Source organism: Benincasa hispida, chromosome 5 (genome assembly GCF_009727055.1).
Source record: "Benincasa hispida cultivar B227 chromosome 5, ASM972705v1, whole genome shotgun sequence".
Taxonomy (NCBI): Eukaryota; Viridiplantae; Streptophyta; class Magnoliopsida; order Cucurbitales; family Cucurbitaceae; genus Benincasa; species Benincasa hispida.
In genome coordinates this window covers 52,827,195-52,899,283 of record NC_052353.1, presented here as the reverse complement: position 1 = coordinate 52,899,283, position 72,089 = coordinate 52,827,195, and the positions used below count along the sequence as shown (strand labels likewise).

The 72,089-nt window shown below is 33.5% G+C and overlaps 5 protein-coding genes across 12 annotated transcripts; 2 read left to right on the top strand and 3 right to left on the bottom strand.

Annotated features, from left to right (window-relative positions):
- Positions 1-18,672: 18,672 nt before the first annotated feature.
- LOC120077922 (lysM domain-containing GPI-anchored protein 2) lies at positions 18,673-24,608 on the top strand. Its single transcript, XM_039032026.1, has 4 exons — positions 18,673-19,585; positions 22,893-23,013; positions 23,134-23,345; positions 24,166-24,608. Exons 1-4 carry the CDS (start codon positions 18,928-18,930, stop codon positions 24,267-24,269), a joined length of 1,095 nt encoding a protein of 364 aa, XP_038887954.1. The 5' UTR covers positions 18,673-18,927; the 3' UTR covers positions 24,270-24,608.
- Positions 24,609-39,775: 15,167 nt separating this feature from the next.
- LOC120077081 (protein DETOXIFICATION 45, chloroplastic) lies at positions 39,776-45,667 on the top strand. Its single transcript, XM_039030939.1, has 14 exons — positions 39,776-39,970; positions 40,216-40,598; positions 40,752-40,894; positions 41,585-41,728; positions 41,825-41,994; positions 42,160-42,295; positions 42,414-42,510; positions 42,588-42,688; positions 43,255-43,418; positions 43,647-43,718; positions 43,877-43,993; positions 44,079-44,174; positions 44,679-44,800; positions 45,309-45,667. The coding sequence occupies exons 2-14, from the start codon at positions 40,237-40,239 to the stop codon at positions 45,382-45,384; spliced, it is 1,800 nt and encodes a 599-aa protein (XP_038886867.1). The 5' UTR covers positions 39,776-39,970; positions 40,216-40,236; the 3' UTR covers positions 45,385-45,667.
- Positions 45,668-47,369: 1,702 nt separating this feature from the next.
- On the bottom strand, positions 47,370-49,674 carry LOC120078530 (SEC1 family transport protein SLY1-like). The gene is made up of 2 exons (XM_039032805.1): positions 49,494-49,674; positions 47,370-49,358 (listed from the first exon to the last, which is right to left on the bottom strand). Exons 1-2 carry the CDS (start codon positions 49,522-49,524, stop codon positions 47,533-47,535), a joined length of 1,857 nt encoding a protein of 618 aa, XP_038888733.1. The 5' UTR covers positions 49,525-49,674; the 3' UTR covers positions 47,370-47,532.
- Positions 49,675-53,648: 3,974 nt separating this feature from the next.
- Positions 53,649-60,071, bottom strand: LOC120077870 (protein LAZ1). 8 transcript variants are annotated; one of them, XM_039031963.1, is made up of 10 exons: positions 59,498-60,071; positions 58,195-58,408; positions 58,047-58,103; positions 57,384-57,492; positions 56,974-57,158; positions 56,801-56,889; positions 55,999-56,260; positions 54,885-55,145; positions 54,671-54,795; positions 54,308-54,449 (listed from the first exon to the last, which is right to left on the bottom strand). In XM_039031963.1, the coding sequence occupies exons 2-9, from the start codon at positions 58,309-58,311 to the stop codon at positions 54,694-54,696; spliced, it is 1,182 nt and encodes a 393-aa protein (XP_038887891.1). In that variant the 5' UTR covers positions 58,312-58,408; positions 59,498-60,071; the 3' UTR covers positions 54,308-54,449; positions 54,671-54,693. The 8 variants fall into 8 exon arrangements, with proteins under 8 accessions (XP_038887885.1, XP_038887884.1, XP_038887886.1 ...); XM_039031957.1 differs by lacking the exon at positions 54,671-54,795 and having other exon boundaries at positions 53,649-54,449; positions 59,385-60,065; XM_039031956.1 differs by lacking the exon at positions 54,671-54,795 and having other exon boundaries at positions 53,649-54,449; positions 59,498-60,065.
- A 2,796-nt stretch (positions 60,072-62,867) lies between these two features.
- LOC120078001 (ubiquitin domain-containing protein DSK2a-like) lies at positions 62,868-67,469 on the bottom strand. Its single transcript, XM_039032167.1, has 8 exons — positions 66,906-67,469; positions 65,201-65,950; positions 64,476-64,669; positions 64,269-64,382; positions 63,980-64,038; positions 63,610-63,638; positions 63,438-63,527; positions 62,868-63,320 (listed from the first exon to the last, which is right to left on the bottom strand). The coding sequence occupies exons 1-8, from the start codon at positions 67,147-67,149 to the stop codon at positions 63,172-63,174; spliced, it is 1,629 nt and encodes a 542-aa protein (XP_038888095.1). The 5' UTR covers positions 67,150-67,469; the 3' UTR covers positions 62,868-63,171.
- Between the last annotated feature and the right edge of the window lie 4,620 nt (positions 67,470-72,089).

Sequence of the window (72,089 nt, the reverse complement as noted above, 5' to 3'; positions counted from 1 at the left end):
TAGTATATGAACTGTCTCTTATACACATCTAGATGTGTATAAGAGACAGGCTATAAACTAAAATCCCTGGTTATCTGGATGTAACTTAAGCATGTATGTGGTGACATACAAGTGGATCATGTCTTAAGTGATAACCAAAATGGTCTGTAGTATATGAATATAGGAAGGAAACCTTATCCTGGTAACGCTACGGATGTGGCCCGCTTTGTGGAATGGTCACAAGTATTGTGACTTGTCACAAATGGTCTGATCCTAACCATTCGTTAGGGGACATGCGAGCGGGGGCATCCTATACAAAGAGTTTGTATAAGACCTGATCACAAAGTGATTAATTTGTTTAAAGAGTTTGTTTAAGACCTGATGACAGAGACTTCGCTTCACTAGAATGACCACGGGTAACATGACCTTAATCCTGAGTGAGTTGGAAATTCCTGCCATTAAGGGCGGTCCTTTGATTTGTATGGGTGCGAGTGGCCAGTTCGCTGACTCAAACCTACCACTTTGGGGATTCGTCTGATTTGGGAGCTAGGAACTCAGTTACACAAGATGGAATTCACTCATTCCCCAATGCAGGGGCAAGTAGATAGATAGCTCCCTTAAGGGCTGATTCCAGGGCTTGGACGATGCAGCGCCACATACCTTCTCTTGGTCGAGAGGTGTTCACATATAGTTGGACTATGCTGTATTGTTCATTAGAGGGATCAGTGGTACTTAAAGAGTGAGATGTAACTACTGGGGAAAAACGGTAAATTGGCCTAGCTGTACTTACGAGTATCTGTGAAGGATTATCGTACTCATGATTGGTTATATATGATGGACACAAAAATATATTTGTGGTAAGAAAAGTTCAACTGTGGGTCTTTAGTGGAATGCCTGGCAGTTAACGGATGGTGGATCTTGTCGTTAAAGAGTTTAGTCAGGTATTCACGTACCGTTGGAACTTCGAGCCATAGGTTCATAAGATCCCCTTAGTAGCATGGATAAAGTTGAGAATTAGTTTTTGAGTCAGTTTGAAATGTTCAAATTGACAAGAGGGAGTTTGATTATATATGATATAATTGAACTAGTTAATTATATATGATATGATTAACTAAATGTATGAGATACATTATTTTGGAGAAAATTGGATATAAATATGATTTATATCAAATAGAGGAGAAAAAACTATAGTAGATATATGATATTAAATTATAGGTTAAGAATATAATATGATTATATTCATTAATTAATTAATTAGGCGGTTATGAGATAATTGATCGAATATTTATCCGGAATCGTGTGAAAATGGGAAGTTCGAATTCAGTTCTTATAACTGAAGAATAAAATAAAAATTGTTTTCATTTTTTCAACACATGAAGAAAAATTGCTCACGGTGTGAAAGTATACGATCGCATAGCGTTGAGAGCCTATACGATAGTGCCCATCTTTCTTAAATGATCGCACACCCGCGCACTAAACGATCGCCCGCGATTTCTAAACGATCACTTACGTTTACTATACAATCGCTTAGCGTGTCGAGCAGACCTAAACAATCGCTTACCATTTGATAGACGGCCGCTTAGCTAAACCTGCACAATTGTGTACCTTTTTATAAACGACAAGCACCCGACTATACGATAGTCTTCTACTATCTCCCACTTGCTTGTTCATACTACACGATCGTCTTTTCCTCCTTCCCTCTACCAATTCCATCAAAGTCCACCCTTTGGATTCTCACTCCGAGAATACCGAGGGCTTCGAGTGTTGGTGTCATTCCCAGTTGTTGTTGGTTCGTGCACTGTTGATCGTGTAGACGACCGTGGTGCTATTAGGAAACTGTTTGCTGGATGATAAGGAGTGTAAAGGAGGTCGCTTCCACTGTGCACCACGAGAACACCTTAAGCAACAATTGGAGTAATCAATGACTGATTAATGGACTGTTAGACAACTGGGGAACCAGGGTTCATTAATTATTGGAACAATTGATTATAGCGATCTCATCCATTTTTAGAGTTTGATGCGTCCCTTTCCCATGCAAACACCTTCCTAAGGGGGATGCTCCTAGGGCGCCACGAGGTCGAGCATGGAAATGACGTTTCAAACCAATGAAGAAGACCGTAGGATGTATTGACACACGTCCTTCTCCCACTTACTATAAACACTTTCTCCATTCACCTTGATATTGACCTAAGCAAATATCATCCTAAGGGAGGGTGCGCCCAGGGCACCACAAGGCCAAGCATGAATCTCGCCTTGTGAACTTTTAGGGAGAGCGTGTGTGGAGAAACGACATATCATATACATCTTTTTCCTCCCACTAAGTATTTTGTAAAATATGGGTTTATTAACTTGGAAAATCTAGCTAATCAATTTTTAGCTAAGTCCTTGTTAATTTGCTCAATATAACACTTATATTAAATATTTTAACAATATGTGATTTCATTCATCAAGCTCTTTGACAAAAGTGATCACTTATTAATGCTTATAAAATATTTGCCCAATTCACCTTCCAGGTCGGTTCCCAGGTAGAGGTGTTCCGTTTTCGTCAGCTTAAAAACCTCAGCCTAGACAAAACGTTCCTTAAGACAAAGGTCTCTTATAGGTAACCATTTTATAAATTTAATCTTTTAATCAGAATTCATTTTAATCCTATTAAAATGAATCAAAAGATTAATCTATTTCTAATCTCATTAAAAACATGTTTAACATAAGTCTAGGTGAATTATTTTTAAACCATTTAAAATTAATTTTGAGATATATTGCATGTGACTCTTGATTATAGATTTTAATTCTAATTTCATTACTTTTATAACCGTTATAAAACAATGAAAAATAAAATCTATAAGTTTGCAATTGGTGACATTGATTAAAAATATAAGGCTTATATTAATCTAAGTAATGTCATGCTCAATGCAAATTCCTTTTTCATTCTAAAATATAACCTTTATATTAAACAATCATTAAGCGTCATCAATCATCATGCCATCATAAATTATAATACTTATAATATTACATGATGCATGAACATGCTTAATTTACCAAACATCTAAAAAAAATATAGCATTTATATTAAAATACTAACATTTATATTTAGATATGATATATGAACATCTCTATCCTAAGGTGAGATTTTAATCTAAATGGCATACATTATGCACCATTCAATACTAATTTAAATCATACATCTCATGCATAATTAAATTAAACAGCATTAATTGGACCAAATTTTGGACCCCCAGAAAGCAATTAATTAATTAAATTAAGATAACATTTATACTAATTTAATTAACTAAATAAAATTAAGTTACATGAGCAAATTAGGGCAAAAAACACCTTCATCAACTCCTCGCATGCCACACAATGCCGTCTAGTCCTCGGAGCGTTGCAACGCTACGAATCTTGCACGCCGTTTCGCCTTCGCAGCGTCGTGACGCTGCAAGGCAGAATGCCCTAGGTTTTTCGATTTTCAGCTCCGAACATCTCTGAAAGCCTCTGTTTCTCCCCAATCTCTTTAGCAACTATTGCCCTTTTGATCGACACGGACTTACAAACTTGAAGCATAAAATTAAACATCCAGAAACACCGAGCCCTTACATTTTAATCAAAATAAAATGCAAAATCTATGTGTCAAAAATCATAAAAATCCAATATTACAAACTGACATTCAAACATTCCAAATGCAAAGCATCAAACCCACTTCTAAGTTAGATTTTGTTTTAAAACAAAATCAAAGAACATAAACGAAAGAAAATTGGCTTTCATACAATTTGAAGGGATTGAATCCCGAGCAGAAGAGTGTGAACGCCTTGCATTTTCGTTTTTGATTTAAAAGAAACAAAATATAGCAGCAAGCATAATAAAACAAAGGATAAACATATTTAATTTAGCTTTCTTTTAAAGAGAATAGAAGAGAAGATAGAACAATTTTTTACCTTTGGAGATTTCTTTAATCTTCACGAAAATTCCAAGTTTTTTTCTCCACAACAAATCTCCAACGAACTATGAACACCATCGTAAGAGACACCTCGATATTCTCTCGGAATCTAAGGGTAGAAGTATGGTCTCTAACTTGGAGGAGAAAGAAGAATAGAGAATGGTGGAGAGGAGAATTTGTTGAGAGAATATAGGAGGATTTGGAGGTTGGGTATTCTCAAAATGAATGCTTACCCTAATTTGGGTAAAAGAAATAATTGATATGGAGAAGGGTTTACCCCTTCTCCAAGTATTTCCAAATTTTTCTTTAGGGCACAATTAATTAAATAACATTTATTTGATTAATTAGCAAACCTAATAAATAACTATATATATTAAATCTAATTTAATATATATAGTTAATTGATTAAAAAAACATCCTATGTTTATTTGCCTCTACCTCTTAAAATTAACAAATTCCTTATAAATTTGATTCATAAAAAAGATTCAATATTTGAATCCTATTCAAATATTTCTCTTTTCATTATAGATCAAATCTATAATTAACCATATCATGCTAATCTCATTAATATGCTATTCTATCAATTGATTTGAATAATTCAAATCATTCCTCTTGTATTTCATTTAGTGAGCTATCGAGGGAACCTTATAGACCTACAGATTAGAAGCTCCAATGATATGAGATTAATTGATTAAACTCTTTTAATCTAACTAATCAATATTCATTAACTACTGGGCACTCTACTAAAGACCGATAGCTACACTCTCGTACTGTAGATTTATTTCTGTATCCATGGATATAACTAATCAACAGAGTGATGACCCTTCACAAATGCTTATAACTACAGTTGGGTTAAAATACCATACTTAACCCTACATTTATATCTAACTCCTTAAGTACCACGGATTCCTCTAACGAACAAACATTTTATAGTCCAACTATAAATTAACACCTCTCAGGCCAGTGAGGGGTTAAGGCCTCATTTTCCAAAACCTGAAGCCAGTTATTAAAGGAACAATTTATCTACTTTCTCAAGGAATGGGAAAGAACTAATTCCATCTAGTGCAGCGTGTTCCCAACTCCTTAATCAGATAAATCCCCAAAATGGTAGGCGTATTGAGTCGGCTATCATGGTCACTCTCACCTATACAGATCAAAGGACTATCATCATAAATAGGAGTTCACAACTCACTCAGGATTAAGGTCAAGTCTCTTATGATCATCCTAGTGAAATGTAAGTCTTTTCTAGTAATGGTGTTATATAGAGAGTCTATTCATTTTGTGGTCCGGTCTTATACAAACTCTTTGTATAGAATACCTCCCCTCGCATGTCTTCACATAAAGGATCAGGATCAGATTATTTATAGCACTTTAAACAATTGTAACATTTACAAAGCGAGTTGTATTTGTAGTGTCACTAGGATGACCATAGGAGACTTGACCTTAATCTTGGGTGATTTGTGAACTCTTGTTTATGATAGTAGTCCTTTAATCTGTATGAGTGAGAGTGGTCATGATAATCAACTCAATAAGCCTACGATTTTGGGGATTTATCTTATTAAGGAGCTGAGAACATGACTGCACAAGATGGAATTCACTCTTTCTCATTCCTTGGGAAAGTAGATCAATTTCTCCCTTAATAATTTGTTTCAAGTCTTGAAAAATGAAGCCTCGACCTCTCACTAGACAGAGATGTGTTAGTTCATAATTGAACTATAAACTGTTTATTCATTAAAGGAATCAGTGGTACTTAAGGAGCTAGATGTAACTGCAGGGGTAAAACAATATTTTGACCCAGCTGTAGTTATGAGCATTTGTGAAGGGTCATCGCTCTGTTGATTGGTTATATCCATGGACACATAAATAAATCTACGGTGCGAAGAGTGCAGCTATCGATCTTTAGTGAAGTGCCCAGTAGTTAATGAATATTAATTAATGGGATTAAAGGAGTTTAATAAATTAATCTCATATCATTGGAGCTTCTAATTTGTAGGTTCATAAGGTCCCATCGATAGCTCACTAAAGGAAATACAAGGGGAATGATTTGAATTGTTCAAATCAATTGATGGAATAGCATATTAATGAGATTAACATGATATGGTTAATTATAGATTTGATCTATACTTAAGAGAGAAATATTTGAATAAAATTCAAATAATGAATTTTTTCTATGAATCAAATTCATAAGGAATTAATTAATTTTGAGAGGTGGAGGCAAATAAACATAGGATGTTTATTTAATCAATTAACTATATACATTAAATTAGATTTAATATATATATTTATTTATTAAGTTTGCTAACTAATCAAATAAATGTTATTTGATTAATTAAGCCCTAAGGGCAAATTTGAAAATAATTGGAGAAGGGGTAAACCCTTCTCCATATAAATTGTTTCTTTTACCCAAATTAGGGTAAGCATTCATTTTGAGAATACCTAGCCTCCAAATCCTCCCAAATTCTCTCAACAATTTCTCCTCTCCACCATTCTCTATTCCTCTTCCTTCTTCAAGGGTTAGAGACCACACTTCTACCCTTGGATTTCAAGAGAATATTGGGTCTCTCTTACGGTAGTGTTCATAGTTTGTTGGAGATTCGTTGTGGAGAAAAATATTGGGATTTTTGTGAAGATCAAGGGAATCTCCAAAGGTAATAAATGTTGGTGTTGGCATTCAACATGCAGAAGTAATTAGGATCTTAAACACTCTAATTCCATCAATTTTAACAAAGAAACATGCAAGTTCAAAAAACAAAGTAGGGTTTCTGAGATTACCTTTGTTGAACTCTTCAATCCTACAATTCCAGCTCGAATTTCCTCAGCAACACTTGTAGACAACCACTTGATCTTCCCTACTATTCTCTAAGACCTTAGATTGGATTGTGGAATCCAAAATGAGTAGGAATTCAAGGGAATTTATTAGAAGTTTACTAGTTTTAGTGTCCAATAGTTGAAGAACCTTTCTTAACAAATTGTGAGGAAAAATAGCCATGCAAGTGTAATTTCTTAGTTGAATTGAATTTGATTTTTATCAAATTCAGCATGTCACATTAATGCACTGAAATTTGACACCACAACTTGAGAATTTGGGTGAAACATAGGTGTTCAAAGTGGGAAAAACCCACTAAACATGTTTTTTCCAATTTTAAAATGAAATTCGATTTTACCAAATTTTAATTTAAATTTCCAAAAATTAAATTAAAACAAAAATTGAATTTATTGTTTGAATTTTCATAAAATTCAAATTTTTAATTTTAAATAAATTTTATTTAAATAATTTAATATCCAATATTAAATCATTACACCACCAATTCCACAGTCATGAATCCTTATTCATATAATTAATATTTAAATCATATTTAAATATGATCCAATTCTCCAATTTCGTTTAATTCGATAATTAAATGTTTAATTATATAATTATCGATTTTCTTAATTCGAATTTGAACGTTTCAAATTCTCTCATTAAACTATTCTAAGGTTTAGTCCGTTTGTGAGCTAGTATGGGGAGCTAATGTACTTACAAATCATGGGCTCCAACGATCTGCGATTAATTGGCTAAACTCTTTAAACCGAATTGCTCAACATTCGTTGACTACCGGGTCACTCCACTAAAGCCCAATAGTTGCACTCCTTTCACTGTAGATATATTTTTGTCCATTTAATTTAACCATAATTAGTAAGCCAACCCGTCATAGGTTGTTCGTAATAATGGCTGGTCAAAATCTATTTTACCCCCGAGATTGCATCTTGTTCCTTAAGTCCTATTGATCCTCTAATGAACAATTAGTTTGTGATCCAATCACCAAACCGAGTCCCTCTCGGGCCAATGAGAGAGTGGGGCCTCTTTGTTCAAGACTCGGAGCCAGCACATAAGGGAACAACCTCTCTACTATCCCTAAAAAGGAGTAGGAGTAAATTTCGTCTTGCACCGTATGTCCCCAGCTATCTACCCGATCTTACCCTAAAATTGGGGCTTATTGAGCCTGCATTGTTGAGTCAACCCTCACCCATGCAAATCTAAGGATAATCCTGAATAAACAGGAGTTCATAGTTAGCTCAAGATTAAGGTCAAGTTACCTAGGTCATCGCTTTGAAATAGTTAGTCTTAAATAGTAAACAACATTATATAGTAAGAGTGACTTATTTATTGATCCGTTCCTTATACAAACTCTTTGCACAGGAAGCCTCCACTCACATATCTCCACATGAACAATTTAGGATCACGTCGTTTGTACTAAATACAAAGTAGGCCACATCTAATAGCGTCCCCAGAATAAGGTATCCAACCTTATGCATATACTATAGACCGTTTGGGTTATCTACTCGAACTCGATCCACTCTTATGTCTCCATATAAAGTCCAAGTACTCATGTAATAGCCCCGGATTTGTTAGTTTATTGGATTTAGGTTCTTTCTTAAATAAAATGTGCAATTCATACCTTCAATAATAATTTTATTGAAAAAACCTCAATAACATCTTTATTAATAATAGAATAAGTTTAATTGTCTACAAACCACAAGTTTTAGGACATAAAACCCAACAAGAAATTATTATTCCTTCTTTTCTATTCTCTTTAAAAGCATGTTGGATTAAATATGTTTATCCTCTATTTTATTATGCTTGTTGCTGTATTTTATTTCGTTTAAACAAAAAACGAAAATGTAAGGTGTTCACACGCTTCTGCTCGGGATCCGATCCCTTCAATTGGTATCATAGCCAATTTTCTTGTGTTTACATTCTTTGGTTTTGTTTTGAAACAAAATCTAGCTTAGAGGTGGGTTTGATGTTCTACATTTGGAACGTTTGAATGTCGGTTTGCAATATTGGATGTTTACGATTTTTGACACGTAGATTTTACATTTTATTTTGATTAAAATGTAAGGATCCGGTGTTTTTGGACATTTAATTTCATGCTTCGAGTTTGTAAGTCTGTGTCGATCAAAAGGGCAACAATTGGAATTCACTCTTTCCCATTCCTTGCAAAAGTAGATAAATTGCTCCATTAATAGACGGTTTCGAATCTTGAAAAATGAGACCCAACCTCTCACTGGCTCGAGAGGTGTTAATTTATAGTTGGATTATAAACTATTTGTTCATTAGAGGAATCAGTGGTATTTAAGAAATTATATGTAACTGTAGGGGTAAACGGTATTTTGACCCAGCTGTAGTTATGAGCATTTGTGAAGGGTCATTGCTCTGTTGATCGGTTATATCCATGGATATAGAAATATATCTACAATGCGAAGAGTGCAGCTGTCGGTTTTTAGTGGAGTAATTTGTAGTTAATGAATATTGATTAATTGGATTAAAAGTGTTTAATCAGTTAATTTCATATCATTGGAGCTTCTAATCTGTAGGTATATAAGGTCCCCTTGTTAGCTTACTAAAGGATAGTAATGAAGAATTGTTTAAATTGTTCTATCAAATGAGGGAATTTTATATTAATGAGATTAATATATAATGGTTAATTATAGATATGATCTATAATCCAAATTATGTAAGAGAGATATATTTGAATAAGATTCATATGAATTGGATTCATGAAGAGATGTACACATATAAATATGTGATATTTATATGTTAATTAACTCCATATTAAATATAATTTAATATAGTTATTTAATTGATTAATTAATGGTTAATTAATTGATTAAGAAATATGGAGATTGGAGGTTAGTATAAATATATGATATTTATGATAATTAAATAAATGTATATTAAATAGGATTTAATATATGGTTATTTAATTAATTTAATTAATGTGTCAATTAATTAAATAAGGGTTATTTAATTAATTAGCACTAAGGGTATAAAGGAAAATTCTTGGTGAAGGGTTAACCTTTCTCCATATAAATATATCCTTATAACCCATTTAGGATAGAGAATTTTTTTTCACAAGCCTCCACCTTCTCTCTAAAAATTCTCTACCATTTTCCTTTTCAAAAGTTCCTGGAGACCACTCTTCCAAATTCTTTGGAATCCTAGAAAATAGCAAGGTAACTTTGTTGGTGGTGTCATTCTTCATTGGAGAAGTTCAAGATCGTTGATAACGGTGGAAGAGGAAAGCTAGAAGAATCAACAAAATTGAGTTTTGATTTCTTCTCTTCGTCCTCTTTTCTAGCATGCTTATAGTTTTGTTTGAATGTTTATCATACAAATGAATGTGTTTATTTTATTGTTTTTTATTTCTATAAAAACGAATGTCTAAATTCAAGGTATTCACACGCTTCCACAGGAATTCAATTCCTTTAGTTATTTGTTGAGAATAATTGAAACATTGAAAAACGTTTAAGGCATGTTTGATGGGAAACCTGAAAATTGAAAATTGAAAATAAGGTATTCAATTAAAACAAGGTTGTATTTCATATTTTCATATACAGATTTAATAGCATAACTAGAAATTGGATTCATATTTAAAATTTTTGTTTTAGATATGTTTGATACTATATTTATAAACCATAAAATTGGTTGTAGTTACCCACTAAATACTAGGTTGACTATAGCTAATACTAATTTATTTATGAACATGTTTTATGTTAATTTTTTGTTGTGTGCTTATTATTTTAGAATATTATATAATACATAATTTAATTTTTAAAAAAATTGAAATGAGCTTATAATATGACATACTATATTTTTAATTGTTTTGTTCTTATTTAATATAATTATGCATGTTAAAATTTAAAATTCAAAATTTAGATATATCGAAAACATAAAAATATTGTTTTTAGAATTTACAAGGTTTGGATCGCATAACTCGAAAATTGTTTTCAAGAAAAAAAATCCAGATTGTCTACCAAATACATATGTCCCGAACTTAGTGAGTTTGAAAACATAAAATAGAATTTTGCCAACCAAATGGACCCTTAGTTTTATTATATTCAATGTTAGTGGATTATTTATTCCCTCCATACAAATTTAAGCATATAATTAATTTCTATATTAATTTTATTTCAAAAATCTTGGCTTACCAACATGAATTGAGTTGAGTTGGTATAATATACCAACTCAATGTTTGGCCTAACAACTTTAAATGTTGGTGGAGTTGAGTTGATATTTTATCAACTCACTCCAACTCTCCTTTCTTTCAATGTTTTCAATAGCTCCACTCATTCGCCATTGTCGGCGACCATCGTTGTCAAACTCCGAGAACCAACTTTGGGTTTCAAAAAACCACCTCCGATGATAATTCTGACAATCAATTTTGAGCTCCGACAACCACCTTCGATGACAACTCCGTGACCCAACTTAGACGATCACTTTCACACAACCAACTTTGACGACCAATTTTGGCTCTAGCAACCACTTCTAACAACACACCCCGATGACCAACTCTAACAACCACCTTTGTAGGCTCCAATAACCATTACCAACAAAAAAAAACTCCAATGAAAATCACCTTCGATGACCACCTTCGAGCGAGCAGTTCCAATGACCAACTTTGGGCTTCAGCAACCACCTCTGACAACAAAACTTTGGCAATCAATTCCAATACTACTTTCATGCGATCAACTTCGCACGACCAACTTTGGGCTCCGAAAACCACCTCTGATGACAAATTTCGGCTACCAACTTCAATACCACCTTCATGTGACCAACTTCATGCTCAGACAACCACCTCCAACTACAAACTCCAGTGAAAATCATCTTCGATGATCAATTTAGACGACCACCTTAGTGCGTCCAACTTTTGACAACTAACTTCGGGCTTCGAAAACTACCTCCGACGACAAACTCTGGCTACCAACTCCAATACCACCTTCATGCTCTTACAACCACCTCCAACTATAAACTTCAGCAAAAAAATCATCTTTGATAATCAACTTCGACAACCACTTTCAACTATTATAAGACCGATGAATGTTAAAGTATGTTGTGGGATTGTTGATTATCTAAATTACAGTATTTTATCTATATTGAGTACAATATTTATACGTAGAAATTTGTAAAATATATTTTTATTTAATTGAATTCACATATCAAATGAGTGTTAATAATATTTGAAAAGGTATGTATGTATGTAGTTAAATAATATGTAACACATAAAAAAAAATCATAAAATGGAGATTTTTTTTCCTATAACATTTTCGAGCAAGAAATAGTGAAAAATATAGATTTGTTATTTGATAATCCTCCAAATTTAGAGGAATTGAAAGTAAAATTATTGTTGAAGAAATGTGGTGGCATTCCATTGGCTGCTAAAATGATGGGGGAGGGGGGTGTAAGAGTATATCAGCATGCAGCGGAAGCAACAAGGATCAATAAGTGATAACTTGTAGAAATACAAGTTATTGTGGATCAAAAGTTGGAACAATTAGGGTCTTTAATGATAAAATCTCATCATTTTTAGAGGAAACGCATGGAATTACTCGAACACTATCAAACTCATGCAAAAGAATGTTTATTGTTAAAATACTGCGGCAATAACGCATGATATTGCAGGATCTCAACAAAGTCTAACACATGATTAAGAAAAGTGTCGCAGGCAAAGTCTAACGCATGGGGCATGCGTTGGAGGGATTCAACGCAAGGAAGATACATTGATTCAGGCTATTTGTGTCAAATCACCACTTGAAAGCATGGATATTTGTAGCGGGCAGCGTCTGAAAAGCATCTGAGTGTCAGGCGGCCAACCAGGGTATGGAATTTAATGTTGCCCATCATCAAGTTGGAGAAGACCGACGTCTATAAATAGAAGAAATCCCACAAAATGGAAAAGTTAATCTAGAATCTTATATCATTAGCTCATTGCATAATTCTTAAACTTTGAGATTGTAGAGTTGTGCTGTGGTGCCGAAAAGAACAAGAGGGAAGAGAACCACCACCATCACCAATCAAGGAGCGGAGGAAACTGAGCTCGAGAGAGAGACATTTCTTCCAATTCTTCCATAAATGGTTGTGCACGAACCAGAATTGAGCCAAAGAGGACAAGAGATTGTACTCTGCGGCTTGACTCTTTTCATTTCATCTTACTTATTGCTTTCATCTTCTCATTTGATTAAGTATTGGTTTTGTAAAGACAATCAGTTTCTTTATAAATTCACATATTTGATCTATCATACTTTGCCAATGTTTATTTCTTGTTTATGTCGGACGCATCTATAACTTCATGTAAAATTCCATTTCGAACGCTTAAACCAACTAAATCAATTGGTAAAAGCAGCTTTAGCTTAAATTATTCGAGAGTTGTAAATATCTTAAGTGTACTTAAATAACCACTTAGGATATTTCTACAATAGTTACAACGCAAGGCCTGCATTAGCTTTAATTTGAATCCCTGAGTTCAACCCTAGACTTACCAGGAACTTGAGTTGGATTTATACTTAGATCTGAGTCAGGAAAACTTGAACATCTATAGAAGAGTGTCATGCGTCCTGTTGCACATCATTAACGCATCAACGTGTCACTAACACATCATAAACGCATCAACGCATCATTCATATTTACACTTATTCTTCTAATTACTTTATACAATACACTCCTAAGCTTGAATCACGAAATCAACGAACAGTAAGCACTCTAATTCGTTAATTTTGGCAGAGACTAAAGCATGCTCATCAATTATAAGAGGGTTTGAAGTCATACCTTTGTAGAACTTCTTAAGATCTTGATTTTCAGCTGTTATCTTCTCCGAAACTTGCTGTGAACCACCTCAAGATCTTTCCCACTATACTTTTGGAGCTTTAGAATGAGTTGTAGAACTCAAAACTAGCCTGAACGAAAGGAAACTTGGAGAGAAGCTCACTGCTACAACCCACTTGAAGAACAATTTCTTCAGCTCGAATTTTTTTGTAAAATCTCTTTGGATGCATGCCTCAATTTCACTCCAATCTTCTTTATTTATTGTAGGCTATCATGCAAAGAAGATGGTTGCATGAGATGCAACTCATGCTTGGAGTTATTGAAGCCTAACTTAGTGGGTTTGGTGTGAGCAAGTTGAAGATGATAATGGAAAAAACCAAATTTCCATTTTGTGTCATTTTTCAAAACCAAATGATTTCTAAAAATCAATTTGATTTCAAATCTTGAAAATATTATTAATTTTGTAAAATTAATTTTCTAATAAAATTAATAAATAATTCTTCTAATTAATTTAATATCAAATATTAAATTAATTTTATACAAATTCACCTTCATATATTTAAATCATATTTAAATATAAATTCTCCTATTCTGTTTAATTCTAATTTGAACATTTCAAATTAACTTATCACGCTACTCTAAAGCTAATCCATTTACGAGCTAGTAGGAGGACCTTGCGGACCTACAGATCATGAGCTCCAACAATCCAAGATTAATTACTCATTATACGGAATTAACCCTCATTCGTTAACTAATGAGTCACTCCACTAAAGCCCATAGTTGAACTCCTCTCATTGTAGATATATTATGTCCGCTTGATATAACCATGATCAGTAAGTCGATCCTTCACAGGTCGTTCGTAAACACAGTTGAGTCAAGATCATCATTTTACCCTGTGAATATATCTCGTTCCTTAAGTTCCCACTAACCTTCTAATGAACAATTTGATTCATAATACTTATGAATCAAGTCCTTTCTCTATCATGAGAAGGCAGGGCCCCAATTATTCAAAACCTGGAATCAGTACTTAAGAGAACAACTTATCTGCTAACCCTAAATCGGGTAGGAGTGAATTCCATCTTGTAGGACTATGTCCTCAGCTATTCATCTAGTCTTATCCCCAAAATGGAAGGCTTATTGAGCAGTGCTGTCGGACTACTCTCACCCATGCAGATCAAAGGATAATCCTAAACAAACAAGAGTTCATAGCTAGCTCAGGATTTAAGATCGGGTTAAGTTACCTAAAATGAAATAGTTAGTTTTAATAGTAAACGGTTGTTATAAAGAAAAGTGACTATTTTTTGGTCCAGTCTATATGCAAACTCAGTGCATAGGATGCCCCCACTCACATGTCTCTACATGAATGATCTATGAATCACATCATTTGTATTATCTACAAAATGGGTCGCATCCAATAGTGTTATCAAGATGAGATACTCAATTTCATCCATATACTTATTAGACCATTTAGGCTATATACTATTAACTTATCCTGTTTATGTCACCACATAAAGTTAAAGTATTCACACTATAGTCATTGATATGTTTATTGGATTTTCATATTAGAATGAAAAAACAACAACTTTATTGAATAAGTTACTCAAAAATATTTTATTGATAAATAGAATGTTTAACACGAACTGCGCGAACTGCAAGTTCTAGGACATTCCCAATAGGGGGATTCGATTAAAAAATTCATGACAGAGTATGAAAATATAAATCAACAACAGAAAAAGAAGAAAAAGAAGATGATCACGAAATTCATAAAGAAAAATTAGGAATCAAAAGTTTTAATTTCTCTTTGGTTTTTCATTTTATTTAATTATATTCTTGCAAGAACGGTAGTGAATTAATTGTTGTTCATTACTTACAAAAAAAAAGACAAAAAGGGGAAAAACTTTTAAAATTAAAAGAAAATATTGCAATCTATATTTTATTCACAATACAAATATGGATAGAATTATTGAATAAAAAAATTTCAAAACAAAAATAACCATCATAAAAGCATAGTATTTAGAGTTAAAAAAACTGCACCAGATACCCTAAACATATGAACTCAACTCTGCACCCCAATCACAGACATATGAACTCAGACCAAATAACTCTACACTCCAAACGCAGACATATAAACTTCACAAATGTATGAACTTCACAGACATATGAACTCCAGACGTCATATCGCAACTCAACGCCGCAAATAACCCCTAAATTTTTTGGATATGACCGAGAATGAATGAAAGTAGTATACAATGTTTTCATATTACTGTTGTATTAGATTTTTCTTAAACTAGTAATAAATATTTTTATCAATACTAACAATTAACAATATATTTAACTTCAAGCATTATCATACGTGTCACAAGGTGAATGTGATGCAGAGCAGCCGATCTTCTCTTTTAATGGTCTTTTACAATAAAAGAGTTTTGGAATCACCACCAATCATATTAAATGTGTGATTGATCACCTAATTTTAAAAATATATCTGTACTAGATTATGCAAATTCAGATGAGTAATATGTAAGTGCAATTACTAAGTCCAATGCGCTCTTCCTCTAAACACATAAAAAAAATAATTTTTAATAATTTTTTTTAAAAATAAATGAAAGCACCCAAGCTTTTTCCAATTCAGATTTGAGTTTGAGAGTTATTTGTGTAAAGGGAAGATGTTAACACCCTAAACACCCACGAAGACAACTACCAAATTTATCTTTTATTATTCAATTAAAAAAAATCATAAAAATCTTGTCATTTTGCTTTGTTTTTAAAATGTCTAATGTTTATTAATTTATATTTAAGAAATAAAACATAAATAAACAAGTGTGAGTGGGATTAGAACCATTAAAAAGATTGAAAATTTATTTTAAATTCCCAAAATAATTTCCTATACCTCAAAAAATATTTGAAAATCAAGCATTTGAATTTTCTAATTCCATCATCAGTTTTTTATGAGAAATTTTAGGTATTTAAGGAATTAATAAAATTAAAAAAGAGAACGATCTCATTTTTAATTAAGAATTGTTATTGATTATTGAAATTCAATTTAATAAATTACAAAAATCCAGAAAATGAACACTACTCCATCGTCAGTGTTTGGTGAGATTCATGTATTTAAAGAATTAATAAATTTTAAAAAGATAACGATACACAGTCTCATTTTCAATTAATAAATGTTATTCACACTACACCTTGAAGCTTGATGCTTGATTCAAGATTTATACAAATATATACAAACTTTTTCTTAGTGCAACAACTTCAGGGATGGAGGATTGAATCTTTAACCAGACTTGAAAGGAATGCATGTCAATGCCCTTGAACCAAGCTTTGGCATACATAACTAACTAATGCAATTAATATGACATGTGTAATTGATATCCAAATTAAATCTAAGGTAGAAATTAAATAATACTAATAGTATTTTCTTTTAGAAAAACCAACAATATATCAAAAAAATACATAGTGTGAGATCAATATTAAATCAAATAAATCAAATATAATAAATAAAAGAATATCTCATGAAATAACATAAACTAACAACAAAATCTCATTGGACTTGGTAAATGTAAATTCCTTTACTCTTCTATGACACTACATAAAATTAATAGTAGTGTTTCCCATGCATGATTCTCTTGTAATGGAAAAAAAAAAAGTGTGACAATTCACTTGGGATAATTGAAAAATATGGAGAATTTTCCTCCTCCTCTCCACCCTCACACATAAGTAAAATTAGGACACCAGAGATCCTTAATATTAGAAAATTATAGTTATTTTGAAATTTATTAAAAAAAAATAGTTATTTTGAAATTTATTATTCAAATATTGTTATTTTTATGATCCTGTCTCAAGACGAGGTCTATGATCTTTTTATCAAGAGATGAGATCATTAAATTTATTTTAAAAAGATAAAATTACATAGAATCTATAAAAAGATAGACCTCATTTATTCATTCAAACAACAATATTTTTCTAATAAGTTTCAAAACAACTCTATTTTCTTAATAAGTTGAAAAGAATGACCGTTTTTAAATATAGAAAAATAGGTCAAAATATTTATAAAATATGACAATTTTAGAACTATTAATGATAGACGTTCAGTGATATTGCTAGACACGGATAGAAGTAAGACATCAGTATCTATAAGTGTCTATCGTATAATTCAAAAATTTTGTTATATCTTGAAAATATTTTCAACATTTTTACTATTTGAAATAATTTCACTTAAAAAAATATAATATTAATTAAAAAAATCATCCTCCAGTGGTGGGAGAGAGAATGAGGGGAGAATGTGAAGAAGAAGTGGGGAGAATATGCAAAAGTGATGATGAAGAGAGTGTGTGGAGAGGAAAATAAGGTGGCGACAAAAGTTGAGAAAAATTAAGAAATCATTGCTAAAATTAATTAAACTTTCATTATTAAAAAAGTTTTTTTTTAACCAAATTTTGGCAATAATAGATGGTGAAAATTCTCATTTAAGAAAAAACAAAAAGAGATGATCAAATGAAAAATAAAAATATAAGTCAGGTAAAATACGATATACATCTATAATATGAAAAATTGAGAAGTTAATAATCTATTCAATCAAAAGTTAAAGTAGCGTTGAATGACACAATTTTATAAAGTAAAAGGAAAAAAAATTAAGATTAAATTACAAATTTAATCTATGGACTTTTATGTTTGTGTCTATATAACAAGTGTTTAATATGCATCTGTTTTTTAAAAACGGTTTAAATCGATGATCCAAATTCTTTCAAAATGACTACTATGTTTTTTTTTCTTTACAACTTACGACTCCATGAAAAAGAGCATAGGTAATTTAGAAAATTTTCTTTTAAAGTTTTCATAAAAAAAAAAATAATATAGTCAAAGTCAGAAATTATATGACCCAAATTTCATGATCGTAATATTATTTGATACTACTTTTAAAGATAAAGATGTATAACCTTTTGCTTCTGTTACTCTTTTTATATTCATATAATACAACGATACTTTCACACGTGAAAACTTTTTCTCCTATATTCTCGATAGAAAAACATCCACAAGTGATGTGTGGATGAACAAAAATTTATTTTTAATTACTTTCAAAATGAAAATTTAGACGAGAAATTTGGTTATTAGTACCAAAAAAATAAAAAACTCAATTATTACGTGGGAAAGAACTTTCGTCCTAATTCGATTTTCTCAGAAATTTCTCACAGCTCACAGGTACTATAGAAAGGCTTCCTTGGACGCTTCAATGGCGGCTTCTACTTCTTTCCTCACTAACATTTAAATTTCTCCCTCTAAAGTCCTTATCCTTACCCCGCGTACACGCTACACCAGAGTGGCCCACTTCGACTTTTCCGTTTTCCCCACTCCAAAACCGCGTTTCCCCTAACGTCAATCCGCCATTAATACCCTAACAAAACCTTGCAACGTCGAAGAGAAGAAGACAACTATGGCTTCTGGAGCTGGAACCATCCTTTTCAAAGTACTCGTTTTCTCCGCCATCGCCGCCGTATCCGTAGCTCAGACACCACCGCGGTTCAACTGCAGCTCCACCTCAAAATGCCACTCTCTGATCGACTACATTCCCCCAAACGCCACCACCATCGCCGCCGTACAAAGCCTTTTCCAGGTCAAACACCTCCTCTCATTTCTCGGCGCCAACAACCTTCCGACCAACACCCCGTCGAGTTTTCCCTTACCGGCGTCTAGGAAGATCAAGATTCCGTTCAACTGCAATTGCGTCAACGGGACTGGTCTCTCCGATAAGCGTCCGATTTACAAAGTCAAGAGCGGCGATTCGCTCGACAAAATAGCGGAAGTCACTTTCGCGAGACTTGTCACGTTCCAGCAAATCGCGTCAGCAAATGGACTTCCGGATCCGAGTAAAATTGAGCTAGGGCAAGAGCTGTGGATTCCTCTGCCGTGTAGCTGCGATGAAGTGGATGGAAACAGAGTAGTCCATTACGGACATTTGGTGGAAACTGGAAGCACCGTATCGGCGATTGCCGGAAGGTTTAATGTCTCGGAGGAGACGATCTTGAAGCTGAATGGAATTGCAGATGCAAGAACTCTTCAAGCTTCTCAAGTTCTTGACATTCCTCTTAGAGGTTTTTTTTTCCCCTTTCTTCCTCTTCTTCGTTTCTTCGTTTCTCGTTACCTAGGTTGAGTCTGAAATTGATGACATGATTTTTGATGAATTTGCACAAATTTAGGTGAAATTTAGGGTTAAATTGGCTTAGTTCTAAATCCATTTCGCTTTGTGATGTTTCGTTTGTTCATCCAATTTAATTCTCAAGTATAATTAGGGTTAAGAGTGAAAGAAGAAAAGTCGATTGGCCTTTTTTTAAAAATTAATTATTTATTTATTTATTTTAAATTTCTTGTTATATTTCCAAAAATAAAAAAACCCAAACTTGTTTTCTTTTATTCAAAATACCCCTATTCCTTCAATAATTACTATATTAATCTCGACTTTTTGTAAAGGTGTCGAGACTACCTAAGAAATTCAATACTCCCACACTATTTTATATCACCGCCACATCTATTTCAAGTTCTAATTTTCATCCATCAAATTTCTTATAATTTAAAAACTTTTATGAAAGGTTGAGTTCTTTTGAAAGAACACTAAACAAAAGCAAAAAATTTAAGGGTATTTTTTCTTTTTGTGATTTAGCATTTATAGTAATTAAGGCCTGTTGGGTAGGGAATAAATTTGAAAACAAGTTGTATTTCATGTTTTCATATATGTGTTTGGTAGAATAATAAAAAAATAGATTTAAATTTAAATAATTGTTTAAAATATGATCGATAGCATATTTATAAATCATAAAATAATTGAAGTAGTTAACCAATAAGTATTGGTTGAGGATAAACTACTATTAGTTTATGTATGGAGATGTTTTATGTTAAAAAATCTATAATTATTACTTTATAATATTTTATATCATTTATAATACATTGCATGATACATATTTTACTTTATAAAAAGTGACTTGAGTTTATAACATGTATTGATAAATATTTTCATCTTTATTTAATATAATTCATATTAGTTTTTAGAAGTTTGATTACAAACTTCGAAAAAACATAATTTAGGTTGCTGCAAACCTCATATTTGCTTAACTCAAATATGAAAAAATAAAACAAAATCTGAATGGCCAAATAAACCGCCCTTAGACATCCTAATTAATTTTAAAAAATGAAAAAAAAATCCTTATCTTTTATTGTTGTCGATTTTGTTTTAAAGAAAAAAAGGTTTCTAAAGCCCTGTTTACTGTTTTCTAAGATTTTAAGATGCTTCTAAAAATAAAAATAGAATAATTAAAGTTGTTGTCATAAATTAAAATATATATATACACAACTAATCAATATTTAATTATTTTCTAATATGCTGTTTTTAAATTTTGAGATTTCTTTTTCACGTATTTAAAATTTTGAGAATTAAAAGATTATATATAAAAAATAAAATTTAGAAGGTAAAAATTTGCCTGAATTCTTTGCCTATTTCTTCCCTGGCAAAATATCTATAATTTTTAAGATAGGTTGAGGGTTCAAATCTCCATTTTAGTATTTGTAATTTTATGTTCCAAAATAATATAAAACAAGACAGGAGAGAAACATCAAACACTAGATCAATTCTCCATCTAGAATAGAATAAAAAAAATAAAATAAAATAAAACAATTTCATCGTAAACCAGAGCTGTTATTTTGTCGTGTCTATTGGTCAATCTCAGGACACTTTTTTTTATTCATAAGTCTATAGAGTTCTTAATGATCCAAGGTTGTATCTTACAATCCTGATATTTAGGATTTCTTTGTCCTCCTGTTGAATTTGGGATAATGACTGCACTTGACTTTTGAGTACTTAATTAATTGATGATGCCTGAGACAATACGTAGTTTAGTTGTTTTATATGAGTAGACAGTTCGTTGTCACCCTGAGTTGCCCATGCCACATGGCTGATGTCGTCTCACTCTATTTAACTAGATAATCTATTCAAAAAAGCCACCACAATATGACTAGCATTTTGCACTATTGGATATAGGAGAGAAAAATTGTAAAAGTACTTTGAATTTTAAATTTGTATGTAGTGATTATTAGAGAGCATGCAAAATTTGAAATTCAAATTCAACGATTATTAAGGGGCAACCATTCATTGAATAGTTTTTCTTTTTAAATTTTAGAGGTAGGTTTGGTTCTTGCAGGGAATCAAATGCTCAATGGAAGGTCGGTTAATTTTGGTGTTTAGTCAATGAAGAGAGAGAAAATAGACAAAGTTTTTGGATAAGAGACAATTTTATTGATAAAATGAAAAATTCGAAGATATCCAAGAGTACAAAAAGAATCAATCAAATGGTATACAAAAGATGTTTCCAATTAGCCGTAAGAAAAGAAAAACTATGGCTTTTCAAAGCCCGTATAACTTTACAAAAAAAAGTTGAAGAGAGAGAAAACGGACAAAGTAAAATAAATAAATATATATATGTGTGTGTGTATATATATATATATATATATATAAACCAAGGTGGTAGAGAAAAGTCGATGTCAACTGATTACAACCATAGAGCGGAGTGGTGGATAGACTGGGAGTTCCTTTTTTCTTTTTATTATTATTATTATTATTTATTTTTTTTGTGATGGAGGGATTTGGAAGTTGCTTTATATTTTTATTTATTTGACTCATCACTAAAAGCTCTTGATTGCTTGTGAAGAATAACGTTACTATCCTATCCATCCAAATAAGAGAGACATCATTAAAAGTAGACCATTTCTGAGAGTGGTGCACTCTTTTTTGTTGAGGTAGTAGTGAGGACCTGTTGGTACACTCTTGGTAACAATGTGTGTTGATGACTTGGATCATACTATCTAGAGCTGTAATTTCGCTTGCTCGATTTAAGCGATATTCTGTGTTAGTTATGCTCAATGCAGAGACCATCATTGTGTGCTGGTGGAGGTCCTTTACATTCTGCCCTTTCATATATAATATGCTAGTTCTTTTTGCAATTTTGCGGGACTCATGGCTTCAGAGGAATACTAGGACTTTTTAGTGGAGCTGCAATTTTGGTTTGTCTATTTTAATTGGTAATAGTTTTGTTGTCTAATAGTAATAGCTAACCCTTGTTCATGATCATCCACAAAAACTATCATCAACTTTCTCGCCAAACTGCTGCTAGACCATAATGTCCGCGTCAATATGTTAGAATATTATGCCATTCATTTAATGGGACCGTGAGAGGAAATTGTTTACAAGTTGACATATCACTGAAGATCTGCCATATCACTGAAGATCCTTTATATTTGTTCAACAGATACACTTTTTGTCGTAGTTTCGTCATTACCATATCACTGAAGATCCTTTATATTTGTTCAACAAATGCCTACCATGAACTTAACTGTTCTGAGTTCTATCTGCAGCTTGTTCATCAGCGATCAGGGAAGACTCTTTAGACTTCCCATTCCTTCTCTCAAACGATACGTACGATTACACGGCCAACAACTGTGTGTTGTGTCAGTGTGATGCTGCAAAAAACTGGATGTATGTTCCACACTGAATAATTTGTTTGTTGAGAAATGAAAACTTGTTGGATCTGAACTGAATGTAGCTAGAGCTAGAGCTAGTGAGCTTACTTTTTTTGTGTGTGTTTTCTTTTGTCAGTCTTGACTGTAAGCCATCACAGTTGAAGGCATCCTCAATGAAATTATCGAATTGGTCATCATGCCCAGCCATGGCATGTGAAGGCAACAATTTTCTCCTTGGTAACTCAACATCTTCTGGTTGCGACTCCACTACTTGTGCCTATGCTGGTTTCTCTAAACAAACCATCTTCACAAATATTTCCACTCTCAACACTTGCCCTTGGCCTGAAGGTGAGCTCTAAACTTGACTTTAATTAAAGCATTTCAGTTTTTACAAACCCCAGCCTTTAATGCCTTCGAAGCTAGTACTTATTAGGTTAAATTATATAAAAAACTTCAAAGAACTTTGGGGTAGATTTCAAATTATACCCATTGACTTAGAAAATTTTTGTTTCTACCCTTGAACATTGAAATTTGTTTAAAAAGAATATCCTTGAACTTTGAAATTTTTCCGTAGAATATCTTTTCTATTAAAATAAATTATGAAAATTTATACTCGAAATCATCGTCATTGAAAGTAACATGAAAGTACTATTGAAACAGGTTGAAAGTAGGCTACATGTGCTTTGTTTTTTAAGGTCAAAAGCATCTTAAACTAAAGTGTTTTGTGAGAAAATACTTTACAGTGTTTTTGGTCTAAGGGTTTGGTCGAGAAGCACTCTTAAAAACGCATGACCACGCATCAAAATCAATTGATTGTTTGAGCATTGTTGTTACTTTCACCAAAGAAAAAAACTCCTAAATACACACTTTTATGTTGCGACAATGATATGATATCTGATTAAAAACAATGATTAAAATATCCGTACATATATCGTATGATTTGATTTTCATATCTGGATTTAATGGATATCTCCGATATCTCTTAAAAATATTCATAAATTTAAAAACATATCATCAATTAGTCATTAGTCACCATTAGAGGATGAAATCTCTACAGATAACCAATACCCCCACCCCACCCCACCCCTCTACTCAAAGCTTTTAGTTTGAACACTTCTCCTTCACTACACTCATCATCTGGAATATGATTGTTTCCATGTATATGCAGATAACGGAAACGGCGCTTCGAGGATGGGTTCACAAGGTTTGAATTTGGCCTATCTCGTCGCCTTTACACATGTACTGGCTTTTGGTCTTCTTCTCATTCAGTAAGAAGTATAATTTCCTTCTTGTATGCTGCTGTAGAGAGAGAATCACAATGTACGTAGATTCTTAATGTTCTGTATTTATCACAGAATAGCCATCTTTGTTTTCTTTTTTTTTTTTCCCTCGTTTTTAACGTTAATAAGTCGATTTGAAATAAATCTCTTCGTGGCCGGAAATCGTGAAAATGGATGAACTGTATTAGAAGAGATGTATGATATGGATGTGAATTTGATTTTGATCTGTAATGTTGAACAATTTTAAGTGCAGTTGATGATTGTAATTTGTTGTGCCATAAGTTTGTGGTAAGAATCTTGTTGTAGGAATGAGAATGAGGCTAAATAAATACTATTGGCGTAAATGTAATCAGCAATTTGTTTATTTCCAGGGGGAAAAAAAGCTATTTGTATTCCAATATTGGACTATAACACTTGGTTTCAAGTATATCTGTAAACACATTCCAAAATAAATCATATAATCATGATGTATATGATATATATTTATATTTTTTAGTATATTATCAATATATTCGACATATATTTGAAATTTCAATCATTGATTTTGAGTTAGGAATATAAAAGACTTATTATGATGTTAATATGAAATTAAATATTTGAAAATTTTATTGATAAGAGATAAATTAATTAATGATATTTTTTTAAAAAAAAATCTTATAATTAATAGTAAATATGAAAATGATATATTTTTATTTTAAAATATTATAAAATTAAAAGATAAGTGAATATCAAAAGATTAAAAATGTCCCAAAATATTTTTAAAATAATTATGAAACATTACTAAGTTTTATGACCCTTATCGAAATATTGGTTAGATAGTAAACTAATCCCTTAAATCTTTCTTACATAAGTATGTGATTATTATCATATATGTTTTATATAAATTAGCCCATTAGAATCTTTAATTACTCTTTTCTTATTTAGGGACTGTTTTGGGACTTGAGTTGAGATAGGATGTCTGAAGTTTATATATTTGTAGAGTTCAAATGATTGTGTTTAGGATGTAGAGTTAGTTAATCTGAGTTCATATGTTTATGTTTTGGGTAGAGAGTAGTTGGTCTAAGTTCATATGTTTGTATTTTGGGTGCAGAGTTGAGTTCATATATCTGGGTATCTGGTGCAGCTTTTTGAATTCTAAATAATCTGCTTTTCTAATTATTATTTTTGTTTTGAAATTTTTTTATTCAATTACTCATCTTTGTTTGAATAGAACATGGATTGCAATTTGTTTTCTTTAATTTCTAAAGCTTTTCTTTCTTTCTTTTTTTCTTTCTTTCTTTTTGGTAATAAATAGCAATTGCCCAATATGATTAAATAAAATGAGAGACCAAAGAGAAATTAAAACTTTTGATTCCTAATTTTTCTCCATGAGTTTCATCAACGTCTTCTTCTTTGTATTCTTCTTCCTATTGTTGTCATGTATTTTACTCTTTTATGATTTTTTTTAATTGAAACCCCTCATCATCTTAGCAGCCAATGAAATGCCACCACATTTCTTCAACAATTTCATTTTCAATTCCTCCAAATTTGGAGGAGCATTAGAGAACAAATTTCTATTTTTCATTGATTCTTGCTAGAAAATGTTATAGGAAAAAATTCTCCATTTTATGGTTTTTTTTTTGTTATATGTTACATATTTTTCAACTACATATGCACTTTTCCAAATATTCTTAGCACCTATTTGATATGTGAATTCAATTAAATAAAAATATATTTTACAAATTTCTACATATAAATATCACACTTAATTGTAGACAATACGATTATTTACATAACTAGCAACCCTACAACGTACTTTAACAGCCATCAGTCTTATAATAGTCGGAAGTGGTTGTCGAAGTTGATTGTCGAAAATAATTTTCACTGGAGTATATAGTCAGAGACGACAGTCAGAGCTTGAAGTTGGTTGCATGAAGGTGGTATTAGAGTTTATTGCAGAAGTTTGTCATCGGAGGTGGTTGTCAAAGTCTAGGATTGGTCATCAAAGTTGCTCGCTCGAAGGTGGTCATAAAAAGTTGATCATCGTAAGTGATTTTCATAAGAGTTTTGTAGTTAGAGGTGATTGTCGGAATTGGTCATCGAAGTTTGTTGTCAGAGGTGATTGCTAGAGCCTGAAATTGGTTTTTGGAGTTGGTCCCGTGAAGGTGGTCATCGGAGTTGGGTCATCAGAGTTTGTCATCAGAGGTGGTTGCCATAGTTTGAAATTGGTCATCAGAGTTGGTCGCGCGAAGATGGTTGTCGGAGGTAGTTGTCGAAGCTCGAAATTGGTCATCGGAGTTTTCATCAGGGGTGGTTGTCGGAGCCCGGAGTTAGTTGTCGGAGTTGTCATCGAAGGTGGTTATTGGAGCTTGGAGTTGGTTCCCGAAGTGTGACAGCGATAGTTGCCATAAATGGTCGTAGGTTGAGCCATTGAAAATATTGGAAGAATTGAGAGTTGAGGTGAATTGGTATTATATCAACTCAATTCAACTCAAGTTGGTGAGCTAAACACCCTCTTATAATTTTCCTTACTTGTATTGTCTTTTGTGTATATATATACACTTGTATTCCTCTTTGTAAAGTAACAATAGTTCAATAAAATATTCAAGTTTACATATGGTATCAGAGAAGGTTTTAACCAAACTCCCGTCCTCGCCTCCCTCATCAGATCCAACCATCGTGTCCCTCATCAGACTAGAATCGATCGGTCCCACGCGTCTGCCCATCAACGCTCTGTCCTCTCAGATCTGGTTGATCTAGCCAAGATGTTCACAACGTGTCCTACCTATCAATGCTCGAATTCAACAAATCCAACCCAAACTTCCATGCAACCAAGCTCCCAAGTTAGATCTAGTTCTCCGACGTTCAGATTTGCAAGCAAGCTCCCTTGTTCAGTTTCTAGCTTGTAGCCATCGTCTGTGTTAAGCACCTGCACTGCTTAAATCTCCCAGATTCGGTCATCCTCTGTTAGATCCACTACCCAGTTCGCTTGGTTCCGCTCTGATCTTCCGTGCATATATTTGTCGCCTTGTGGTGATGTGCCCAGATTAATCTACCCATTTCTCTTAGACCAGTTTGGCCCACTCAGACCGATTTGATCCATTCAGATATGTTCGAGCCACTCATATTAGTTCGGTCCACCTAGACCAATTCCGCTCAATTCAGCCAGATCAGTTTGCTTTGATCTGATTCACTTGCATGTTTGACTCTACTATTTGGTCTTTGTTTATGATGACCATACTGAAGGAAATCGAACATGAGGATTTCCATGAACAACGGAAAGATCATTCCAAATTACAATCATATATGAACTTTACAATTACAGTCATAAACAGAAACATTCGGTTATGCATTAATTATAGAAATTACAGCATGATACTATAAATGATCAAAGAGAAATGCTACACACATTTGTAGACTCATCGCCAAGCTCCTTGATCACGAACGCTCGAACACAACAACCTCAAATGCTCGTCCAACGTGACCGTTACACTGCACGAACACCGCGCACTCGAACTCAGCGATCGCCTTGGTCACGAACACCCCAACTACACGAACGACCTTCATAGAACCTCGACGGTGTCGAGTTGGGTATGACACCACCAAGAAGGCTACCTTTGTATTCTCGGTGTGAGAATCCAGAGGGTGGGCTCTGTGTGGACTTGGTTTGAGGCAGAAGACAGAAGAAACAACAATCGTGTAAACGATTGGACAAGTGAGAAAAGGCAGAACTTGTCGTATAGGTCGATGGCCAATCATTTAACAAAAGCTAAGCGATCATCTAGCAAAAGCTATGCGATCGTTTAGCTCATCGCTTAGCTAAGTGTCTGTCTTCTACAAACACTATACGATCGTTTACCTTATCCAAGTTGTTGCTTAGTAAATCATGTTTACTTGACAACTTCCGTGAGAATATTTCCGAGAGAGGAAATCTAAAAAATTTCCTTTTCTTTTCTTACTAAAATTAGGAAAACATTTTTCCTTTTAACTCACAGTTACCATGAAACCATTAATAACCTTCCACTTAATTGGTTATTAGAGAAAAAGAATTAATTATCCAATAATTAATATTATTATAAATATAAATGATAACAACTCATCATACCATATTTATAACCTATAGTTTTAATATTTCATTATAACTCTTTTTCTATTCCATGGTATTTAATATAAATCTCATTTACATTAATCCTTCACTAGATGTATCTCAAACACCATACCGATCATATCATATATAATCGAATTACCTCTTGTCAATTTGAACATTCCAAATCAACACCAAGAACTGATCCTCAACTGAATCCATTGAGCTACCAAGGGGATCTTATGAACTTGTAGTTCGAAGCTCCAATGGTACGTGAATAACTAACTAAACTCTTTAGTCATGGGATCCACCATCCTTTAACTACCAGCCACTCCACTAAAGACCAACAGTTGAACTCTCTTTATAACAGATATATTATGTGTCCATCTTAACCGATCAGTAGTGCGACAACCCTTCACAGATCGCTCGTAAGTACAGTTCGGCCAATAACCATTATGCCTATGTAGTTACATCTAACTTCTTAAGTACCACTGATCCCTCTAATGAACATTACTATGACTTAGTCCTCTCTTCCAAAGAGAAGCTATGGCCACTATGTTCAAGCCCTGGAATCAGCCTTTAAGGGAACAATCTCTCTACTTATTCCTACTTGGGGAAAGAAGTGAATTTCATCTTGTATAAGTGAGTTTCCAGCTCCCAGATCAGACAAGTCCCCAAAAAAGTAGGCATGTTGAGTTGGCAATCTGGCCACTCTCACCCATACTAATCAAATGACCGCCCTCAAAGGCAGGAGTTCCCAAAACACAAAGGATTGAGGTCGTGTCACCTATGGTCGTTTAGGTGAGATGTAAGTCTCTAGTATCAACGACGTTATATACAGAGTCTAGTCATCTCGTGGTCCGGTCTTATACAAACTCTTTGTATAGGACACCCCCGCTCACACATCTCCACATGAATGATTAAAATCTACCATCTGTAGTAGTTATAACACTTGCAAACCTCTACAAAGCGGGTTGTATCCGTAGTGTCACCAGGATCAGGTATCCCACCTTAATTCTTATATTATAAACCTATTTAGGTTATCACTTAAGTCATGATCAACTTGTATATCACATATACATGCTTAAGTTTACATAAGATAACCATGGAGCTTTGTTTTGGATATGAGTAAATGCCAGAATGAAATAACAGTTATTTTATTCATCAAATAATGTGTACCATTACAAACAATGAGACTCCGGGAGAATTAGGACACAAGTCCAAACAATCTCCCATTTGTCCTAATTACTCGGGAAATTAATGTACAATACAATATAAAACATGTACAATATACAATAAACTAGGGTATACCCCAGTATCATCTTTCACTTGCCCTAGACAAGATGTCGCATGTCCCGTAGACCCAGACTCTTCAGGTGACCCTCGAACACTTTAGCCATGAGAGCCTTTGTAAAGGGATCGACAACGTTGTGCTCCGATGCGATTTTCGTGACTATCACATCACTGCGATGCACAATCGCCCTGATCAAGTGGTATTTCCGTTCTATGTGCTTACCCCGACGATGACTCCGAGGCTCCTTTGAATTTGCCACAACCCCGTTGTTATCACAATAAAAAGTGTAGCAAATCCGAACAACTTCCAAATCTGAAAGGAATTTCCTTTAGCCAACAACCTCTTTAGCTGCTTCACAAGCGACTACGTATTCGACTTCCATAGTGGAGTCCGTGATGCATCCTTGCTTGATGCTTCACCACACTATAGCCTCTTCATTCAGAGTCAAAACTGACCCCGATGTCGATTTGCGAGAAACTCTATCGGTCTGAAAGTCAGAGTCTGTGTATCCTATAAGGATCAGATCCTTATCTCCATACACAAGCATGTAGTCCCTCGTTCTTCGAAGATACTTAAGAATCGTTTTAACTGTTGTCCAGTGATCAAATCCTAGATTGGACTGATATCGACTGACAACCCTACTGCATAGCAAATGTCGAGTTTGGTACACAACATTGCATACATTAAGATTTCTACAGCTGAAACATAGAAAATCTGTCTCATCTTCTCAACCTCTTGAGGTGTCTTAGGATATTGATCCTTAGACAAAACGAGTTCATGCCTGAAGGGTAACAAACCCCTCTTGGAATCCTGCATCCTGTACCTGATCAACATTTGATCAATGTACGATGCTTGAGACAGGGCTAACCGTTTGTTCTTATGATCCTGAATGATCTGAATCCCTAAACATACAGTGCCTCACCCAAATATTTCATTTGGAACTGGGCAGCTAGCCATTTCTTAATGTCAGTCAGATACCCTGCATCATTCCCAATGAGTAGGATATCATCCACATACAGTACTAGGGAAGCTACTGAATTGTTGATGATCTTCTTGTAAACACAAGGCTCATCAACGTTCTGATCAAAGCCAAATGACTTGACTGCAGAGTCAAATCTGATGTTCCATGATCTAGATGCTTGTTTCAACCCAAAAATGGACCTATTAAGCTTGCAAACTTTTTGCTCTTGATCTGGAACTATGAACCCCTCTGGTTAAGTCATATAGATGGTCTCCTCAAGATTACCATTAAGAAAGACATTCTTGACATCCATTTGCCATATTTCATAATCATAAAATATGGCTATAGACAGGAGAATCATGATAGATTTGAGCATGACAACAGGTGAGAAAGTTTCCTCATAGTCAACTCCCTCAACCTGGGTATAACCCTTTGCCATGAGTCTAGCCTTAAAGGTTTGCACCTTTCCAGCTACACCTCTCTTTCGCTTATAGATCAAATTACACCCAATAGGTCTTACCCCATCAGGTGGATTAACGAGGTCCTAGACGTTATTGAAGTACATAGACTCTATTTCCTGGTTGGCCTTAATCCATTCATCTTTGTCAACATCTTCCATTGCTTTCTTAAAAGACAACGGATCCTCGACCCCATCATTCGAAATGACGTTTTGGGCTTCAGTCAAACCCATGTAGCGATTGGGTGGGTTCATAACCCTCCCACTATGTTGAAATAGTTTTAACTCTTGAGCTTGTTGACTGGATGTACCGACCTCAACAACTCTTGTTGATCTGTCGGCATGTTCATCAACTCTTGTTGAACCCTCAGCAGTCTCAGTCTCACTAGAGATCTCACACAAAACGAGCTTACTTCATGGCTTATGATCCTGGATGTGGTCTTCTTCCAAGAAGATAGCATTTGTAGAAACAAACACTTTGTTCTCACTCGGATCATAGAAGTATCCACCTCTCGTTTCCTTGGGGTAGCCTACAAAAAGGCAAACCTTCGAACGTGGTTCCAACTTCTTTGGGTTAGTCACTAGCACATGTGTCGGACAGTCCCAAATCCTGAAGTGGCATAAACTACCTTTACGGCCTCTCCACAACTCAAAAGGTGTTTCAGAAACACTTTTCGAGGGAACGTTGTTCAGGATATAACATGCAGTCTGCACTACAAAACCCCAAAATAAGTCTGGAAGATGACCATAACTCATCATAGATCGAACCATGTCCAACAAGGTTTTGTTTCTCCTTTCTGATACACAATTCTGCTGAGATGTACTAAGGGCTGAGAGTTGGGATGTAATCTCATGTTTTATCATATAGTTCTGGAATTGGAGGTCCATATACTCTCCACCACGATCAGATCGTAATGTTTTTATCTTCTTACCTAACAAGTTTTCAACTTCAACTTTATACTTCTTGAACTTGTCAAGGACTTCAGACTTACGTTGCATTAGGTAGAGATACTCGAACCTTGAATAATCATCTATGAAAGAGATGAAATACAACCACCCCGAGCTCTAACATTCATCGAACCACAGAGATCTGAATGTACAAGCTACAAGGCTTCCTTGGCTCTGTAACCTTTTCCAGTAAAAGGTAGTTTCGTCATCTTGCCTTCGAGGCATGATTCACACACCGGCAAGGAGTTTTCTTGTAAACTCTTCAGAAGTCCACTTTTCACCAACTTCTCAATCCTATTAAGGTTGATATGACCTAACCTTAGATGCCAAAGATGGGTATTTTCCTTAGGAGAAACCTTTGGTCTTTTAGCTGTTGTTGTCGTACTGAACATTTCAGTGTTAAACAAGGATTTTATGACTAACCACCTTAGTACATATAAGTTATTTTCCATTGAACCAAAACCAATCTCCATTCCGTTATTGAAAACAAACACTTTATTCTCAGAAAATGAGACAAGAAACCGAGATCAAGTTCCTCTTAATATGAGGAACTACAAAAACATTATCAAGCAATAGATAACATTTCTTGTCAACAAATAACTTCAGCCTGCCTACATTAACAGCTGAAACAACCTCACCAGTGTCGACTCATAGAGTCATCTCTCCCTGTGGCAACATTTTCCAGGAACTGAATCCTTGGTAAGAGGAAATGACATGATTGGTAGCACCCGAATCTAAGATCCAGGCAGAATTATCATTCTCTACCAAACACGTCTCCAAGACCAATAAATCAGATTTACTGTCTTTCCTCCTCTTTTGGAGAGTAGTGGGATCAGTTTCATAACAACTAACACTACTGGTTTTTTCATCCATCCCTTTATGCTCAAAAAGTAAGAACTGACGTTCAAACAAATCTTGCAACGAGTCCATGATCTCTCGTGCAATGATCATGTGCTCAACCCTTTTGGCCAAAACATCAGGTATGTTAGCCAAAATGTGAAGTCTAGCCAATGAATTAGCCTTCATCCACATCTCATATGCATTGCAAACACTTCACGGTGCATCAAGGCTTGAGACTTGAGGACACCTCTCAACCATGACAAATACGAAGTCGTTTGCCACGAAATACGTTTCACACAATTCTTCCCACTGTATGTAGTCGGTCATATTAAAAGCACTAAACGGAAATACTAACGAGTTACTAAAAAGAAAAACACATTGACCTACGTTAGGTTTTAAGCAAATACCCATTGTAAAACAAACAACATCCAATAAGATTTTAGCAAAACTAATATGAACCCCGTGTGACATCTAGTTTCGCAATAACGCTTCAAAGGTTTAGGACAAAATCCGCTGAAGGGAGGTCAATTATCCCTCCTCTGAATTGAGAAGTTCTCAACTAGTCATTAATACCAGAACAATTCTTGCTCCTATAGTGACTAGCCATCATTGAGTTGGCCAAGAGATCCTTAACTTACTTAACAATCTCTTGTAAGTGTGACCCGTCATTTTTTGTCCTAGAGATCCGCCCCAAAAATCCAATTTGAAGGGAAAAAATCCGATTGGGACAAAACCTAAAGCGACTCTATCCATTTCTGGAGTTCACCTTGATCTTGACCAACTGCACAAAACCCATCCGAAGGGGGACGCTCTCAGGGCGCCACGAAGGAGTATAGAATGATCTCACGGTGTGAACCAATGACAGAGACCATAGGACGTGTTGATACACACCCCTCACCCACTTACTATAAACACTCTTTCCATCCATCTTGATATTGACTCGTGCAAACACCATCCAAAGGGGGATGCTTCCAGGGCACCATGAGGCCAAGCATGAATCTCACGATGTGAACGTATAAGGAGAAACGTGGGTGGAATCATAGACATATCAGATACATCTCTTCTTCCCACTAAGTATTTTATAATCTAGGGTTTAGCTTACTTAGAAAAAACACGGCTAAGGATTTTAACTAAGTGACTTTTAGGTTTTCCCAAGAGTAACTTTTATCTTGGATAGTTAAAAAACTTTTGATCATCATCCATTAAACTCTTTAACGGAGTCTTTGACCAAATTGTCGCATGCTTGTTAAAAATCTAACTAATTCACCTTTCTAGGTAGGTTCCCAGGTAGGGGTGTTACGTTTCCATCAACTTAAGAACCCCAGCCTAGCCAAAACCTGTCCCTTATAGATAGATTTAAAACAAATTTAGTTCCATTAAACTGATTTTAAAAGATTAATCTAGGTTACTAAACTCTTTAGAACCATTTTAATTTAGGTCTATCTCAACCCAATTTTAAAACCCTTTTAAAAAACTTGAGTTCACCCTAAGTTCGCATGCAACTCTTTCTTATTGATTTTAGGTCTAATTTCCTTTATAACACTTATAAACGGAAAACAACACTATAATGCTAAGCTAATAGATGTAAGGCATTCATAATGCTTATAAACAGCCTAAGTGTCATGCTCAATGCATTGTCCATTCATTGCTACTTCTTTTATATAACACTTATACAAAACAGTAATGAAACAAACAAAACATGCTTCCATTCACTCTTAGACTATAACATTTATAATAAAAGGATGATGCATGATAATGCTCATTGCATGCAAAATATAACTCTTATATTTCATGATGCATGCACATGCTTTCAAGTAATTTCTTCATGCTAGATTATAACATTTATAATACATGATGCATGAATAATTGCACCTGTCTCTTATACACATCTAGATGTGTATAAGAGACAGGCCGAAAAGAGGTCAATTATCCCTCCTCTGAATTGAGAAGTTCTCAACCAGTCATTAATACCAGAACAATTCTTGCTCCTATAGTGACTAGCCATCATCTGTCTCTTATACACATCTAGATGTGTATAATGATCAAGATCTACCGTCTGTAGTAGTTTACAACATTTACAAACTTCATCAAAACGAGTCGTATCTGTAGTGTCACTAGGATCAAGTATCCCACCTTAATCCTTATACTACAGACCTATTTAGGTTATCACTTAAGTCATGATCTTGTATATCATATATATATGCTTAAGTTTATATAAGATAACCATGGAGTTTTGTTTATTGGATATGAGTAAATGCTAGAATGAAATAACAGTTATTTTATTCATCAAATAATATGTATCATTACAAACAACGAGACTCCGAGAGAATTAGGACACAAGTCCCAACACATACCTACTAATTTTTTTTTTCTTTTTTTTGCACAAATTGTCACAAATTTGGCCATACTTTTGCTCATTATCCTTCTTGATTTTACTTGTTGCAATCACATGACTTCCAATATTTCACTTTTGACTTTTTCAACTCCAGCTCCATCCCTTCCTCTTATTCATGCTGCTAATGAAAATGGTATGTCTATATTCCATATTGGTACTATTGCCACACTTGACTTAACTCTTCTAAATACCTATCATGTCCCTAATTTGACCTTTAATCTTGCCTCTGTTGATCAACATTGTGATCTTGGTTAATTATTTCCTTTTCCTCTGATGGTTATCAAGTTCAGGATTTGTATACGAGACAGATAGTTGGTACGGGTCGCAAAGTGGGACGATTGTTTGAGCTAAATCTAAGGGTGAGCATCGGTATGTCGGAGTCAATGTTTTTACCAAACTGCCACCGAACCGACTATGATTGATTTAGTAAATGTTTTAACCGATCTTGACTGTTGAGGAGTAAAATTCGGTCGATCAGTCGGTTTGGTTGTTTTATTCTTTAAACTTTTTCTTGAAATTTTTTATTTGGAATTTTTCCAAACCGACACCGACCGACCCCTCTCCTTATCTGACTGAACGACTTCGATTTGGTCGATTGGCTCAATTTTTTGATCTATCATGCTCACCTCTACTAACAACTCTTTAGATTCCTAGCTCTCCATCTATCTTTGCATCTATTACTAAGTCTGCTATATATTAATGACATCTTCATCTTGGTCATACGTCTTTTGAAAAACTCCGCAAGTTTGTATTGTCTGAAAATTTAACCAACATTTCAAAATTTAATTCCTTTGATTGTTTAAATTGTAAAGTTGTGAAACAACTTGTTTTGTCCTTTTCTACTTCATCATCCTCATGCGATGCACCTTTTGGTTTAATCCACTCTTATATTTGGAGTCCACTCATGCTCCTATTGTTAATGACTATCGGTATTTTGTCCTATTTATTGATGATTATTCTTGAAGGGATTGAATCCCAATGCAAAAGCGCGCAATTATTTTTTTTTCTTTGAATTGGGATGGGAAAAATCAGAATTGATTTTACATAAACGTAAAGCTCAAGCATTCAATTTTCTACTGTATAGAAAAGTTACCTTTGAAGACCAATTCTTCAAGAAAATCCTTTGCATGAACCTCTAAGAACTCAAACGGAAAGACACTCCCAATAGGGCTTCCCCGTTATGTCTCTTGAAGGATCACGAATTGTGGGATCCAAATTGGTAGGGAACTGAAGAAATTTTGAGAGAAGATTTTTCTATGAGAAATTGAAAGAGAGCATAGAGACCAGAACAACACCATAGTTCTTATTTTTTTAAATTTTATTTTAATTTTTAATTTTTTTTGTGTTTTTACTTTAAAAAGCAGAACCTATCATGAGGGGAAAATAACCCCCTCACACCCACTCTCCTGCATAATTATAGAGGATTTATTTTTATTTTAAAATTTAACTATTTTCTAATGAATAAATATATCTTTAATCATATTTAATATATAATAAATAATTAAATAAATATTAATTAATTACTTAATTAATTAACTATTAATTAATTAATACAAATACCACATATTTATTTCATCATGTATTTTATCATATAAAAATGCATATCTCTCTCATAGCCTATATTTTTAATATGAACTCAATCATATTAAATTTTATTATATAGTTTTAATATGAATCCAATTCATATTAATTTAATATTCGAAGATTATTCAAATATTATTCTCTCATATTATATAGTTTTAATTATAAATCATATTATATAAAATTCTCTAAAATAATTTGAACAATTCAAATTATTTCAAAAATTAATTAATCATTGTTTTACCCTTAGTGAGCTAGCAGGAGGACCTAATGGACCTACAGATTAATGATTCAAGATTAACTTAATCAAACTCTTTAATCAATGTAATCAATATTCATCAACTGTGAGTCATTCTACTAAGGTCCCGTAGCTACACTTTTCGCACTGTAGATATATTTCTGTGTCAATGCATATAACCAGTCGTCAATAAGTTGATCCTTCACGAATTTCTCGTAATTATAATTGGGTCAAAATTACAATTTTATCCCTGTAATTACATCTTTCTTCTTGAGTCTCACTGATCCTCTAATGAACAACCTGTTTATGATCCTACCATAAACAAATCTCTCTCAAGGCAATGAGAGGGAGGGGCCCCTTGTTCAAAACCGGAGTAAGCAATTGAGAGAGCAATTCATCAAGACAAAGAGTTAACTTCATCTTGTGTAGTTATGTTCCTAGCTTCATTTGTTTGGTCTTATACAAACTCTTTATATAGGATACCTCCATTCACATGTCTCTACATAAATGATTTAGGTCAAATCATTTGGAACACTTACAAAGTGGGTCGTAACTGAGGGTCACCAAGATAGAACACCTAATTTTATCCATATACTAGAGACCTCTTAGGTTTTTACTTAAACATGATCCACTTGTATATCTACCATATATTGTTCAAGCTACATAAAATAATCTTGGATCTTAGTTTATTGAATTGAGTTAATGTGTTCTAAATGTCAAATAAAATACTAATTATTTTACTAAATAAATCATTTGTATTTACCAATTACAAACTACAAGATCCATGAGATTTAAGACACTATATCCAACAATTCTCACTTTACTTGGATATATTTTCTTAAAAATCATTCTGCCTTACCGTAAGTTTACATTGCATTTGCTAATATGGTTCAGATGTAAATTTCTCAAACTATAAGATTCTTCACACTAACAACACCATGGAGTACAAAGAATCGAGTCTCATCTCATTTCTCACCCAACAGGGCACCCATGTTAAACGTTCATACCCTTATACATCCCAACAAAGTGGCAAAGCATACGTAAAGATCATCATATCTTAGATTCTGTTCGTGTCCAACTTCTTTTTACATCATGCCCTGAGTGAAGGAACTTTTATCAAAAAGAACCTATGAGCAGAAGCAAGCTTGTTTCAAATTCATTGTGACACAATTACAAGCATTCACAAACATACAAACAAGTTATGCATTTCAGAACAAATTACTGCATACTTTCAAAAATAAATACAAAGGAACGAGAGACTTACCTTCGAAGAACTCTTCTTCTTTTTTTCTCTCACTCTCATGAAGAACTGGGACCAGCAACCTCTTGTGGGCTCTGTTGGATTTGGTAGAGGGAATGAGGAAACAACGATGCGCTCTACGACCAAGCAAGTGGGAGAGTATTGTGTTTATCATATAGGACTTGTGCTTGATCGTTTAGTAAGTTTAGTGAAGCTCGCTTAGGCACATGATCGTTTAGTCAAACTTTACACGATCGTTTAGTCAACCTCTTGTGGGCTCTGTTGGATTTGGTAGAGGGAATGAGGAAACAACGATGCGCTCTACGACCAAGCAAGTGGGAGAGTATTGTGTTTATCATATAGACTTGCAACGATGCGCTCTACGACCAAGCAAGTGGGAGAGTATTGTGTTTATCATATAGACTTGTGCTTGATCGTTTAGTAAGTTTAGTGAAGCAGTATTGTGTTTATCATATAGACTTGTGCTTGATCGTTTAGTAAGTTTAGTGAAGCTCGCTTAGGCACATGATCGTTTAGTCAAACTTTACACGATCGTTTAGTCAACAGCACATGTACACGATTGTTTAGACAAATACTTGAAGCTGTCGTGTAGTCTCTCGTGAGCTAAACGATAGAGAGTGTACTCAAATGATGTGATGCAAGCCTTTTCTATTGTGGGATTTTCAACATGCTTATTGGACCGACAATACTCGTTTGGGTTTTATGAGTTCTTATATCATATTTGATAGTATGAGGTTCCATCTCAAAACCAATTGACCATAAGAGAAATAGCTCATCTATCTTATGAGGAGCGTGAATCCCCTCGGTTTTTCCAATGTGGGATTTTCAACAGTGATAATGATCTATCAAACAACTTCTCTAAATACTACGAGCCTAATGTGTTTCCTATATATATATATATATAGAAAAAATATTTTGGTTAAAAAATATATTAATTATCATCCAATTATGCTCACTTTAAAGCAACTTTTTATAATAGATATATTTATCAACTTAAATATATCTCAATTGGTTAAGATTTATACCACTAACTAATAGGTCGAAAATATGAATAACTTCATTCCTACTTCTGGTTGAATTTAAAAAGAAAAAGTGACATTTGGGTATTTAATATAAAATTCAAAACTTTAGAAAATTATTAAAGTCAAATATATATGGTTTGGAGATCTATTACATCATCAATAAAGTCAAATATATCTCGTGAAGGTAATAATTCAAATCTCTAACTTTTTAGTTGAAGATAAACCAATTGAATTATACCTAAGTTGATCAGAGTCCACCTTATTACATATTAGACCTAACATCAAAATATCTCATTAAAATTGTAGTTTAACAAAATTTTAATCGTAAAGCTATTCTCTCTTTTCTTACCTTATACAAAATATCTAATCTTTTTTAGATTTTTATAAAATAACAAAAGGAACTTTAATCTTGATACTTCCGCTCGGTGCCGCCTTTTTTCATTTTATTTTATCTTTTAACTTTACTTTTATTTTTTATATTGCTTGAATTAAACAGAGAATTCAGAGCTTTCGTTTTTTCTTGCCTTCGCGCTTCCACTTCGGATTGAAAATCGGTGTTCGTTTTCAATTTCTTCCATGGAATTCTCCTCCTGAAACCCTAATCCCGATTCGTACTACCGACCAGCCAGCCAGGTATTTCTCTTCTCCATCTCCATTTCTTTCATCTGTCGTTAACTAATTGCTGTAATCTTCGTTAATCTTACTTTCTTGTTCTGTTTTGTGGTACTTAGCTCTGTTTTTGTTATACGCTTCGAATCTTAATTGCTTGAGCGTTTCCTATGTGTTTTTGTGGGAGTAGATTATGATTTTGAATTCGACCGTTTTCTTATTACTTACGTTTACTGTTTATGTTTTGATATTTACGCGCGAATTTGCAGGACTTCAGTCGGAATTTGGAAATGGCTTGTCGAGTCAGTGACGGGATAGTTTGTAGTGGTGTGGGTCGAATAGTGGGGAAACAGAAAGTAAATGTTGATAAGACGTGGTCTTTTTTAACGTTGAAGCGTAGGGATGTTTGTGTTACTTCCTTAATTGAGAGTAAGGTTTTAAGTAATCGAAATGGAGTCGAGGATTGGTGTTTGTCTGCGAGTTCTCGGTGCAATGGCCTGTTCATTTCACCTGTTGTACGCCGCAGAAATGCCTCTTTTATTGTGGCTAGGAATCAGTTGAGCTCAGATTGTGAGGTGGATTCCTCGGATGTGGAGGAAAGTTTATATCCGGAAGAAGATGATGCTGTTTCCAGGGATCAGAATGGGGCAGTGTAAGAGTCGAGAATACCTCCTTGTTAGCTGAATTATTATAGATTTATCTTTACTGTCGTTTTTTTTTAATTATTATTATTATTACTTTTGAAAGTTGGTTATGAAACTTGACAGCTTGTATGAACTGGCTGACTTTTCTTACTTCCTTGCAGGCAGTGGAAAGAACTTCTCCACTATCACCAACAGCCTCTGGATGTTAAGCATGAGCTGTTGGCTCTATGTGCGCCTGCAATTGCTGGACAAGCTATCGAACCGTTTGCACAGCTTATGGAGACTGCTTATATTGGAAGATTAGGCATGTATCTTCAAATTTCCAAATACTCTGTAGTTTTAGTTTTCATGTTACAAAACAACTCTTATTTTTTCCCTGCTCTTTTAGATTCTTTCCAGTAAAGATATATATCGCATAAAATTGTGCTGAAGTTAGTCTGCTTACTTCCTTCTATTTATTTTGCTTTACGTATTTTGCTTGATTTGATAATAACTTTTCTTTCTGGTCTTCTAATTCAGTTTATTTATTATTTTTAATTTGATACTGTGATTAATTGTGACCCAAATATGTATAGATCCCTCCACCCACCCCTGCTTTGAGTTTGACTGTGGAGTCATACATTTGTGTGGACAAACTTAGTTTGAAGTGGCCACGTTTTCTTTTTCTTTTTTCTTTTAGTTACTTTATAATGAAAACTTTGATACTTGATCATGTGTGTGCTTGGACGACTTTTTTATTACTTCTTTGGTTTGTTAGTCAGTGTCTGTTTGCTTAATATATCAATTAAGCTGTTAAGCTACGAGCTCAATGGGAATTCTTGGATGCTAACATCCTTCTGTAATCATCGGGATGGGTCCTATTTATTGGGTGTAAGTTGTATTAATTTTACTTTGGCACTTCCTCCCACCAGCTGAAGTGATGTAGTACATGCTATTTCTGAATTGCAGTATTGTGTAGACTTTTCATATTTGTCCATCTTCAACATCTGTGTAGGTGCCTTGGAGTTGGCTTCAGCGGGTGTTTCTATAAACATATTTAACTACATATCAAAGGTTTTTAATATACCTCTACTGAGTGTAACTACTTCTTTTGTTGCTGAGGATATTTCAAAACATGCAATTGAAGATCCTTCATCAGGTTCTTTTGGTCTTTGGCTTGTTCAAACTTTTTTCATAGAGCGCTATAATTAACGGTTATGTAATCTAATACCAAATTAATTTTTCATGTAAGTAGATTCCTTAGAAGGCTATACTGTTGGAAAACCAGACGCGCAGTTATATGAGAAAAAGCAGCTATCTTCAGTCTCTACAGCTTTATTATTGGCAGTTGGGATTGGACTTTTTGAGGCTTTGGCGTTGTATTTTGGATCTGGAATATTTCTTAATATCATGGGCATTTCTGCAGTAAGTTAAATTGGAAACTAGTTATGTGATGCTTTGATTGGCTATATGGATTTGTATTTATATTTACATTTAAATACCCTCCCAAAAATATTATGTTATAGACATATACTTTAAAGATTCTTTTATCTTTATGATCTTTTGAATATGTTGGTTTATTTTGAATAGGAGTCGTCCTTGCGCATTCCAGCCCAACAATTTCTCTCACTTCGAGCCCTCGGTGCTCCTGCTGTTGTTCTTTATTTGACTCTTCAAGGAGTTTTCCGGGGTTTTAAGGATACTAAAACTCCTGTTCTTTGTCTAGGCACGCATCTAGTCATGAAACCTAGAATTATGTTAATGGTGGAATTTATTTTAAAGCAATTTCTCTTTTCATTTTCTTACTGCACCTTCCTGCTTAAATTTGTATTCTTCATTTGCAGGAATTGGAAATTTGTTAGCTGTCTGTCTTTTTCCAATATTGATTTATTGTTTTCGGTTGGGTGCAACTGGAGCAGCAATTTCTACTGTTGTATCTCAGTATGTTTACTTCTAATTGATCTTTTTCCTCTATTTTTTTAATCATACCCTCCAAACTTATCGAGTCTATGTTTCAGATATGTTATTGCCTTTTTGATGTTATGGTTTCTCAATAAAAGAGCTGTACTATTGCCGCCAAAGTTTGGTGCATTGCAATTTGGTGTATACATGAAATCTGGTACTGTTAGAATTCTTATCTTTTATTCATATCTTTACTAGTGTCATGTTACTGGGATTAATCTTTTCATTATGCTTTAGTCACAATGGGCTCCAGTTTCCTCATCTTCACTACTAACAGCATACTGTTTAGAAGAGAGGTCTGATGCAAACTTGTGAGAAGGTTTAGAAAAAAAAATGCTATCAAACATGAGATTGTGGTCTGAAGCATCAATTGCCATCACTTCATAGCAATTGGTATTATTATCATACTCTGAAACCGTAGAATAAAAAACCACTGATTAAAATTTGGTTACTTATCTTAATTTAATTTTTTAGAATGTTCAACCCTTGAAAGTTTTCATTCGCATCTCGTAATCTTCCAAACAGTAGGAAGCTTCCAAATAGTAGTACATATCACATTATTCAAAATCAAAAGAAGCTGGGACCTATGCAATTAAACCATTGCTGCATTTAAGGAAAATGATCAATCAAATTTTACAATGCATTCCTCTTGGCTTTGTTATGTGATCAAGTTCTCTCACTCGTTAATAATCAATAAAATAACGATGTGGACTCTGCTATTAGGTGGTTTTCTTCTTGGAAGGACTCTTTCTGTTCTAACCACTATGACGTTGGGTACGTCAATGGCTGCGCGCCAAGGTGCAGTGGCTATGGCTGCACACCAAATATGTATGCAAGTATGGTTAGCAGTCTCTCTTCTTACTGATGCACTTGCTGCTTCAAGTCAGGTACATACTTTTCCCCTTTTAGAACCTCCCGAAAATTTCAATCCATGGAAATATAGTACAAAAAAATGGTTGCTGAAGTAGCGACGTCCCAATTTTTTTTGTGGCTTTGTCATATCTTCTTCAACTCATGGTTTAAAACCTTGAGTTTTCCTCATTAAATAACTAGTTATAGTAACTCACCTTAACTTTATTTGTTTCTCTCTGATCCTGAAATTATCTATTTGGTAGGCTATGATTGCAAGCTCTGTATCAAAAGGTGATTACAGGACTGCGAAGGAAGTAACTGGCTTAGCCTTAAAGGTAGGAATTTATGTGTGGACTTTGAATTTCTACATTCTTAGTCTTCTTTTATTTCATTTTATTTTTACTTTTTATTAGGATGATGCTAAGTCTTTGAGCTAGATATGATTCTAGAAATTGATGTGGAGTTTTATATAAATTTACCTATACCTGTACAGGTAGGATTGCTCACAGGTACCATATTATTTGCAATTCTTGGGGCATCTTTTGGTTCTCTTGCCACCTTGTTCACCAAGGATGCGGACGTTTTAGGAATTGTCAGAACTGGAGTCTTGGTAGGATACAATTCTGTGGTGGTGAATTTATCGTGTTGCTGTGAGGAATTGTGTATCCTCTAACTTAATGCTTGAAACTTTACAGTTTGTTAGTGCAACTCAACCTTTGAATTCTCTGGCGTTTATTTTTGATGGTCTGCATTATGGTGTTTCAGACTTCCGATATGCTGCTTTCTCAATGGTAAATAGTTTCTTTATTTATTTGTATGTATTTGTTTATTTAATCAGTTTCTTTAATTGAATATAGCCTTAATTAAAAAAAAAAATGCCTGAAGTCATTTGTTTAAAAAATACTCATATTATTTCTAAAGTTGCACATCACCCTTGGTCTTTTACATCAACGTTTTAAAACTACCCTTAAAAGTAGAAATCTAATAGAGATTCAAATGGAAATAGTTACCTAGAATTATGTGGTGGTGACCTAGAACAAAAATCCAAATTGTCATCCTTTCTTGGTTACTGCCACACCATTAAAAAATCTGTCCAAAATTTTAAAGGATTTCTACTGTAAGGGTAAGTTTTGAAATCTTTATGGGGGGGGGGGTAATTTTGCAACTTTTGAGAGAATAAATAGTGTTTTAAACAAAGGGTGTATTTTTTTTAATTGAATTTAGCCTTGCAATTATGACTGAAATATTCTCTTTCGAAGATGTGACTTGATTGATTTTGTGAATTATACCTGTAGATGGCAGTTGGGGCCGTCTCTTCTTCAGTTTTGCTATATGCTCCTACTGTTTTGGGTCTTCGTGGGCTGTGGTTGGGCTTGTCTCTCTTTATGGGCTTGCGTACTGCAGCTGGTTTTTTCAGGTAGAATCTCACACTTTCATTATTGCGAAATGCTAATCAATCCTCAACTCATTGAAAGGGCCCATGCACGAACTGTGGATTTTTTAAATTTAAAAAAAAAAATAAAAACAATGAAGTAGCATGAGTAATTAGATTAAGAAAAAATTTAAAATTAAAATTTTGCAAAAGAAAAAAAAAATTGTTTCGTGATTAGATGCCTTTTCCATGATGTAAGCTAGAGCCTTTGATTGATGTTTCATGTTTCTTAATTTCTTTACTGAAAACTCCTGTGAGGTGCTGACACTCATAAGGTCAAAGGGAGGCGCTCTTGTTGGCCATTTTAGGCACGCTGTTAGAAACACAAAGCAAGTCTATCTTCTTTTCTCATGTCGGGCCTCGCATGACGTAAATGTATTGATCAAAATACCAAAAAGAGACGAATGGTGTTGAAGTTGTTGGCTGGGACCTCTGTTTTTCACGTCATTCTCTGCAGAAGTTTATAACTTGGTTTTTTTGTTTGATTATGCAGATTGCTTTCCAGAAATGGTCCATGGTGGTTCCTGCACAGTAATTTCCAAAATACCAAGGTTCACACATTGCCATAGCTCTTTTAGTTACAGTTATAAATTTTTTAAATGTTTCCACCATCTAAGATTTTATTTTTCTTAAGGTTTCTAATATCCTTGTAATTTCTCATTTTGTTGTTTATTCTCCAAATTTTGACGTCATTGAATAATAGGGCAGTCTTTAACTGCTTAAGAATATGCTCATTCTCTATTGTGTTTTTGTTTTGTTTTCTTGTTTAGATGTAATCTAAAAAAAGATAGTACATGTCCATTAATGTTGAGTTATGTTCACTATGGAATGAGGAACTTGATATTAAAGATAGAAAGATATCGAATTGGGTACAATTTTTTTATAATCAGTTTGACAAGGATAGCCGCTATTTAAAAGAGTTATTTGAAGAAATCAAAGAGTCAATACATGACCTGCCTTATTCAATTAAAAAACAAATGAAGATAATACATGTTTATAAGCTGAAACTTGGAGTTTAAAGTTCATCGTGGTCATTATCTAAGGGCAAATAACGTTGGGAAAAAAGAATCGTGCTAATATCATTTTAACATGTTTCCACATTTGCCTTCTGACTTATACGATAGTTGTATATCATATTCCAACACATTCTCCTTATGAAAAATGGTTTTCAAGTGTTGTGTGGTGAGTTATCATAGAAATGTGACTTCTAACGTCTTGGTTAAAGACATATCTTAATCCATTGTTGTAATTTACAATTCTTAATTTAACTGAAGATAATTTGAGATTTTGATTTACATATACAAGTTGTGATTTAGTTGTTAATTGGATATATGCATTCTAAATATCAAACTATTTATAAAAATAGTAAAAAAAAAACAAACACTTGATAGACTTCTATCGATCTCGATCAATAATAGATTTGTATCAATTTCTATTACTAATAGTATTAGTAATAGACTTTTATTAGTTTAGACATTGATTTATTACTGATAGTATTAATGTTAGATTTTTATCAGTTTAAACATTGATAGACATTTATCGGTGTTTATCAATAATAAACTTTCATAAGTTTTTATCACCGATAGATATTGATAGACTTCTATCAATATCTATCAGTTTTTCGATCACCTTTTTATTACTATTTTGGAACTAGCAATATAACTATAAAAAAACTATTATTACTTGATCTATAATTTGACCTTTCATTATCTATCATTATCATTCTAATTAACATTTTTGAACTAGGAACAAAACTATAAATAGAGAAGAAGAAAGATAAAGAAGAAGATTTATTGGTGAAGAAGAAGAGGGAGGAGAAGTAGGAAGATGGAGAAAGAGAAAATAATTAAATTTTGTTATTTTTGTATATATTTTTTCTTATTTTTCTATTTTTGAAATGCCTCTAGAATTCTACATTTTTCTCTCATTTTTTTTGCCACATTTTTAATATGTTTCTAATTTTTAAATAATTTAAGGAGAAAGCATGATTATATGCCAAATGGGATACATGACATGATCGTAATGTAAATTTGGACAAGTAGGAAAGTGAGGAGTCAACTTAGGTGATTGAAGAAATAAATTATTTTCGTAAAATATACGACTAAAATAGATATTAAATTTAAAAGTGTGTTTGAGGTGATTTTATGATGAAATAGGGGTCGCATGCTTGCTTTTAATGTGTGGCTCAAGAATGTAAGCAAATAGTGAATTGGTGTGGGATTTAATCATCCAAATATACAAATATAATTCACGTTCTATTATAGTCCTACACAAAATAATGTGTCAACTAGAAATGTTAAACAAAATACAACTAAAAAGGAAAGAATAAGTTATACCAAAATGTTGATTTGCCGGTACTCGGTTAGTTGATTCCTCCAATAGCAAAATTGATTCTTTAAAACATTGGGACATAATTGTACAATCTATAGAACAAATCCTGTTCAATTAAAGTCTACAACAAAATTGGTTCTGGTAGTCTGGATCATCAGATCCTCTACTTCTACTCTGAATTGACTGAATCGAGCCAATCTAACAATGGGAAAATGACATCCCAAGAGATTCAAAGCGATCAACTTGGATTCATGTAGCCCGCTCTATGATAAGTATACATCATCAGTGACTATAGTGTTCTATGTGACATTAAAAATTTTACCACTTAATATTTCATCAACCAAAAAATAACTCCAAGATGCTTTACACTAAGAATATGCACTAATTTACTTGGAAGATACAGCAGCACTTCCCAAACCCATTTTCTGCCCCAACTGCATAAGCTGCTCTACAAACTCCTCTCCAGTTAGAATTTCTGTTGTACCATATACAACATGCTTGGGAGCCTGCTGACGAAGGGAAAGTTCCTGCAAACTCGCATACTCTACGTAATTACCCCCGCCGATCATAAATACGATCGCTTCCTTGAACGGTCCTCTTAAATGGCTGCTGCTCGTTCCAGCGCTTGACCTTTGAGCGCGTGGATCAAGCACGAGATAAGAATCAATCTCAGGATTTGGTTTTCCCTCCATTAAAGCTTCCACAGTCCTTGTTAATGCAAGTTGCCTATCAGTAGATAATAGATTCTTTACACCAGCAGTCACTGCACTAATTGATTGTCCATATAGCTTTTCAGCCCAATTGACAATGTTGCCTCTGGTAGCAGAATTTGCAGATGCGAACGACACGTTCAATGACTTTATCTTCTTTACATATTGAAATGCACTGGTGTCAATTTCCAACTCCCTTAGGACCTCTTCGACTGCTTCAACCTCAGACTGATTAATGTTCTCAGAAGAGATCAGATACATGATAGCAAACCGAAGCTTGTCCATCTTCGTGCCTTTACCTCTAAGCACACTGAGAAGCTCACTCCGATCAATGCCACCTCTCGATATTATTTCACTCTCCTTTTTCGCATATGAATCAAGGGACCTTTCCTTAATCTCACCAAGCAACACAGTAGCAATATTTGTGTGCTTATCAATGACTTGCTTCCTCTCAGTCAGCTCAGGCAATGAGTTCACAGCTTTCATCAAATGCTTAGTGTTACCTATCATATCTGCTCCATCAAACTCAGCCCCAGCAGCTCCACCAGTTTTCCTATTAACCTCATCAACATCCTTCTTGTATTTGTTTAACTGTGTCTCAATCTCAACTGCAACTTCAGGGAACTCCAAGGATCCATTTGCTAACCAAAATGGATCAGAACTATTCAACTCATAATTCATTCCACCCTTTTCACTCTTAACACTCAACCCATTCAGTTTAAGCCCAAGAACATCATGCACCAAAGGTCTATATCTAAAATCATGCTGTATTCCAACAGATAACTCAAAATTACGATCAAATATACACAGAATCGGGCGCTGAAAGGAGCTCATAAACCCCCCACCTTCAGAGAACAAGTTGTTTTTGGATAACAGGTGATCCCTCAACCTTTGATCCAACGCCATGGCAACCATCTCAGCAGGACCCCCTCGTGGGCACCTAATAATCGGCACCACAGCAAGTGTAGCCAAAACACAGAACAACCCACCAACAATCTTCTCCACAATCTCTTCAATCTCACGATCCCCCGCTGAAGGATCATTCAGTTGCACATAGCTAGATTTCTGAGCCAACGAAAACAAATTGTCTTCTAGAGTAACAAATTCCAAATACTGATCGTGCACCTTAGCAATCCGTTGAATTGAATCCGATTTCAACGCTTCAGATGCGAGATCCTCGAGCAGCGGGCGAGGGACAGAGGATGAGAAGTTGAGGAAGAAGCTATCATACAAAGAACGGGAGGCATCGGCAACGATCCGATCGATATTATGCTTAGTAGGTTGAAGAAAGTAAACAGCAGGCACATCATGGACAGGCTTACGGTCCTTGTCGACAAGGAAATAAAGAGTAACGCCATGTTTGCGCAAGTCCTTGACATGAATTAAAGGAGAAAGGAGGTTTCGACAGAAGCTGTCGTAGATCAATATCTTGTAAACCTCTTCGTTGGCTGTACCCGTTGGAGTAACCGGCTGGTTCAGATTCAACATACGGATAATGCTTTCTGCGAGAAATTAAAAACGGAATTAGTTCAAAGGACGTCGGACAAATGGAAATCAGGAGAATCGTGGGGTTTATGTGTATAATTGATTAGCAACGACAGAAACTGAAGGAAGAATAAGAAGAAGAAAGGGCTTACCAGTCTGCTTTTGGCGGAGATTGAGAGCCATAGACGAGGAATCCGATAAGGCGGTGAAGAAAGAATGAGGAGTTAGGGATTTGGAGTCGACCGGTGACGGCGAGGGAGACGGTGGCTTCCTTACGTTGTCTCTCTATCAAAGAAGGATACTAAAACCCGAGACAATCCACAAAAATAGTCCTTTTGAAGTTTTAGTTTTATGTCTTGGATTATTTTTAAAAAATTTGTTTTTTACTTCACAATTTTGAAAATTAAGTAAAATTACTCTAATATCCTTTACGTTTCAAAAGTTACTTAAACTCTCCAAACCTCCACTCTCACTATTTTTCTTTGCCATTTTCGATCATTCCCAGCCATTTTCTCAATCTCACTCCATTTATCTCCATTTCCCTTACCATTTTCTTTTTTATTGAAGATTATTTGGAATTTTTCAACTAATCAAGTATGGATTTTCATTTTTTTCACTAAATATTAGTTTATCTTAGATGCTATAAATTATTATTTGAAATCTATGTTAGATCTATGTTAAATGCTAATTTTTTTTTTCTAAAAACATCATGTTCGACATTTTCTGAATAAGTTTGGGCCTAAAAATGAGTTTTCGGAAATTAGTCTTATCCGGTCGGGCTTGATACAATGTTGACCAGGTACATGACCAGACGGAGAAGATTGAGGAAGATTTGGAGTAGATTTGGGGAAGATTGCATCCGGTGCTAGATCGGTCGGGCCCCCATGTATATTTTGACCGGGTATGGGTAGGAAATAGAGGAAAGGATGATGGGGAAGGGGGCAAAACCGGGTAGGGGTAGGTGGCACTCGGCTGGGCTTCGTACAAAAATAAGCGGGTATATGATCGGACGGAGAAGAATGGGGAAGATTGTTGCCTGATGCTAGGCCGGTCGGGCTCATGTATAATTCGACCGGGTATGGGCGGGAAAGAAAGAAAATGACGAAGGGAAGGGGCAAAAACTGGGTAAGGTAGGGGACGCCCGGTTGGGCTTCATACAAGGGTGGTCAGCGGAGAAGAATGGGGAAGAGATTTGGGGAAGATTGGTATGTGACCCGATCCGGCGCCTCGCTAGGTATTGGACCGGGCCAAAATCCTATAAACTTATGACATGAAGGCACGACCGGGACTGGGTAGGGGGAGGGGAAGATTGGTATATGGCCCGGTCATGAGCTCAGTCGGGTATTGGACCAGGCTAAAATCCAGAAGCGGGGACTCCCCGTGAAGGTCCGATCGGGACTGGGAAGGTACACCGGGCAGGAGTTTCGCCCCTTCGCTTCTGGATTTTGGCCCTCCCGTACCCGAAAGGGGGGCGGGCGGGACCGGGTAGGGGTATACTGATTTTTACTCAGTCGGGTATGGGCTAGGCTGATTTTTTTTTATATATATATTTATATACAATTTTTGTTCTTTTTAAGTACTCATTGATGATCATGATGTGTTGTCTTCTAATTTATCTATTTCATGAAAAATGTAGGTTATAATGGAACTAGATATGAAGGTGGATGACCATTTTCCTAGCCCTAAAATTAAGAAAAAAAACTAACTCCGACACAATTAGTCATGTTTAAACAAACATGTTTTGGTCCTCTCCTTGACACAAATATCATCTTCAATGGACTACTAATTCATTATATTTTTCTTCGGGAGGTAGAGGAACCTAGAAGAGATGTTATTAGCTTTAACCTTATGGGGAATAAGGTATTTTTCAGCCAAATAGAGTTTAACCTTATCACACGACTAAAACATCAAACTAGAACTGTGAAGAGAGAAAATTCTTTTGTTAGACTTAGAGCTAAGTATCTAAACGATAATGAGGGCATGAATGCATACAAGTTGGAATCTATTTTTCCAAGTCTTGAGTTTGAAAACAATTTTGATGTAGTGAAAATTGCATTGTTTTATATTATTGAGTTTGCTATGATGGGTAGGGAGAGGAAAAAACAAATGGATTTTGAAAATTTAACAATCATAGGAGATTGGAATAAATTTTGTAATGAGGAATGGAGCAAGAAAATTTTTGCGAATATAATTAAACGATTCAAACAATGATTGAAAAATAAAGCATAGGCGTATAAGGGCAATGCAGATGGAAAACAACAAACGTACAATCTTTATAAGTTTCCCCATGCTTTTGAGGTAACTTAATTAGTTTGATTTAATGAATATTCATAAAAGTTGTGATCGACTTCTTCAACTAAGCATATAACATTTAGTTGAATCCTGACCGGGTAATTTGAACTCATTTGCTTCCTATCCGGTGAAGCCCGACCAGGTATATTAAAAAAAAAATTCTTTTTTATTTTTTTTTATAAATTTATAAATAAATATCAAATGCAGGACATTATTAAAAAAAAAAAACAATCAATAAAGCAAGCATAAATCAAACTCCAAAAATGTCATTTAGTTTTGTCAATTTTCTAGAAATTAGTGAACTATTGAGAATACATACAAAAATGAAATACATATCTTCTTACGACGGAGTGTACAAAATTACAGCTTCGTGAAAGACAAGTTTTGGACTTGACGAATTTCGTTATAGAAATAATAAGGTGAAGAGAACTTTTTGTGGGGTTGTAAACAAATCAAATTTTGTGGAGAATTTTGTGAGAATAATTTTTTGTTAATGGTTTTTGAATAAATTAATTTTAGGTAGAGGATGTGAATTAATTTGATAGGTTGGTGGTTGAAATTGAAAGTGGAAATTTAATAAGGACATAAGAGTAATTATACAAGCAACAAATTTGGTGAAGAATTTTTTGTGTGAATAGTTTTTTGTTAATGATTTTTAGATAAATTAATTTTAGGTGGAAAATGTGAATTAATTTGGTGGGTTGATGGTAAAGGGCAAAAGAGTAATTATATAACCATGCTTACATCATTTTCATCATCAAGGGGTCAAAAAAATAGTTTTAAAAAAAAAACAAAATGAAACTTCCAATGGTCATTTTGCCCAATTTTACTAAAACCAATAAAATGGTGAAGCTTAAATTATCAAAAATATCACGTAACTTTAAAAGTCACAATTTAGCCTTTGAAAATTCGAAGCTTATTTCAAAACAAATCTTATTAGTTTTTGTCTTGGACGAAAAAGTTTGAAAAAATCTAAATAAATATGTAAAGTAAAACAGGTATATGGACTATTTATGAACCATACCCAATATCATCTTCCTCTTTTAATTTTATGTCCCCAATTTCTTCATTTTACTTGTACGTTGATGAAATTGTGCATAAACAAACTTTTCTGTTCTTGAATTTAACGACACCAAAAGTATTGAACTAAAAAACTTCAAGCTTGAATTTAACAGCACCAATAGTCGTAAAATTTAACGGCACAAAATTTTATGTCCTTGAATTTAACTGTACCAAAAGTTTTGAAGGATTGTTTTGAAGAAAAAAAAAAATCAAGGTTGAAAGGTTTTAAATAGAAACTTTTCAAGCTTGGAAGGTATAATTAAAACTAATTCCATACTCCAACTTGATGATTTTATACTAAGTTCTTTCATTTCGACCCCATTTTATTAATCTTCACATTGACTTCATTTAGTTTAATAACCTTTTTAAAAAAATAATAATAATAAAAATAAAAAATAAAAACTTAAACATACTACTTAAATGAATTTCTATTATTTTTAGGAACGTTTTCAAAGTCCCTCATTTGATAACTAAAATAAAAATTATTTTTGCTTTTTTCAAATTACATTTTTCATTTTTCCTAATAGCAAAATATTTTTTAAAAAAACAAACCATTTCTTTTTTTCTCAATTTTCCAAACTTGCTTCAGTTCTAAAATCACTCCTAAAAGCTAGACAATTAAATAAAGAAATCAATATTATTTTCAAAGAAGCAATTCTAGTCTTAGATCCAATAACCATTTGGTTTTTGAGTGAGGACATAGACATAATTTTACATCTAGATTCTTTCATGCTAACAAGTAACAACATTCATCATCAAAGGGTCTAATAACACTAGTGTTTTTTTCTTCAAAAACAGAAACATTTTTTACAATAACCCTATTTTTACATACCATCTAAAAGTCAAAGGTATATTTTAAAATGGGCCTTTTATACCAAACAAACCCTATAAGGTAATCAATCTCCTCCAAATGCATAATTCAGATCAATCAATCCAATGAAAATAATGCAGGGTTGTAACATCACTGCATGATTCCAGGAGCCTGTTACTTTTAATTGATAAGATTTAACAAATCTCTGTACTAATATATAATATATAAGTTCACCCCACAAATAAATTATGCAAAATATCCCAATTCTGATTTATCATATTCATCTATTTACAAGAAAGGTAATCCCATACATAGTTTGTAATCGTGGTACACTAACCTCATCATATAGTCATTTAATCCTCTGTGCACCAAAAAGATTACCTTAGCATCTGGTTGCACAAATCATAGCAGGAGTTTTCTATTGGAATCCTCCCTTCATTGCTATGCCACACTACATTTGGAGAGGCTTCACAAATTCAGGCATATGCAACTCAATACACATCTCTCATCTATTAGAACTCCACTTGATAAGTGAACCATAACCATCCCTCTTTTTCTTGATTTGATTATATAGAGCAGTACCTATTCTTTACTAGTCTTTAGTGATCCACCGGCGGCCCCCGACTTGGTACTTGCCAAAACCGTGATCACTGCTGCTTTCTCCACCACTTTCTGCACTTATATAACCTGATTTACGACGGTTCTTCTTTTCCCTTACGACCCCGCTATCACTAAAGCTCCCATTCAGAAGGGGGTCATCTATTCCTCGAATGACTTTTCGTGTGGGCGACGTAATACAACTGTCATCCTTGGTTCTTCTTTTATCCTTGTCACGTTTCTTCATGTTTTGGGAGAGCTTCTGGAGTTTTTCATTGAACTTTGTTATTCCTTTTTCCACAGGTTCAACTGCTTGGTTTACTGTGAATTTCAGGTCACTCACAATCTGTAAGCAAGTTCAGAAGGTCATTTCAAATGGTAAAAATCATTGAAGTTACTAGAGAAATATAAGAACAAAAAAGGCCCAATGTATTTATTTTCAAATGTTAACCTACTCGACTTTATTGTGTAACAACACTCGATTGTCTTCCAAAGGCACTTTGGCCCACCAGAAGTAGTTATTATGGTTAATGGAAAGAGAGCAAATGTACATTCCATAGTGCTTACTTTAAAATAGTTTCCCATGTTATCTACTTTCCCATGAGTGACAGTATATATGTACGCACGTACATATATATAGTTTTTGTTTGTATGTATGTAGTATTCAATGCCAAACTATTGTGCCAAGTTACCTTAAGAAGCAAAAAACACCAGAAGACATTAATCCCAAACAATTAGATAAGTCCAGGATGACATATATAGAGTGAAGGGGAAAACTTACATATCCTCCACCACCAACAAAAACATCTCGGACACTCTCTTTGATTGTCATTCCCATCTTGGAATCTTGGTCTTCAAGGTCAGGCTGGGGTAGGCGTAACTTTGTAGGACGCTCACTATCCCTGACTTCATCTGGATCCAAAGGACAGTCGACAGAAGCATAATCACCAAGAACAGAAACACTTCCAGGATAACGGTCCCCCATGAGTTCATAGGGTTTTGCAGGAAATACATACAAGTGAATCACAGAAGCAACGGCCATCTGTGCTGGATGAATTTATAGATGTGTTAAAATTCAGTCTTCTGAATACAGACATAATAATCAGATGAAACTTTTGGAGTGAGTAAAAGAAGAAGATGAATCAATAGAAGAATACATCTGTTAAGTTCTTACTAACAAAAACCAGTTTTCACAACAATTAATCACTCCAAGCTGCGTTATTTAAAGCACGGAAATGAACAGTTGCCAAAAAAGAAAAAGGATGTTTCATAAAACAAGAATGAGAAACATAAAAGACAAAATGGTGCTCTATATATGAGAAAAGAAAAGAAGGTTCACAACTGTTTCATTCTCCAGATGAAGTCATTAGCACAGCAGATAAAATGTAAAAGGAAATGAAAACGAAAAAAAATCCTAATTCAGTCAAATTCTAATACACAAGGTTGCTTTAATAAGTACGTAGAAATCAAGAAATAATAAACTGCAGGATGCCTATCGCCAATATAGCATCACCATCATCACAGTTCTTCCGATTCAATGAACAAGCTCAATCAGATAACCCTGTAGAGGTCCCTTCCCTATACCATCGCATGTTTTAAAAGTAAATGAAACTCAACTATTCTATTGGTTTCAAAAGTTTGTTCCTGTATCAAGTTTCAACAATCAAGTATAGAATTTAGGCATGACAAAGGTAGAATAAACTTGAATTCTACTTGTCGTCTTATCCATCTAAGAAGAGAAAGGGAACTACATTAAAGGGTCAAGTGACTTTTGAAAAAGAGAACTTTATTTGCCAAGTCCGACAAAAGTTGCTCAATCAATGGTGCCACCACTCATAGATTAGATCTGACACAGTTAAACGGGGAAAAAAGATGCAGGAGGAAGAAATGGCTACCTCTATACAAATGATGAAATCTTGGACACTTGACTTAAACTGTAACCCTTGGGCTACGGGACTCCTAAACAAATCGAAGGCAGATAGGAGAGCAATTCCAACACCTTGCCACCAAGTCAAAAATACTATCGATTTAAACATCAAAAATTTGGCCAATGGCTTTATATGTACCAGTTCATCCTTTGCAACTGTATAGAACTGAATCAGGCAGTACAGTGCCCATGTCTGACTGAAATTTAAAACCACTGCCATATAAGGATACCTACAAAAGAAGTATTAAAACCATCAACCAAAAATTTCGGCTGTAAAAGCTCCAATATTTTTCAGTCTTTTTTTTTAAAGCAACAATAGTCATAAGAACTCCCCACCTAGAAGTATTTCATAAGATAACATAATGAGAAGGAGCAAATAGAGCATACTGAATACCAAAATTTCAGACAACCATCAATTGAGATTTAATTCAGCTAAATTAAAAACAAAACCAGTCTAGAAACCAACAGGAAAAAGAGAGAGAATAATGAAGTACCTTCAAAATAAAAGATCGTAAAGAAAGTTATGTCAACATGATAGATCAATAAATTCCACAGATGCACACATACAATTGACGGATGGATCAAATCAAGGACATGAAAAAGCAAGAAGTGCGTAATAATATACTTGAGAAATCATCCAGTACCATGTAAAAATCAAAATTAAATAAAACCCCATCACATGAATACATAAAACAAATTCAACACTTGACATAAAGTTAGTCCAATATGGAGAGTAAGCAACGCCAGAGTACTTGAAAATTTTGGTTTACCCGCATTGGAAATTAAAGTCCCCTTCACAATAAACACCAAAGTTCTCAAGAACTACTGCTAAAATAGAAGTGAGGGACTTTATCATCATCTGCCATAGAAAATCCATTAGTCTTCTTTAATCATATTAAAAGGCATTAGATAATAAAGCATCAATGGTCAATGGCAAGCATACATATTGGACGATTCCAATTTTGATAACATGGTAAACCCATCCACCAATTTTCCACGGCTTTAAGAAAAGGTTCATAGGGAAAACATGCTTGATGGTTCCCTTTTCTGAGCTATGTTCTAATAAAGGCGTCTTAGTATTTGAACGTCCTTCTCTCTCTAGAAATTCAATAGTCCCTTCTTCCCCACCTAGTAATATCACGAAAAAGAAGATTAATAATAAAGGGGTCAGTAGGTGACTTGGTCCATGTGAAACTGCAAGAAAATTTTAGAACTTTGCAGACAAACAGAAAAAATGAATGGCAAATGGCAAATATAATCTGAAAACTATATTTAGACTCCTGCGAAACATAAAACCCATAGCCTATGTCATAATCCAACAATACTTTCTGAAATCTTTTCTAAAGAACGTACCCAAGCAAGCAACCAGGTATCGTCCAAAGCAGTACATTGCGAAGGATTCATAGCAATCGCGTAGTATCTCAAGATAAACACTTATTGATGGGTACACCAATGATACAAACTGTTCAAAGTAAACAAAGTAAGAGAAAAGAGAAGGTGCAAATTTGAACACAAGATATCTGTTGCATCCAAAACAGAGAAAGAACAGCAAAACTCAATACAGAGGGAAAATTATATCCTATCATCATAAACTCTGATAAATTACATTAAATATCACGTGCCAATGTTTAAAGATACTATCAATACCAGCAGAAAATACCATGTTGAATATAAGTCTAAAAATCAATTAGAACCTCAAATTAACAAGGTCACGTGTTTTCACAGTTATAAACTGCAAATATATGCAATGTGTCCTTAAGAACACGTTTTTCAACTGCTCAAGTCAATATTCTCCTTCCATGATGAACTTGAAATTGAAGGTTATTATCCACTACGCAGGGAAGAACAAATAGTTAAGTTGCATATTGGAACTTCTTGCTATTTCAACCATAAACCTTTACATTGAGGGAGGGTCAGACTACCAACACTCAGTAAGGTGATAGAGAGAATGAAAACAAGAAATTTATCTCAAGTATTTGCCTAGTCATAACAGGAAGCATTCAGTTAAGAACTTACTGATTCTACACCATAAGTTGGGACCATTAGGATAACACCAATCAAAAACTTTTGCTCCTGAGAGATGATAACCAGGAATAATTATACTATTTGAAAGCAAATCAGAAAAATTACAAGACAAGGAAGCATTTTCATAGAATATGAGAACCTCTGGATTCTTATATGCAGAAAGGTGCTCGAACAATAGATATAGTGAAAGGACAAGAGTCAGAATAACAAATGCAGCAGCAGCTAATGTCGCCCATGTTGGAGGTGTGTAGGTCATTGATATGTTGAAACAAGTCAATATCTTCACTTTAAAGCTTCAGACTCTAATCTTAATTACCTTATTTGACTGGAAAAAAAGGAGTAAAGCATTAAACCTGTTGAAATGCATAGACAGTGTATTAATACACACAACCAAACATCTTCATTTAATAATTGATTAAGAAGAAGGTGTCACATCTATCTTTTTGTCTCTAAAGAAAAGGGAACAAGTAAGAAACTTCTAATGCTTTAGAAGAATGAACCGAATTTTACATCACAGGGTATATCTAGATTTTGGCTTGAATTTTTGCAATTCTAAACAAAACTCTAAAACATTTTTAGAAATAACTTCATTGCTAAATCGCAAGTCCATAAATACACAAAGTCTTTCATGATTTTTTTTAAAAAAAAAAAAGAAAAAAAGAATCTAACAGAAAACTTTTGGGAATGGGAACTTGTTAAAATTTTACTTCTACTTGATCTACTTCTTCTAATTTGTCTAGAATTATAGCATAGCTCAATTACTCATTAGCTGAGAGGTTTCTTTGGTAATACTTTAGTATGTGAGGGTATCTCATCTCCCCCTCTTTTTCTATCTCCTCTTTGGCAATGAAGTTTTTGTTTCTAAGAAAATAAATCGATTATTTTATGACACACAGATCCATCAATGGTAAATTTCAAAAAGATTGTTCAGTTTCAGAAAATGATCAGTTCGCCTCAACTACTCCGATGAAACAGGGAAGGATAGAAGCTAGTGAATCGGTTTAGTTTGGTGGTAATGACCTGATATAAATTTGTGCTCATTTCACCTGTATACCCAAAAGGGTACCGATGCCACAACTAACCTCGACGAAGAAGGAAACTGAGTAAACTCCGCAAACCCAAATGGAAGAAAGGCGAGAAGGGGAAATGGAAATCAAAGTTTAAAAATACTAATGAGATACCGATAAATTATGGGGAGAACCAGGAATCACGAATCAAACTCTGAATATAATAATAAAATCATTCAAACATTAACGGGAATGGGGATGATGGCAGCTAAAAGAAAGAAATCAAAAAGGAAAAACAAAAAAGAAAAGAAAAAGAAATCACCATGAGAATAACGAAGAAAACAGAACCACAGAACAACAGAATAGTCAATAAACGACGCCGTAGAGCTTCATCCAACTGATTGGTCAGAGAGACGAAATAGGGAGATTTCTTACCCGAATCAGGAATAAACCCTAGGAAACTGTGCAGCTGAAGCACGGGGAAGGCACGTGACTTCGGAGTCCCGTGCGTCCCGTCAGCATCCACTACGACGGTGGGAAGAAAATTTCCGCCAATTGCTAACCTCCAATATACCTCTATCAATCTCGTCTCTTTCTATCGATTCCTTTCACCATCAAACCTCTAGCGATCTTCGACACTCTCAGCCAGAATGACGCACATCGTCCACCGCTGCGGCGGCTTGCCGGCGTTCCTCGAACGGCAGGTTGATTCTTCGATTCTTCGATTCGCCGTAGCTTTTCACGGCGAAATCTTTGCGGCCGTCGTTGGGATCAAAAAGAATGTTCTCGGATTCATCATTTGAAGATTCTCGCAGGATTTCGGAACAGTGTACAGAGAGATGGTGATGGAAGATATGAATTTTGATCTCGCCGGCTAGCGGCGGTGCAACGACTCCCGGCAGCGGCACGAGGAAATTGCTCTCCCCCCGTGAATTTTTCAATTTTGCACAAAAGTGAATTCTTGTGTTCAGGAAAAAAAAAAATGTTTGTTTGAGGGTCTGTTTTTTTTCAATTATTTTTATGCTTTTTTTATTTTCAAATAATCATTGAATTTTCATTTTCTTTATTAGAATATTCCAATTCAAATAAATGAAAGATTGATGCAGGTTTGAAATGTGACGGAAATGTTGAGGTCCAATTTACATAAATATGGGTGATTGAAAAATTATAAAAACAAAATATTTAAATTGATGGATAAACATATTTATCATTTATATTATATTCACATGGCTTATTATTATAATGTTTCATGAATTTTTTTAACGAAAATGATAGAAAATATAGATTCACCATTTATCAATATGTCACTTATGAAATTATTAAAATGTCTAGGAATATAATAAGAAAAAATTTTGCAGAAAGAAAAATGTCAAATTATTTACAGAAATAAAAAATATATATATATTATATTAGTCTCTATCACATAATATCAATGATAGACTTTTATCAGTTTCTATTATTGATAGATATTGATAGTTTTATATCGACCTCAATCAAAGAAGATTAAATTTTTCTATTTCATGTAAATAGTTTTTTTTTTTTTTTTAAATTTTTAAAAATCTCCCTATAATATAATAATACATGTGACGAGACAAACTTTGTGAGAGGGAAGATTGGACCTTCCATCTTAGTTTGCCAATAATTTAATAAGCTAAAGTATATCTTTGCAATTTCATTTTGAACTTGAAATAGTAGTAATAATAATAATATATAAAAGTAATTCTATTACAAATTGTCATTAAATTTTAAAATGGGATTTTATTTGGATTAGTGCGAAAAATTTTAAAAGTTCTTAAACTTTCAATTTTGTATGTGATAAGTCATCGACATATTTCTTTTTGTAAATAACATATTTGATAATTGATCTATTATATAGAAATTTTACTTTTATGTATCATGAAACCCTAAAAAATTAATATTATGTTTAGTGGTTACATGAGTTAAAAAAATGTTAACTATATCAATGACCTACTAATTGGACAATGTAGGTCTCGTTTGATAAAGATTTGGTTTTTGAAAATTAAGTCTAGACATTCTTTCCACCTCCAAATTTCTTATTTTGTTATCCTATGTTTAAAAAACCAAACCAAATTTTGAAAACTAAAAAAAAAGCTTTTTAAAAATTTTGTTTTTGTTTTTGGAATTTATATAAGAATTTAATCATTATAAAGATGCAAATCGTGATAAGAAATAGAAAAGAAATAGACTTAATTTTCAAAAACAAAAAACAAAAAATAAGACCGGATTTGGTAACCATTTTGTTGTTTTGTTTTTGTTTTTATTTATTTTTTTAAATTAAACCTATGAACATTATTTCCACCTCCAAATTTCTTCCTTTATTATTTCATTTTCACCAATAGTTTAAAAAATCAAACCAAAATTTGAGAACTAAAAAAGTTGTTTTTTTTTTTAAATTTGACTAAGAATTCAACTATTATACTTAAGAAAAATGTAAATTATTATAAGAAATGTGAATGAAATAGGCTTAATTTTAAAAAACAAAAAACGAAAAACGAAATGATTACCAAACGAGGCCGAACTGATTATCAGATGAGATCTTAGAAATTCACTCAATATACAAGTGAATGTTTAATATTTATTAGACAAAAATTTGAAACTTTTTAGATAATACTTCTGAAATCAATAACTAAATTTGTAATTTAATCTATAAAACATTAAGATAAATTACAAATTAAATCAACATTAATAATTGGAATCACCTAAATTCATAAATGATGAATGAAGAGAACTATTAGATAATCAGTATACTTGTTTTCATGTTTTTTTTTTTTCAATAAAACCTCATCATATTTGAATTTTTTTAAAAAATTGATTTATTGCTGTCTAATGTAACCATAAACTTAAAGGTAGATTCTTAAATTTTAAAAAATTAAAAACCAATTAAATACAAAACCAAAAACCTGATGACCAAATTAAGAGTTTAAAACCTATTAAACTTCTTTTATATTTCAGTGACCTCATTTCAAAAAGACTAGTTAAAGTTAAAAAGGTATTAACGACGACCTTCATCCTTTGGTTCCTCTACAAGAATGGGGTTTAATAAAGTCTTTATTTTAAAAAAATGAAAAATATCAATTTAAACCTCAATCTTAACAATTATATCAATTAAATGTATCCAAATAAAACATAAAACATATAGAAGGTTCGCAAGTTTAAAATTAAAATTGATATACTTATAAAAGTTTAGAGTTTAAATTGGGACAATTATTAGTTTGGAATTTAAATTGATAGGATCCTCAAAATTCAAGATTTAAATTGATACAATTATTAATTTAAAGTTAAAATTAATACAATTTCCAAAATTGATATCTAGCCTAAAAAAAGAGACTCAAACCGAAAACACTGTTCCAAAGCGAGTATGACAAAATAACAATTTAAAAAACGACTTAAACTGAAATCTGAAATCTTTCTCAAATGAAAATCAGAATACGCAAGTATTATGATAACTTGAAAAAAATTCATGAATGATTTTTATTATTTATAAATTAAATGACAGAAGAATCATTAATTTTCCTTTTTCACAAACACAAAATTGGAATTTGGAGATTACACAAATTAAACCAAGGAATAAATATATCAAAGGAAAATTCTGTCCATTAATCCCAGAACAAGATGAGAGCATATTGAAATGCAGCTCTTCTAAGTTCAGATCTACAAACTCACCAATTTAATCAAAGAACTAGAGAGAGACAGAAGCCAACAGAAATCAGCATCAACACTTTTTTTTCCCACAAAAAAAAAAAAAAAAAAAGGGGGGGGGGGGGGGGGATGAGAATTTAAAGACTGCTGCTGATCAAGTTCCAATAAAATTTGAAACATTTAAAATGTATTTACAAGTCTTTTTGGAGGGATGTCAAAGCTGGGGAAGGGGAGCGACAAATTTAATATAGTAATCCATAACATATCCACAAGTCTATATATCTCTATCTCATGGGGAAGAACTTCAATTATTCAGATTCCAAAACATAACCTGTAATGTCTCTGGCATGTGCAGCTGTTTGTGCTGTAGATCTATAGTTTCACTAGTACATGTCTGCATCACAAATCTCAATTAAATTTTTTAAGAAGAAAGGTAGGTATTATCAATTTTACTGCCCGAGATTTCCCAGCAGTCGCTCAACAGCAGCGTGGACGTTCCCGGAGGTAGCACGTAGAGCTCTGATATTTTCTTGAGTGTCAAAGAAACCCATCTCTTGGAGCTGTGAAAGTTGAGTTGCGTATAGTTCTTCTGGGGGCACTGCAAAGAAAGTTTATTTGATGTTTAAGTATGAGGGAGAACTGGGAAGAGAACCCCAGGAGGGTGAGCTAGCTGCAACAGTAAAAAGAAAATAACGAAGCGAGTAGATAATCGAACCGTTGGGATTGTTCGGAGTAGCCAACCCACCAGCACCGAGACCACCAAACAGGTTCATTAACATCTCCAATCCAGCAGTGCTAGGAACACCTATAACTCATGAGACATAGAAACATTGGTTATGTGAAAGAAAATGAGGAACATCATATGTAGAAATCATCCATCACCATACCTGCAGCAGCACCTGTTTGAGCAGAATCTCTGTAAATCATAGGAAGTAATTAATATATGACGTAGAGTGAAAAATCAGTGTGAATAAAGAACGAAATCTGTTACAATTCACAAAGATTAATCGTACAACAATAATATCTTGACAAATTCATCAAGCTACTAAGTTACCAAACAGTTATCAGGCCACAGAATTCATTCCGGATGAGGTTTGATTATACAAGGAAGAAAAACAGTTTCAGTATATGATGATGATTGATGAGTCACCAGCATTCTATATAAAATGCGATCCCTGACCATGGTTTCAATCGGCCGATTATTTGAGATACAAAGGTGCACAATAATGTAAATTAAAGAGAGGACGTTGGACTCACTGAGACGATGGCTGTCGATTTAAGGTAGAGAGGAGGGTCTGCTGAATTGATAGCATTTGCTGCAAGCAGGAAATGCAGAAATGAACCAAGAAAATTATAGATGTATTTTAATAGAGAACAAAAATTTGGTAATGATATCAATAAGCTATTATGAACCATCATCACATTACGATGAACACCAATCGATTCCAACCAGTGAAATCAAGATTAGAATGCAGATTATCTCATCGTTTCTTTCCTTTTCTTTTGGGTGCGGTGGGTGGGTGGGGAGATGTCTGAGAAGTTGTACCTGCATCATCTCAGGATTAGTTAGTTGGCGAACAAACTCTGGATTTTGCATCATCTCTCTTAATTGAGGATTCATATCAACCATACTTCGTAGCTGTGGGTTGAGATTGAGGATCTATAGTTCAAATCAAAGAACATGGGAATTACAAAACCTTCCATATGGCATATAACTAATTTAGCAGGAAATATTATCATATAAGCACAGTACTTGATTCATATACTGAGGATTGGAGAGCAGGCTTTGCATCATCTGTGAAATAGCTGGGTTTTGCAGAAACTGATTCAACTGAGCCGCGTCTGGCACAGCACCACCAAAACGACCAGCCCCTCCTAAACCCCCAATACCAGGAGCCCTTGCATCACCTGCTGGAGTAGGCTGTGTGGTTGTGGTTTGAGTTCCTCCTAAAAAAAACATTGAAATATGCCACCATTCAGTAAAGATGAGATGAACCATGTTAATAGGGTGAAGGAAATGGGGAAGTTGGGTTCCCAAACGAATGGTATGAGATTCAAATTTACAACGAAATAAGCCAAAAGAGCTTGAGAGAACTCAAGAAAGATAGAGTCATGCGTTTAATTTGGCCAGAGAAATATAATACCATAGGTGAAATTTTCTTTTTGAAAAAATTACAGAAACTCAGTAAGTAAATAAATAAGAAATCAGAGTATTGATGAGCAAAAGTACCTTCAAGAAACAACCACATAAAATTATAAATCTTATCTAAAATATATCAAGTCATAGACAAAAGTAAATATTTCCCATTATAATTTCATTTGAACGCAAAAAGATAAATGTGAGTTATGTCATTTGAATGCAGAAAGGCATGCTCTAACAAAAAAAAATGAGAGGAATAGATTAGAATTGCAACCAAAATTGTACTTGACTAGTCTTAAAAGGTATAAGAGGCAATGTTTTGCTACTAGCATTGTTACCCCAGGGATTAGGAAGTGGATTTGTATTCGGAGCAGCATTTCCTGTTGTTTCTGATCCTGTAGTTGAAGAATTATTGGACTCATTCCTCGCTTGTGCACCTCCTTGGTTTGCCAAGAGAGCAGCAAATGGATTTGAACTCAAATCATTTCCAGCATTTCCAGCCATTGTTGTTGCATTTAGAAACGGCTCCTGAAGATTTTCATACATCCGCCTCAGCATGTTAAATCCCTCAGGAGAAGATTCAATGTTACTCATTGCTCTGTCAGTGTTTCTCATCATCTCTCTCATGAGTTCAGGATTCCTTGCAGCCTCTAATGTCTGTCGAAGGATACCAGGATCATTGAGTATATGAGCAAGCTCTGGGTTCCTGTCAATAATATCCCGCATCTGAGGATTGCTCATAATTAAGGTTCGCATCAAGTCAGGGTTATTCATCAAGTTCTGAATTGCAGGCATGTTCATTATTTCCCTCATCATGTTTGGATTCTGAGTCAACTGTTGTTGCACTTGCTCAAACTCAGGAAGTCCACCCGCACCCCCACCGAGAGGATTGAAACCCAGTCCAGGAAATAATGATGCACCAAGGCCAGCATTTCCAGAAGCACCACTCTCGTTAGAACCAACACCTCTTGTGACGCCAGGAGCAGTGTCAGAACTTCTACTGTTAACATTAGAAGCAGGCGCAGAAGGAGTTGATGAAGTTTGGGCAAAACCACGAACCATGTGAATAGTGTGATCCGCCTGTAAACCTTCAAAAAGAAAAGGCAAAAGGATAAGAAGTCAGTTTCAGGTGACAGGAAAGATGCAAACAAGAATACATATCCTCAACGGCAATTACAGCAAAAAATGCAAGAGTGCTAATGAAACAAGCTTAACCCGTTCTTCAAAAGCACAAAAGGATACAGACAGCAGGCAAATAATAAGCATAATTTATCAATGTAATGTGTCTCACAATAATCACTAAATAATAACCACGGAGTACATTATATAACTGAGCCAATATTCAACATGAACATAAGAACCTCCGGCACTAGGAATGAAATGGGAATCGAAAGCTGGAACTGTACATCTTGTTAAGCTAATCGTGCACATTATTTTAGCTTCATACAAATAAATATAACTTGGGTGTACAGGCACCTCACATTATGCCATACATATTTAATTCTGAAAGAATAAAATAATACAGTCACAAGACTTAGAACACAAAGACCAACTTGGGAAAGTCAAGAACAGAGAGGATCATAAAGTACACAACCGGCTGCAGCAGTTGCACTATACTCAGTACCTTCCATTAAACTATACTCAGACCCAACAGAATATGAACATAAAGAATTTCCCATCAATTCCCGGGTAATTGATCTATACTTGGCTTATGCCAAACCCTGTACCAAAAAAAGGAACATTTGAGACAAAGGGGAAAAGAAAAGAATCAACACAAAGAGCCGACATGATTCAGGAGGCGATTACAATCCTATCAATCAGGAGAATCCCTTAGGAACAAATGAAAACTATAACTTGAGAAACAACCCCGAAAAAATTCACACTCACATATCCTTCAAAAACCCAATTATAATAAACAAAGCAAAACGATAATTACCCATCAAACTTTAGTCCACATACTTCCATATCAAACAATTCCATATCACAAAAAAACTCAAAAAATAAATAAACAAATAAAAAAGAAGAAGAAGAAGAAGAACATACCATAACTAACTAAGGTCTGATCGTCCTTTAAGATGCGACCCTTGTAGATCAAGCGCTGCTGATCAGCTGGGATATCACAATTCTGAGCAAGAATTGATTTGAATGTCCCAACCGTGGAATCCAGACTCGTCGTCACCGAAAATTTCGACCCATTAGAACATCGAATGTTAACTGCAACACTAACTCCTCCTTCTTCACCATCGCCATCAACCCGGTGCTCGCAGGAATCACCGTCGGCACCCATATCCGTTTAACGCAGATCGATCAGCAAAAGAATCCCGAGAAATGAAAAAAGAAAAAACCTAACACTGACCCTATCCCAGAAGAAACATCGAAAACCCCGAAACGATAACGAAACCCGGAGATTAAAAAGCGAGAAGAAAAAGTATGTACTGCAATTGAATAAGGAGAAAAGAAAAATACAGTAACACAAAATGAAATTGAAGTGTTGACGGTATAAAAAATTAACAGAAAAGGGGAAGAATTGAATGAATTGGAGAAGGCAGTGATGATGAAATCGCGTCAATTGATTATGTGAATTGAGAGATGGATGAAGTGAAAATGGAGCTGAATCGCATATTCCATTTCTTTAATTTCGGGCCTGGATTTGCTCCTTCCAGTCCGACAAGATAGGGTTTCGATCTGTAGGCCTTAGTTTGAATTTCGCCACATATTCCTGGGCCTTCAAGCCCTTAATTAATGTACATTTTCACTTGAAATTTAAGAAAAATAGGAGAAAAATCTATTAATTTTTTTATTCCAGTCAAGACCCAAGCCAACTCAACCCAAATTATATATATATTAGTTGGAAGACACGTGGAAGCTTAAAATTATTTTTACATAAATTTTTAGAATAAATTTCAAATTACAATTTAATAGTTTCTTAACATAAAAATTTGATCTAAAGTTGATTGAATTTAATTAGTAAATATTGGACATGAAAAAAAAGTGATTTCAAAATAGTATAAAAAAAATTATATATTTCTTGTTTTCAAGTTAATTGACAATGGATGGAATGTTTTAAATGTTCTTGAAATTTTTTTAGATGGTTTTTTTAAGGTAAATAGTTTTTTTGAATGAATATACTTATGGTTGAATTTAAAATTTAAATAGTTAATATGAAATTTAAAACTATAAACGGAGAATGATATATAGAAATATATGAATAAATAAAATTATGATGCAAATAAAGTTTGTGAAACAAATTGATATAAAAGTGACATAATAACCTATCTTAATTATTATTTCGTGAAGTAATTTTTTTATAGTGGTTCGAATGCAGTGACTTGAAAAGCAAATAAAAGCCTAATTTTTATATAATTTTTTAAGTGAAACTTCTGGTTTAGGGGATTTTAAAAAAATCAAAATAGGACAAATATTTGTTGGTTATTTTATTTATTTATTTTTATAAAACCTCGAGATCCATCGAAGTCTTTATTTTTTTTCACTATATTTTATTTAAATTGTCTATAATAATAATTTGACATATGTGTCATAAATTTAAAATAATATAGATTTAAAATGTCTATAATAATCATTTGATATATGTATCCTAAATTCTAAATAATACAATCCCTAAGTGAATAAAATTACAAGGTTATTCTATTTCGTTAATTTAATAATATTTTTTTAAAAAATGTAACGTATTTATACATTTATGTTTGGGAAAATAATGAATGAAAAATAGAGGAGGAATTAAAACATTTATTAAAACACAATAAAAATTTGAAAAATGAAAAATGAAAAATGAAATAAAATGTGTAAATATTCAGAGTTGAAATAATATCATTATGGAGAAAAATAAATTAAAGAATTCAGTTGATTTTTCATCATCAATAAATCTCCATATAATTTAAATCTAACCAAACAAAAAAATTTAATGGTTAGGAATCCAAAAAAAACTTATACAAATGAAAGATTTAACCAATTTTTTTTTGTTGTCAAAATAATAACATTAAATAAATTAATGATTCTCAAGGCTGACTTTAATTTCAATGGCTAAAAATCTAAAAAAAAAATAATAATAATAATTAATAGGGGTGTTCATGGGTTGGATTGGGTTGGGTTGAAAGACGTTTCAGACCCAACCCAATTGTTCCAAATAACGAACAACCCTTATTGAAAAATGAACCTAATCTAACCCAATCATTAAATATTTGAGTTGGGTACCCAACCATGAAATATTTGGGTTGGGTTGGGTTGGTTCGGGTTAATCGGGTCATATACGTAAAATTTTGTTCTAAAAAGAAGCAAAACGTAAATATGTAAAAATCTAATTTAAATATTTTTATATATTGAATTAAGATTAACAACTCAATTTCAATTTATATAGTGAAAATTTTCTTTTTAAAGCGCAAAGAAACTAATTTTGAGAGTTGTTAAAAAATAAATTATTCAAAAAAATATTTAAATTAAACAAAATTAAAATCAATATATGTATAAATAATTGTGTTATGAGTAATAAAAAACATATTTTAAAGTTAATAATAAATTCGGGTTGGTTTGGGTTATACTAGGTGAATTCATGAACCAACCCAACCCATAAAATTTTCATTTATTTGAACCCAACTCAACCCAAATCAGGTTAGGTTGGATTGATCGATTTTTTTGGGTTATCAGCTTTTTTTTAACACCCCTAATTAAGATAAGGGATAAAATGAAATATTTTTTAAAAAAATTTTAGGGTTGAAATAGCAACATTAAATAAATTAATGAATTCTCCAGCCCGTCGGTTTAATTTTCATAATCAAATAAATCTTCATCTAATTAAAATCTAACAAACTTTAATTTCAATAGCTTGGAATCTAAAAAAATTAATTAAGAGAATTGATACAAATTAATATTTAATTTTGAATAATAATATATTAATAAATAGAAACTTGTTCATCACTGAATAATAATATTTAATTTTGATTTAGCTATACAATATTTACCAATTTTATATATACGTTAAAATAATATTATTGAATTTTGTTCATGATTGAATAATAATATTTAAATTCGTTAAAAAATATCCTAAAATTATGAGATTATGCCGATAGAGAACCTACTTCTAAATTAAAAATAAAATTAAATGAACTCTATATTTCTGTCAATTTCTCCCATCATTATTTGTTATTCCCTAATTTTCTCAAATCTCTTTGTATCCCCCATCCTCTTATTTTCTCTTTATTTCTTCTCCATCCCAATGATTTTCTCCATATCTTAACCAACTTTCTTTATTTTCTGTACAGTATGAATATCAATTAAAAATAAACATAAATATCAATTGAAAATAAACTCATCTCATATTATAATTAAAAAGGCAATAAAACGTATCAATAATGATAAAGCCTTTGCTTAATAATATACCAAAATCTACAAATGCGGATAAACAAACATATGTCACAAAAACTTGCAACTGCAATAAAAAATAACAAAACTGTATATCAAAATATCATAAAAAAGGAGTCGGGTCCCCACAGGGATGTGGTCAAACCGGAGATAAAAACCATCCCCGGCCCTATTCCCCGCCCCGACCCGTCACCGCCCTGAATATTATTTTTTTAAAATAATAATAACATTAATATATATATACATATACATATCAATAGCTAGTTTTATTATTTTAACCTTTTTTCTTAATTTTAATTCATTTCATAATATAATTATATTAATTTTTTTATTAAATCTACAATGTTTTTAATTATTTATTTAAATAATTAAAATATAATAAAATATGTTAATAATATACAAATATTTAAAAAATTTAAATAAATAAATACAACAAAAGTTAAATTGATTATATTAAATAAATAAATAAAATAATATAATATATAAACGAGAAAAAAGGAATGGGGAGAGAAGAAGGAGAAATTTTCAGGTTATCTCTCACGAGTAGAGGGGACTCTCCGGAATATCCGCATAAAATTAAATTAATAATTTCAATAAATTCGCGTAATGTGAGATAGATTATACTCTCAGATACACTCCGACCCCGACCATATCTCGACTCACATATCTGTAAAGGGTGAAGTAAGACTGAGGGAATGTGTGAAGGCAAATCTCCGGAATGGCCCACCTACACCTAGTTCAATGATGAACATAACACTGATAATTACCAAACTCAATATAATACAGACTCATGATACAAAGTAAGAAATATTCATCACAATATAATTATGGAGCAAATAAAAATAAGTGAAAAAGAGAAAATATCTCAATAATTAACGCATAAGCTACTTATGTAAATACAATCACAAATAACAAATAGTAAAAGTATTGAAATCTAAAATATAAGTAATCCAAAATAAATCTACATTCAATAAATAAAACAATCAAACAACCCCAATCTCTTCTAACACAATCACAAATTCGAAATGAATTTGTTCATCGTTTTCTATTTGTCAAAAAAGAAAAACATCACACAAAATGCTCCTCTAATCCACTATTATACAGTGATAAATATTGCCAGTTAGTAAAAGATTAGATGTAAAATAAATGTGATAATTAATCATAGTATGGAAGATTTTATGAATCATGTGTGAAATCAAATAAGTCAATATCATCCCAAGAACCCAATCATCAAAATAATTTTCAATTATGAAAACATATGTGAAACGACCACTAACTTGTAAAAATACATACAGTTATTGGGATCCATACGACTTAAAGAAGAATATCACCATTCCAACAAAACTAATTTTATATAAAGTACTTAATGATAAAGTTCCATCGTGTATTAAAGAGTTAGTTATCCTAAAAAGATTTTAAAATGAAGGGGTTGAAAGATTTTTTTTTTTTTTTTTTTTAAAATAGGTGATATTATTATACAACAACAATGGGATCCCACAACCCGGGATCAAGGCATCAAAGCATCAAAGTACAAGCAAAGATAGGGTAACAAAACCAAAAACAAAGTCTACAAGATAAGAACAAAACAAAACCAACACAAAAAACAAACACGCAGGCCACGAGAGAAAACCAGAGAAAAGAAACCAAAATCTCACAAACAAAGGACAACAGCAAAACAAAGAACAATGAAAAGTACAACAAGAAAACATCTGTAAACACACTATATAAGACCAAGAAGATCAACCCGCCAGGAAGAAGCACGAGCACGAACCGTAGAGACCATAAGGTGAACCAGAGTTGACATCGACCTCAGTCTACTTTCATGCAATCGTCGATTATGTTCTTGCCAGA

Bases quoted from the DNA above. Each gene is read 5' to 3' on its own strand.
- LOC120077922 (XM_039032026.1), top strand. From the start codon at position 18,928: ATGGCTTCTGGAGCTGGAACCATCCTTTTCAAAGTACTCGTTTTCTCC. The intron at 19,586-22,892 runs GTTTTTTTTTCC...TTCTATCTGCAG, and splicing joins TCTTGACATTCCTCTTAGAG to CTTGTTCATCAGCGATCAGG. The intron at 23,346-24,165 runs GTGAGCTCTAAA...ATGTATATGCAG, and splicing joins CACTTGCCCTTGGCCTGAAG to ATAACGGAAACGGCGCTTCG.
- LOC120077081 (XM_039030939.1), top strand. From the start codon at position 40,237: ATGGCTTGTCGAGTCAGTGACGGGATAGTTTGTAGTGGTGTGGGTCGA. The intron at 43,719-43,876 runs GTAGGAATTTAT...ATACCTGTACAG, and splicing joins TAACTGGCTTAGCCTTAAAG to GTAGGATTGCTCACAGGTAC. The intron at 44,175-44,678 runs GTAAATAGTTTC...TTATACCTGTAG, and splicing joins GATATGCTGCTTTCTCAATG to ATGGCAGTTGGGGCCGTCTC.
- LOC120078530 (XM_039032805.1), bottom strand. From the start codon at position 49,524: ATGGCTCTCAATCTCCGCCAAAAGCAGACTG. The intron at 49,359-49,493 runs GTAAGCCCTTTC...AATTTCTCGCAG, and splicing joins TCTCCGCCAAAAGCAGACTG to AAAGCATTATCCGTATGTTG.
- LOC120077870 (XM_039031957.1), bottom strand. From the start codon at position 58,311: ATGACCTACACACCTCCAACATGGGCGACATTAGCTGCTGCTGCATTT. The intron at 56,890-56,973 runs GTATGCTTGCCA...TTTCTATGGCAG, and splicing joins AAATTGGAATCGTCCAATAT to ATGATGATAAAGTCCCTCAC. The intron at 56,261-56,800 runs GTAAACCAAAAT...CTTCTTTTGTAG, and splicing joins GACTTTAATTTCCAATGCGG to GTATCCTTATATGGCAGTGG.
- LOC120078001 (XM_039032167.1), bottom strand. From the start codon at position 67,149: ATGGGTGCCGACGGTGATTCCTGCGAGCACCGGGTTGATGGCGATGGT. The intron at 64,670-65,200 runs GTAACAATGCTA...TGTTTTTTTTAG, and splicing joins TCCACTTCCTAATCCCTGGG to GAGGAACTCAAACCACAACC. The intron at 64,039-64,268 runs GTACAACTTCTC...TCCTGCTTGCAG, and splicing joins CTAATCCTGAGATGATGCAG to CAAATGCTATCAATTCAGCA.